We start from the raw sequence: 72089 nt of genomic DNA, 5'->3' as shown, positions 1-72089 counted from the left end.
ATTACGTATAAGTCATGCATAATTGCTACTATTTAAATTAAAAATGAATTTTTATGAATATATGAGGTGTTTTAATTGTTTTAAAAGTAGATGTTTAGTTTTATCTTTTTTAAGATAAATACGCGAGGTCGGACCGGAGTTTGGAGATTAGAGATAAGAATAATAATAATAAGAAAATACTCCTTTAATTAAGTCAATGCATAATTTGATTTAAAGAAAAAGAATGTTTTAAGATTTATTAAATTAATTAGAGCTAAGTTGTTAAATAAAATCTTTAAGTTTCAATATTTAATTAAAGCTTAAATTAAAATATGTGAAAAAATGAAGGTGAATTAATCTAGGTATAAAATATTCAAGAAATTAATCCTAACATTTGAATATTTAAATTTGAAGTCATGAATGCCATGCAATAATCTATCCTAAATTTAATGTGTAAATTCACAAAAACATATAATAAGGGTGCTAAACTTTAAGCAATTAAAATACAAGATTTAAACAATAAAATACCATGCAAATTAGTAATAATAATTTTGGGTCCAACATTTAAAATAATTCAAAAGTTATAACTCTCCATTCAAACCATTCCTAATTACAATTCATGGTTTATTCATTTCTCATTTTTAATTCACTAAGTAGTAGTAAATTCAAATACTATAATTCACATCATTCTCCTCAAACCATTTTCTAAGCAAAACTAACGTACATATGCAGTAGGAATAAGAAAGAAACCAACGGCATCAAGGGAATAAGGAACAATTCAAAACCCATTCAACTCCTTCACTTGTAACTCCCATTTTAATGTATGTTATGACCCTTTAACACCACCTATAACATTCATCTTCATTACTTACCTATCCTACACTAATATGCTCGAAAAATCAGAAGGGAACAGCTGAGCAAAATCGTGAAAAGCAACAACAATAAAACAAGGGAAGAAGAAGCCATTCAAATCCTTCAACTTCTTGACTTGTAACTCCCACCTTAATGCTTATAATGAAACCTTTAACACCTCCTATAACACTCTTCTTCATTGCCTAACAAACCTACACCCTCACCTTCGAAAATACATCAGAATAGCAGCAGGTTAGGATCGAAGGAACAGCAGCAGAAGTAGGAAAGAAAGATATCCAACTTGGTTCTGTCGCGTCGTATTGTCGTTTTGATTTGTTTTTGTGTCAAAACAAATTTCAGGCATGTATATATTAATCATTTGCTCTGCAATCAAGTTATATTAGCATTTTAAATCAGTATATGTTCATAAAGCAAGTGACAACACACATTTTGACAGCAACATTCTGAAAAACCTGCACAAGCCTTCTCGGCCCTATGATATGCACTTCACGGTTTGAGATGTTTTGATGATTACAGGAAGTTGCTCGATTCCAGGCTCTCAAGGCTGCTACTAGGCATGATTTAGAGTGAGTTAGGGTGTTATTGGTCCATTGTTTACATACATACGCTCAAGAATAAAGATATGACAGCAACTTTTTATTGAGTACAGAATTTTGGTTCACGGTTTCTGTCATTGGATTGTTTAAAGGGATGTTCGAATCATGGCTGTCCTAGGGACTATAGCCATGGTTAGAGCCCTTCCTTATCATGTCTAGGACGTGACCAAACCATCTTTTCAAAGCTTGTTTCATAGATCCCTCAGATTTTTACATAAACATGACAAGTGCTCATCGGTTTTAAAGTTCTGATTTTTGTATGAGTATGGTTTCGGTTTTGGTTGTGTGGTTTGAATTATGATTGGCTCCTAGCCCATAGACATAGTTCATACAACACTCCATCATGTCTAGATCGAGCCATGATCGATCAAATGATCACTGGAACGACACAAGACAATAGAACAATTCAATACATCTCACTGCACAGAATTTTGTGTCCTCGGTAGAAGCTTGGTAATGTCCTAGGTGTTTGCTTGGGTTGTGGTTGGCTTTTAGCCCGTAGCCATGGTCCAAGTCATGCCTTAGGATGTTGGTAAGAGTCTTGGGTCAATGGTTCAAGCCAAGAGCCATTATTTTCAGTGTTTACTTCACATATACACCAACTGCCACTGCTGTATTTTGACAGCAACTATGAGTTCGGTTATGAGGTTGGTTTGTGTTCTTGGTTGGCTTTTAGCCTATGGCCTTGGACTGGACACTACCTTAATGAGTTAGAAAAGTCATGTTTTTGGCCGTTCGTTATTTGGTCGAGTTTAGAGGTCGTACGAGAATTTACGGTGAAAGGTGCCAAAATGACTCTCGAAAGAGTGTTTTATGTTTTTGAGTTCCATCACCTATTTTCGTGTTTTACAGTCCTTGTACATATTTTTCAGTATGTTTGGGGTATCTATAATCATGGTTAAACGTCGGTTTAATGTTGGTTCGGGTTGGTACATGCCATGATTAAAAATCAAGTTGTTGGTCCGAATCGTCTCGTTTTTTGTTCAATTGTCAAGTTTTGGGCAAGTTAAGATTTATTGCATGTGTCACATGTTAGAATTAAGTCGCAGCAAGCCTGGGAGCGATCCAACTCATCCGTTAAAATAAGGTTATAATTATATTACGTGCATAAAAATATAAAATGTTTATTTTTGAGATATATGCGATATGTCTTGTGGCCACCTTATGTTTATGGGTTTGGAAGTCGGTAGGTGCAACCGAGGACCTCTCCACCCGGTGACTTACGACCGGTTATGATTATGTATGGGTACGGACATCCAGTCCAAGGGCTGTGATTGATCTCTACCGTCCAGTATACTGTGGTTTAGTCTGATCAGGCGCTCACGTTATATTATGGGCCACTTGCTTAGAAACATTATCTCTACCGAAAAAAAAAATTTATGATATGTTATGACAGAGCTCTATTAAGCAAAGCTTTTACGTATGATTTTAGATATGCACGTAGTTATAATTATTCATGATACGATTTTCACCGTACGCCTTACGATACTTTATTTTTACGTTGCATGCGGTTTTACGATATATTTACTTGTTATTCACGATATATACATGTTGAGTCTTTAGACTCACTAGACTTGATTGTTATAGGTATTGATGAGGCCGAGACTGCGGGCGGAGACCAGTGAGCGATCTTGGGACATCAGTAGTAAATCCGGACCTCATGATTTAGTTTATGCATCTTTTATTATTCAAACTCAGTTTTAATACGTTAGATTATTTTTAAATTGATGTTTACGTTGGATATTTTTTTAAATTGTTGGTTGAAAACAATATTTGCTTCCGCTGTTATTTTAAAGTTTATTTACAGGTTTATTTTATAAATGAGACAAGATAATTATTTATTTAGAAAATTTTTAATAATTCCGCCAAATTTATGAATACGAAATACGGGCCTTTACAACCCGAGCTCATACCTTAACCTGAGCTGAGCCCAACTGGATATTGCGGTAAAACTGATAAAACTCTCCTAAGCATAAAACACATGGACAAATAACTTATGATAAGAAGAGAATCTCGAAGATATTAGGATGAATTTTCAAAATTCATTTTATTCTAGATAAGATCATATCAGTACAAATCTCACAATAAATCTCGTATCTCAAGCATTTATCTTACTAGAGTTTTTTTTCTTACAAGGTATTTAATTCATCATAACTTTATAGATGTCCTGTATCTCTCATGATTTTATACATTCACACATTGATATCACTCAATAATACTCTTTTGAGCTTTTAAGTTTTATCTCAGTACTTACTTAACATCGAGGTAACCATATCAGAAATATCTCTGAGGTCCTCTAACTTTTGTTCGTTCGAACAAATCTATACAACACAACTCTGCTTGGCCTACCCCATTTCAACAAGGATTACTTAGCTCAACAGACCGAACACGAAGTGAAATTTTTGTTTACATCAAAACCTTTGTAAACGAGGTAAGTGATTCGTATTTTCGAGGGTTAATAAAATTTTCAATTATAATATTTTGGGCTATTTACGTCGGGAGTGTTACTATGGGTACATTTTTATCTATGATGATAATATAAACATGAGTTTCATATGATAATATGAACATTATTTTTAAAAATATATCCAGAATAACATGGTGAATATAGGACGAGTCTATTCTAATACAAGCAAGGTTCTAAAAAGCGCGAAGCGTCCCGAAACGTGAACATCGAGCTTCAAGCTTTTCAGGCTTAAGCGAGATTAATACGAGCTTAAGCGTAAAAAAGCGTTTTTGATTTTTAGCATAGTTATAATTATCTTAAACCAATAAATAAATAAAAATAAATACTGCATAAATATGATAAATAAGTATAATATATAATGCATAAATTTTCATATTTATAAAAGCATAAGAATCTCAAAATTGCAATATTTAGTTGTTTTTGCAACTAGACCACATAAAAAATGCTAAATATTGGTCAAATCATTGTCAGATTCTAATTCGAATTCTTCTTCTTCGTTTATTTCTTCTTCGGTACCATCCGATATATCATCGAAGTCCCCTTGAACATTGACATTGATATCACTTGTAGGTTGTAAAGTGTTCATCTCCATCTCCATCTCCATCTCATCTTCATCATCACAATTTTCAACCATCCAAGACTTAGCTTTGCTAGTATCACTTTCTTGTAAAGTCTCAAATTTATTTTTTCTCTTTTTCTTGTTCATCAATCTTGCATTGAATTGGACATACACCAGATTATTCATCCTTGTAGTATCCAGCCTATTTCTTTTTTTAGTGTGTATCTATATTAAAAACAAAACAAAAATTTAGAGTAAGCTACAAATTAATGAAATTATCATATTGCCACAAAAGTAAAGTATAATGAAGTAAATATTTACCCCTTCAAAGACACTCCAATTCCTTTCACAACCCGATGAACTAGTAGTTAAACCAAGGATCTTTTTTGCCATCACTTTCAAATTTGGCACCTCATTGCCATAGAAGTCCCACCAACTAACTATCAAAATTTAAAAAAGAGACAGAAATATCATGATATGTGTCAACAATAGTATACAAACATGAAAGGAAATAAAATAATGTTTACATACCTGGATTGTAATTTTGATAATTGTTTAGGCATCCGCTTAATGCTAATTTTTTTCCAAATGCTCCTTCTTTTTGTGTGTATTTTTGCAACTCAACATTTATCACATGATTTTGCATTTGAACATCAGGAAAGAACTTTTCAACAGTAGTGATCATATTATTTGTTATCAAATGATCATCTTTGATGCTTGGATTCTTGAAGAAATAATATGGATTCAGAAGATAAGCTGTCGTATGAATTGGACTATCAAGACGACCCTTACTTTTTGCATCAATAATGTCTAAAATTGGCCCATAATCACTTTCTTTCTTCAACGTTTTTTGAATATCATCCTTTGCATTCAACAACTCTCCATACACAAAACCCATAGAAGGTTTATCCTCTCCATCAGCAAGTCTAAGAACTTTTACCAATGGAGTGAATACTCGCAAGCACAAATCTATCGAGTTCCAAAAATCATTGGGGACAATAGCATCAAATGCCTCTTTTCCTTTTTTGCTCCTAGACCATTTAGTGTTATCCCATTCATTGCTAGTCATCATATTTCTCAACTCTTGTTTCTTATCAAGCAAACTTTGCAATGTTAAGAAAGAGGTCGCAAATCTAGTTACACCCGGCCTAACTATCTCTCTTTTTGTAAACTTTCTCATCAATGCCAAGGTCTTGTGATGAGCATAAATGAAAATACAAAAAGATTTTGCCTTCTTGATCACTCCATTGAACATTTGCAGTTTAGAAATTCCTTCAAGCATAAGATTTATGGTGTGAGCTGAGCATGATGTCCAAAATATGCTGGATCTTTCTAATGCCAACAGATTCGCGGCAGCCATGTTGTTGGAGGCATTGTCGGTCACAATTTGCACCACATTTTTGGCCCCAACCCGATCAATACATGCAGTAACATATTCAAATAAGTATTTTGCTGTGTGAGCTTCATTTGAAGCTTCTTTTGATGAAATAAAAGCAGTCCCCAACTTACAATTCACACAAAAATTAATGATACTTCTTCTTTTCCTATCACTCCAACCATCAATCATAATAGAGCAACCATTATTTTCCCACTCTTCTTCCTGCTTCTTCAAAGTTTCTTTTGTTTTCTCCACCTCTCCTTTTAAAAGTGGTTCTCTAAGTTGGTATTGTGAAGGAGGGATATAGCCAGGACCATATTGTCCTAAAGCCTCAACAAATTTTTTGAAACTATCATTGTCAATTGCATGAAAAGGAATTCCGGCTTCATACACCCATCTTGCCAAATATTGATGAACTTGGAGCAATCTTTTTTTAGCAATTGCATCATTAATATTTTGTTGTCTCATTTTCTTATTTGCACTCATAGAAGCATCATCAACATTAATTGGCTTTGCAAATTGATCCATAGGTCCCATATCAGTTGATCTTTTTTTACTCCCTCTCTCAATGATGGCAATTTCATCATCTTCATCTTCACATATATTCAAAGACATAACCACATCATTCCTTAACTTAGATTCATTCAATAATTTTTCCCGCTTCTTAGACTTATTATCCTCAAGTGCTAAACGACACTTTTCTTTTTGCTCTCCAGTTGCCTTCGTACATGCTTTTACACCTTTTCCTAGAATACCCGAAATGTGGATTTTGTGCCTATAAATTCCGCCGGTCGTAACTTTACCACACAAGGTACACTTGACAGATTTGTGATTTTGAGGATCTACTAACACAGCGGTATCCCAGCCAATATCCCCGGAGTCCCTTTTCAATTCACTGTCTATAGAATGAGAATTTGATGCCATTGAAGAATCATTTCCTTCCATCGATGCCTACAAAATTCGAGGTAATAATACACAATGCAAACTAATAAAAGAACTACAATTTTTAAACACAATCCATTGTTCATACATCTAATAGACAGTGAAAAATTAATAAAATTTTTAAACACAATTTTTGTTTCATTTTTAAACACAATCCATTGATGACTAGCAATGAATGGTAATAATACTTGACACGATTTTTAAACACAATCCATTGTTCATACAATTTTTAAACACAATCCATTTTTCATACAAACTAATAAAAGAACTACAATTTTACTGAAAATTTGTTCATAAATTTTTAAACACAATTTTTGTTTCTCATACATCTAAATCTAAATTGTGAAATATAATTACACAGTGCGCAAAGCTTTGATAAGCCATGCCCTTGACTTGAGCATTGTGCGTAGGCTAAAGGCCAAATGTGTCTTTAATAACTATACTTCATATTTTTGCTACCTGTTGCGCAAATCTGCTCTGATTTTGCAGTATCAAACTTTCACTGATCCTTCGGCTGCAAAAGAATATATAAAAAATGAAGGTTCCCCCATTGTTCTAAAAGCAGATGGACAAAATGAGAGACTTACAAAAGGAGAGTTGTCGATTTCCATTTATGTAGTTCAGCCTTTGCCCATCGTGGTGCTGTAGTTTAGATGTTGTGAGATTTCACGGAAAAATCAGAAGAGAAGAATGAAAAGAAGAAAATTGTGTGAAGCCGTGAAGTTGGTAGGTGGAAGGTCAACATCTAATATAAAAAATCAATTTATTTATTATTTAAAAAAAAATAAAAAGCCAAGCTTAATTACGCTTAATTACGCTTAATGACACTTAATTAAGTCAAACTACCGTTGATCGCTTTTGTTCCGCTTTTCTCCAAAGCGGAGCTTTTTCGGTGCGCTTCGCGCTTAAGCGCGCTTAATCGGCGCTTAAGCGCGCTTTTAGAACACTGAATACAAGTGTACAGTTCCATGAATAGACCATTTCAACCTTGGGATTAAGTTATTTTTTTAGTTTAATTTAAGTTTATTTTTTGGTAAAGGCATTGCAATTACCTAGGAGACATGCGTGCTGTGGTTGTTACCTAAAAAATCTGCAAACATCAGAGAACCAAGTTCGTAATATTATTTTTGGACAGCAAACTAAAATGAATATTGGAGTTTGCACAATATATCATCAAATACAACATTCATTCCCAACTCATTTAATTCAAATCTTACACACAAAAAAAACAAATTCTCGAAATAATTTTTTTATTTTACATATATTAATTATTATATTTTATTTAATATATTTTTAATTATGAATAATGTTTATATTACATATATTAATTTATTGTATTTGAATTATGTGTTTCAAGTTGCATTTGTATTTCAATTATGTGTTTCAAGTTGTCTTTGTATTTCAATTATGTGTTTTAATTTAGTTATGAATTGTATTGTTATATTAATTTTTTGCATTTGAATTTAATTATATTATTTATAAATAATTAAATCAAATTATTCCTTAATTATTAATAATTAAATAAATTAATTTTTAAAAATCAATAATTATTATTCTTTTATTTTTATTATTAAATATCTATTTATTAAAATAATAAAATATATAATATACTATTATTTAAATAATATTTTTATTTTCTAATATAAATATTTATAATAAAAAATACAAATTTATAATAAAAAAACAAAAAAAAATACAACCCTCTGCACCAAATTTTGGTGCAGAGGAAGGGGCTGCTAAAATAGCGCAGCCCCCTTGGACGGCATTTCTTGCACCAAGATTGGAGATGGCGTAAATAAGACAAGGATTTTATTTTATTATTTTTGTTCTGAGTTTTCCTTCGCTTTGGGAAACATGAACATTAAGGTATAATTTGGTACACATGATAGGATAAACATGTTATATATATAATATAAGGATAAGTTAAGAATAAATAAGGTGTAAGATATTATATTTAATGTTTGGTATGATTTTAATAAGAGTGATTAAATTTATATATTAGATTGTAATGACAAAAGTAATCTTATCATAATAAATTTTATAATTTCAAAGTTGTTGCTAAAGTTCATATTTTTTATTTGTTTATGTGCCGATAGTACTTGCATGATTTATTTATTTTTACCTAATTTTATATATTATATAATATGATAATTGAACCCTTGATTTTCTGAGTCAAGTCAAATATCAATTTTTAAGGATAATCGAGTGATAATAATAATTTTATTGAGATTTATAAAAATTATTTATATAATTATCTCGAAATCATTTATATAATTATCATATTATATAATATATAAAAAATAAATAAAATATTTATTTGATTTTAATTTCTACCTACTAGCATATATTTATAAAAAATCATTTATAAATTGAGGGTAATTAAGTCATTTGTAGTGTATTTTATCATTTGATTAAAATTATAACACCTTCTATTAGGGATATTTTATCCTTCTAAAAAATTATTTATCAAAGACCCATGATATTATCATAAGCTTTTTAAAAAAGTACCAAACATGGGATAAGAAGGATTATTTATCAATCCCTCTCTTATCCCATGTACCAAACTATGCCTAAGTATACCCAATTTTAGAAAGCACATCTTTGATTTAGTCAATAAGATTTTATATATATATATATATATATATATATATATATATATATATATATATATATATATATATATATATATATATATATATATATATATGATGGTGGAAAAGGAATCTCTTATAATCATAAAATTTTAATATTTTTAAGTGTATGACTAAAATTATTTTTTATTTTATTTACCACAAAATATTTTTATTTTTGATATAAAATTATGAAAAAAATTTACAGCAATAAATTATTTTATGTATCCAAAATTCACTTGATTAACTTCTAAATAATATATATTTTTCTCTCACTTTCGTAAGTGTCATAATTTGTTTGAATTAATCCCATATTGATCTCATGTATTTATTTTAGGGTCTTTTATCAAATTATAGTACTTTTAAATCTCATTTAACAATCTACCGTACTTTTCTAAAATTTATAAAAATATTGTAGAAAAAAATATAAAACTTTTACTCCCCCGCCCTTCCAAATGGGGGGGGAGGGGGGGAAGCAGTTTAAATTCTCCCCCGCCTGTCGTCGTACAGGAGAGAGTTATTCTTTTTAAAATATTTCAAATGCAATAGGCGGGCAAATTTAAATATTTTTAAAATTCTATATATATGTATACACGAGAAGTTAATTTGTATTTTGTATCCGAAGTTTGTCACTTGTATTGTGTTCACAGAAGTTCACTTCATTTTTCAAAGGTTTGTCACTTATATTGTGTTCAAAAATTTGTCGGTATGGATTTGATTTATTTTTCGTCTCAAGTTTTTTTAATAAAATTTTGAATTCTAATAATTTTATACCTTCTGTCTCTTGATTTATTTCAGGAAGTGTAGATATTGGTATTATCGTGCCTATCTTATTAACAGGTAAATAATATTTCTAAGTGTTGTTAAAATTATTTGTATTCAATTAATTTATTTGATGGTTGTATTATATTAATTTTAATTTATGTTTAGAAATTTTTAATCTTAATTCGTTAAAATTATTATCTTAATTTTTGTTATGATATTTATTGTTAATTTGTTATCATAAATATTATTGAAGTGTTTTTATTTATTATGTTTACCTAAAAATGATATATTTGTTTAGAGGGATTTTAAAATGACCTTCTACATATGTATGTTTATGATCAAATTGTACTTTAAGTTAGTTTTTAAAACTAGCACTTAATTAAATTAAATTCCAATTATATCCTTTGAATCATTTTCATAATGACACAAAACATGTTAAATTAAGTCAAATAAGAGGGATTATTTCCTATTATCATCATAATTAAATTTGGTATTAGATTAAATAACTAATCAAACTAACATATTAATTATGTTAATTACTAAATATGTTAATTAGTTTTTTACATTGTTTTTATGAATACCGACGTTGTTAATATAAATAATCATTTTCACAAGTATTTTTTTTTATTTCCATCATTATATTAATTTTTAAAAACATACGAAAAATCTCTCACTTGTTCTTTAAAATTATATTTGGAGAACACTTTTTAAAAATAATTTTCAAAAACATTTTACAAAAAAATTAGCCAAACATATGCATTTTTCATTTATGAAAAGATAAAACGATTTTTTTTTTTAAAAAAAAAATATTTCTCTAAACGGAACCTGACTGTTTTTGGTATTTTGAAGTGTATGAACAAGAATACTCCTTCACTATTTCAACAAAAAAATTATTTAAAAAGTTTGTTGGAATATTTAATGTTTGCAATCTTGATTTTGATGTTCATAAAATTTGTTATTGTGTTTCTAACATATTTACTCAAGTGTGAAGTTATTAACACAAGAAGAAAACTGAAACTGAGTTTAGCCAAAACTTTTTGGCGAGATTCGATTTGTTGATGATATCTTAACTGGATGATTCAAATGAAAATTCGCCAACTTGACCGATCAAAAAACTCAATTTGGAACAAGTATTTCACGTCAGTTGGACAAAATCGAATAGTATCTAGGTCAAACCGGTTGCTGATTGACCAAACTGATTGCACGAAAACAACAATCAGTTGAGTATGAGCAGTTGCAATTTTTTGATCATATCTCTCAGCTCGGTTATTTAAATGAAGCGACTCAATATGTGTTGGAAATATAAGATGATGATCTACAAATCAACTTCAGAAGGCAAAGTCTGAATTGAATCTTATGATGCTTATAAATGGCGATGAAGCTACTGGTTCTGCATAGCATACTAGTTGAGCTGCGGTTGAGATGCTGACCAGATTGAACAGATGACCAGTTTGAACCGCTGACCAGTTTCAACTGCTGAACGACCAGTTTAAATTTGGGAAAATATCCAGCAAGGCGAATTTGACCGTTGTAATTTCAGAAATAGTATAGAAACTTTCTAAACGGTCATATTCTTGTGTTTAACGTATATACCAATGTTGAGGCCTATAAATACATCATCTTGAAGATCAAACAAGAACTTTTGAAGGGGATTCAAAGCATAGGCAGCTAGCATGAATAAATCAGCTATTTGAGAGCACAAGCTCTTGTGTGAGGATACATTTGAGATGTACAATTTAAATGATAAATTCCTCACACACAATCACTCACACATATATAAGAGAGTTGAACTTCAAAGTTTAGTTGAATGATTCTTCACACAAAGACATTGAAGATTGTGTTTGTAATTTTGGCATAAGAGACGTTAAACATTATGCGGATTGTGAGGTTGTGGCCTACAATCTAGAGTGTGCTAGGAGTTTCAATTATGCAAGAGATAAGTCCTAAGTTGAAATGAGTTTGTATAAGGTGTTGTATAAATCAAAGTCTTCTAGTGGATCCTTCCCAAGAGGAATAAGGGGTGACGTAGGAGTTGCAAATCTCCGAACATCTATAAACAAATTCGTGTCTATTTATTTATTGCACTTACTTATCATTTCCATTACTTTTAAAGATGCATTGTTAAAGTATTTTATGCGTTATTCAAATATCAAAATATTGCATACTAAATGTTTGATAAAATGCTTCAACCAAAATATTTTTACTCATTCAACTTGCATATAACTTAATTCTTTAAAAAAATGTTTAATCGGTTTCTACGAAGGACTATTTTGAGTGTCTTCCGATTTGTTGAAAACATAACTCGATTTAATTCATCGGTTTTCAATATTTCAAGAATCGATCTATCGTAGCTCAATGATGATCCCTCTAATCGATCCTAACAAAGTCTACAACATAATTAATCAAAAAAAATATTTATTAATAGATTTCACATAATCTATTCATAAATTTTCTCGTACTCTCACCCTTTGATGCCATTGATATTTTATTACTAAAAATTTGAATATCATATTATCTTCCCATGTACGTCTCTTGAGTTAATTATGTTACTCATTATTAAATGTGGAATTTTATAATAAAAATATATATTAAAAGCAAAAAAAAATTATATATTTAACGTGTGTGCTAAATAATTAATTTAAAAATCATGAGAGTTGTCTTTTGGATGCAATTAAATTTTTTTTTTAAAAAAGTTTGATAAAAGGACATCGACATTTTCCTGTTATGTTACAATATTATCTTTGTAATGGACTACTCTATGTTTTTTGGATCTATTAATTTAGTTGTGGGAGTGGGTCCATAAATTTACTAGGATATATTCAGAATGATAAAGTTTCAGTAAATAATACAAAAATTAGAGTAGGTTTTTTTTTTTAAGAAATGGATCAACCCTACAGATATTCACAATAAAAAATAATACTCTTAGCATAAAAGTTAATATCTTTTCATGGATGACCCAAATAAGAAATATGTCTCACAAAATACGATCCGTAAGACCGTCTCACATAAGTTTTTGCCCAATATTTAAGGCAAAAAAAATAATTATATTTTTTATTTTATTTTAGTTTATTGAGTAAATGATATAATATATTTCTTTTTAGCTGAAGGCGTATATACATCTCACGGTTTAATTTTGTGTAACTAATCTCCTATCAAACACGACTAATAAAAAAAAATATTTTTATGTTAACGATATTATTTTTCGTTCGAGATATCGACATATCTTATAGATAAAAATCGTTAAGATTGTCGCAGACAAACTTGCTCGACGATATATATCTACACATCCATTGAATTTTGATGCTATCTAAAATTGGAGAGACACCCAACGGATAGTGATTGATTGGAACTTTGTGTTTGTAGTTTTCGCAAATCATCCTCCCCATTTTTAATTCCTCCTACCTATGAATCCACTTGTTGCCCCACTCGACTTCATTATTTTTAATTATAATTAAATAATCTTTTAATTATACAAAATTTATGAGAATTGATATATCATGATTGTATTTGAATTTTTCTTCACATATAAATATTCGTGAGACCGTGAGATCTACTCTTGAAGAATTTTGAATCCATTCTGATTTATGCAACTAAAGTGAAAATTGATAAAGTATGAATTTAAGATTTCATCTATTGTTTCATTGTTAGCAGTAAAATATTAATCGAAATCCATGTACTTCAAATACGACCCGTGAGACCGTCTCATACAAGTTTTTGCCTAATTAAAATCCAAGGCCAAAGTCAACTTCTGGATACTTTCTTCTTAAGCTTAAATTCAAAATTTAGGAGTAAATTATATCAAAATTAGTTTCATCTTGCCAAGAAAATTTTATTAAATTTGTTTCCACGTTGCAAGTGTTGATTATCTATTGTTCATTTGGCTATCTCGTTTAAACTACTTGTCCACTATATATATTATATTTAATTTAACACAAATTTTTTTAATGGGACGATCTTATTAGACAATTTTTTGATATTAATATTCTAATTCGGTCATTTATGAAAAAAAAATATTATTTTTTATGTCAAAATAAATTATTTTTTATTGTAAATACAGATAAAATTGACCCGATTCATGGATTTTATACATTAGACCGACCTACTCTTCATTTGATAACACTTTGACAAGTAAAACTAGTCGTAATTAATTAACTCACCATTTCAAACCGTTCAAGTGAACGTTTGTTTGTTCTCTCAATTGCATATATTTCATTATCGAGTCACCAATATGTCCTCTAGGTCGATTGATAGTGTCGAGAGATTTCTCGACTTTTTCAAATAATGTTCCATAAGATATTCGCCCATCTCGACATATGATCACTGATTATATCTGATATCATGTCAGTAATATTCAATATTTTATCATTTTTTTACTGAAATAACGAATAAATTATAAAAGTTTAGAACTACAAAATATTCAAACTATCGACTAACCGCAAGAGTAGTTCTTGTTCAGTACTTTTCACAAGACTCCGTAGTCAGACTTGAGTCCTTTAGGCAAATTACGAAGTATATGGACGTCCTCGACAATGAATGTGATTTACCCCATATCTTTATGTTCGTGCTGTTTTCTGAGCACCACAGGCTGTTCATCGCCTCTACCTCTAAGGTGTGCTTATTATACTAAAGATGAAAATTTTAAATAACTTAAAATAAAAAATAAATTAGGTTTATACAAAATTTGTGAATAAATTTGACATATATTATACAAATCAAGTAGATGGTAGATGATATGAAATGAAGTTTAAATATATATATTTAAAAGGAAATCCATATTTTCAAAATAAAGGGTAAATTAGTAATTTCACCGGGATAGTTGGAAAGAATCGACTTGTTATATCCCCCCTAGAAGCTCTTCTCCCATATCTCTCCTTTTTTTTCCTTGTGCGTACTTTACTGTAAATTTCACTCTTGATTCTGCGTAGTAATGGGTTCGAGCCCTCGTTACTCTTACTCTTCACACATCGTCATTATCCTCAACACCACTTTCTTTCGTCATAAGTCTTAGTTTTTTTTTTTGGGAGTTCGTGCTTCTTTTCTCCGAGCATGAAATTCAGTGTTTTTTGAATTTTACAGCTAAAAAAGTCCCGTCTTTTAACAAGAAAGATATGGACAGTGGCGGGGTTTATGATGATTCCCGTGTGGCTAATGTTTTGCTAAGGAATGAAATGATCCCTTGCACTTCTGATCTTCTTGATTCTCTCTGGGTTCCGAATTCTTCCCACCCTTTTCATGGTAATTTGATTTTTAGGGGAAAAAAGGAAAAAAAATAAACTTGGATTTTTTTGTTCGTTTTTCATGTGGTTTTCTTGGTTTCTTGTTTTCATCTTTTCCATGTTCTGTAATTTGCTCGCGTTTGCCACTCTCAGCTAGTTGAATTACTTACTTAGATTCAATGCTTGTCTGAAATGGTGTGAGAATGTTTGTATGTTAGTTCTGATTTCTTTGTTTCATAAGCTATTTCATGATTTAGATGTGGGATTTTTATTTTAGTTTATTTTGGGTACTCTATTCGTGAATCTTGTTTTCTTGCTGTCGAGTGCCACAAATTTCAAAATCTTGGATGCTTTTTGTGGTGTTCACTGCAGAAAAAAAGGAGACTTTTTGAAAGCTAGTCAGTCTCTTGCTTTATATGATGCCTTTAATACTTTGATTTTCTTGTGTTGCTGTTGTGTTAAAGTAGCTTTTGACTTGAAAATTTCTCCACATCGCTGCGTATGTAGAACCCAATGAAGAATGTAAATTCGACACCCGAAATTCCAAGTAAAATTATGGTGATAAGATTTCGGCTTTGCTTGTTTTAGGATCTACTTCAATGATGAACTTCGAAGATATTAGAGCTGAAAACGTTATTATCGAGGATGGGAGCCAAGATTTCGATGAATGCTTCGGCCAACCGGAGAAAAAGCGGCGGCTTTCGCCTGAACAAGTCCGGCTTCTTGAGCAAAGTTTCGAGGTCGAAAACAAGCTTGAACCTGAGAGGAAGGTTCAGCTAGCTAAAGATCTTGGTCTGCTGCCAAGACAAGTCGCTATATGGTACCAAAATCGACGAGCCCGGTGCAAAACCAAGCATCTCGAGAAAGAATTCGACATTTTGAAAGCAAGCTACGACAGATTGAAGGCAGATTGTCACACCCTTTACCAAGAAAACGAGAAATTAAGAAACGAGGTATCAGAAAGATATTGAATGATTCCTTCCACGTTCTTGATTCATCCAGGCATTTTGGCTCGAGTTCTAGCTTGAGTTATATATATCTTTCAATTTATTATCATCGTATTATTCATCCTTTATTCACTCATCCAACGAACTAAGGCGGTAACTTAATTGTTGCGACTTGGGGAATTTTGTTTCTACCAGCTAGCATAACAACTACTTTTGCCTCAATGGTTCACCACAGGTTCATTTGCTAAGTGAAAAGTCTCGGAAGAAGCCCAAGACAGAACCATATAATCCCATTGTTCTATCAAACGTCGAACCAGAGAATCCAAATGCTGCTGCATCAAACGTAACCCCAGATGCCGCGAGCTCCGCGAAGAGCGACGTTTTCGATTCTGACAGCCCCGATGGAAACCATTCGGCGATGTTGGAGCCAGCCTATTCTTCGCACGTCTTTTGCGAGACGGAGCATTCCGATTTCTCTCAAGACGAAGATGACAGCCTGGGCAGAGGGATCCTGTCATGCTTCCCAAAACTTGAAACTGAATGGTGGGATGATTTGCAGCCAAATTCTTGCAATTTGGGGTTCCCTGATCAGGATCAAGGGACTTGGTTCTGGTCTTATTGAGCTCAAATTTGTTACAAAATTTGAATGGGATTTTGGCCAAATATGTTAAGTGTGTGCTGTGGAACTTTTTGTAGAATCGATAATGATAATAATAATAATAATAATAATAATAATAATAATAATAATAATAAATATTTTAGATCTTGTGTTTTACCCTCTTTTCATGGAAGAAATCATTGTCTTCCATTGTAGAAAATGATGCATAAAAAAAATTTGCATTAAGTTTAGATCATATATTTTGGTGGATTACGGTTTTTGAGTAATTTTCATGGAAAATTATGGACGTATAATTTATATACGTTACTGAGAATTCTTCGACGTCTCTCAAACTTTTCGAAAATACAAAAAAAACAAGATTTAAATTGATGTCTTTTAATTGATTCTTCTTAAATTGTATTGATTTATGTTAAAGATTTTATTTTAGTTGGAATTTCGTTACTAATCTCGGGGGATATAGCTAAGTTGGTAGGACTTTGTTTTTGTAATTGGGTGGCTGCGATTACGGATTAGATGTCTAATTGTGACATTTTGAATATAAGTTAAAAAATCTTTTTTGAATCTAGTTAAATCTTTTTTGTTTAGTCTATTTTCTTGGAGAAGAAAAAGTGTGTAACTTTTAAGTGTAGTGTAATTTTTTAAGTGTAATCTTAATTAATGTACATCTAGTATGATTTAATCATGTTTCTCATATAATAAGGAAAATATATATATATAAAAATAATATGTAAAACAGTATTTTTAACGTAGTTTGGTCAGATATATTATCCCACGATGTATTTTTAACATAGTTTAATCAAATGTGTTCTTATTTGAATATCGAACAAATCTACTTAGAATCACAGTAATACAAGAATGATGAAATTGTACAATGAAAGATTATCTCTTAATTCCATGATACAATGTTGATCACCTCGTTATCTCAAAAAATATATAAATGAATTAAATCAGCAATCTAATGTGTAAAGTGCAAACTAAGAATGTAAACAATCTAAATAAATCAAAACAGTATGAGGCTGGAGCTTGGTTTGTTTAACATTGATAGATGCTCGAGCTCGAACTCGAGCTTTTATCACTAGGCTCGAACTCGATTTGTCTTGAAATTATTAAACTCGTGAAAAGTTCGAGCTCGGCTCGTTAAGATCTCGTTTATCATGTTAATCAAGCCAGGATCGATCTTGGTTCATTATAGCTTGTTTATTTGTTTAACAAGCCAGACTTGAGCTCGACTCGTTTTTGATCCCATAAAACATACAATTGAGCTCAAGTTTGAACTTGATTTGAGCTTGTTACAAATTAAATATTTTTTTTGAATTAATTTTAAATCAGAAATAAAAGTGTAGATTCATTTATAAATAATCAAAACGACAAACATAACAACTAAAAATACATAAACGAGCCAATTTAGAGCTCGAGCCACCTAAACAAGCCGAGCTCCAGCTTGCGAGCCTATTAACGAACATGTTGGCGAGCTCACGAGCCGAATATCCTTAAATTAGAGCTTGGTTTGATTAAATTTTTGAGCTCGAATTTTGTTTGATATGATTAACAAACGAATTCAAACGAGCTTTTTATCGAACCGATCTTCGAATAACTCGCAAACAGTGTGGTTCGTTTACGTCTCTAATGCAAACAACATAATTTGTAAAAGGAAAAAAACATATTGGATATGTATATCTTAGTAAGGCCATCTCCAAGACTGTACCAAAATATTTGGTACAACCAATCTTCTTCTGCAGAGGTTTCTTTTTTATTTTATTTTTTAAATTTGTTTTTATTATAAATATTTATATTAAAAATTATAAATATTATTTAAATAATAGTATAATATTTATTTTATTATTTTAATAATTTGATATTTAATCATATAAGTTTAAAAATAATAATTGTTGATTTTTAAAATATTTATTATTTATGTTAATTATTAATAATTAAAGAATAATTTGATTTAATAATTTATAATTTATATTATTTTAATATAAATGCAAAAAATTAATATAAAAATACAATTCATAAATAAACTGAAAAAATAATTGGAATACAAATGCAACTTGAAACATACAATGAAAATACAAAAACAATAATCGAAAAGAAAATATATTTAGAATATAAACAAACTAGATAATTTTAAATTTATTAATAATAAAACAATAGTCATAATTAAAAATATATTAAATAAAATATAATAATTAATATATTTAAAACAAAAAATATTTCGAGAATATTCTTTTTGTGTAAGATTTGAAATAAATAAGTTTGAGATGAATGTTGTATTTTGTGCAAAATTCACACTATTTTAATATACTTTACATCAAAATAGATTTTGTGGCTCGAGATATCATAAAAAATACTTGATTACTATAAATATTTAGTAGTATTATTTAAACATGCTTCTTTGATGGCTCCTAGAAGGGTGAAAAAAAAACATGGTGAATAATATACAATAGCTATAATAAATTAATTTAAAAAATAATAATATACAATAGCTATAATAAATTAATTTAAAAAATAATAATATACAATAGCTATAATAAATTAATTAAAAAATAATACAATGACGTGGCACTATTCAAAATCATGACAAATTAATATAATTAATATATGAAGAGGGATGAGATTATTTGCCAAATTAATTTTTTATTCATGGCGGTACTTAAACTTTATGTCCATATTCAAATACATTTTGGCTTGATTAGATGATGTCATGATGACGACTTTTCTCCGGTGTAAACTATTTCATCAATCTTACAAATGTGATACAAAATTTTAAAAAAAAAATCATTAAAATTTAAAAAACAAACTTTCTATTATTTCTTATTTAATTAAAAAAATCATATGCAAGATTCTAACGGATCAATTTTGTGAAATAAATATTTTATCAGACGTATCTCATAAAAAAAATTAAAAATATTACTTTGCACTATATATATATATATATATATATATATATATATATATATATATATATATATATATATATATATATATATATATATATATATATATATCGGATTGACACGTATGATATGATTGCTCATTTGATTGATCATATTTAGCATATAAGTTTTATTTTGATATTTCACTTAATTTGCCGCCCTTTGGAGTTATATCATCTGATAAAATTGTCGGCTTTTATATTATATTTTAAAATAAACACTAAAGTCAAAATAAATTTGAGTGATTCTCATATGAGACCGTCTCACGGATTATAATCTGTGAGACGGGTCAACCCTACCCATATTCACAATAAAAATTAATATTTTTTCATGTGTGACCCAAATAAGAGATCCGTCTCACATATACGACTCGTGAGATAGTCACACACAAGTTTTTGCCAATAAATTTATGCTTTTAATGATATTTTTTAATTTTCAAAACAGTCATTTTCTCACATGGAAATCTTGCCAACTAAGTAGATCTTTAATTGTTATTAATTAATGTATGATAAAATTAATTATATCTCGAGTACATTAGCTTAGAATCAAAAGAACGAATGCGTACTTTTTAAAGTTTCATTTTAAACAAAATTATGTACTAAATATCAGAAGCTAGGTATCTTTGTCAAATCAAAAACTTGTGTGAGACAATTTCACGGGTCGTATTTTGCGAGACAAATCTCTTATTTGGTTCATCCATGAAAAAATATTACTTTTTATGCTAATAATATTACTTTTTATTATGAATATCGGTATGATTGACCCGTCTCACAGATAAAGATTCGTGAGAGTGTCTCACAAGAGACCTACTCCTTTGTCAAATACATTTTAGAAATGACTGTCGAGAGTTTAAAATAACTAATTTTGTTATCTAAGTTTATTTCTTTTAGGGAAAACATGAAATTTTTTTAATGTAAAATTCATATTACATCGTTTTCCATCCACCTGAGAAAATTCTCCGTCTCCAAAACAAATGGAGAAGGGAGAGAAAAAGCAAAACATGATATATTTTGGGCAACTAAATTTGCAATTTTCCGGACCTGAAGTGTAAAGTTCAAAATTCGATAACGTAATCCAACTGCATGCAAATATAGAGAAAATGAAAAAAGCTTAATTAAATTATTTTAATTTGTCTACATCAGATATGTTCATCTGTTGGGTCACATTGTGAACTTCGTTACCAGGACAGCTATGAGTGGTGACTTCCTCCTCATGAGAATCAAGGGTAGAATCAGGATCAACTAGGGAAGTCCTACTCGTTCGACTCACTAGACCCGCTAAACCTCTTGGAGTCACTCGAGGAATTAAACTCAGAATCAGATGAAGACATGGGTTCTAAGGATAATCAAACAACAAAAGGAGAAAAATGACCCGGAAGAGACGTGAAAGAATACTCAAAGAGCCGCAATGAGGAGCCGATGACGAGTACAAGTGTGGTGGACACTTGTGCGGGGCGAGGGCGCGCCGAGCAAGCGTACACTGTCGGGGAATGATGAGGGCTAGGGCGCGCTGGGCGTGGTGCTTGTGTGCGCGAGGCAATGGGCGAGCGGATGTGCGAGCGCTCGGGCGATCGTGGCGCTTGTGTGGGCGAGGTGATGGGAGAGCGGCTGTGCGAGCGCTCGAGCGAGCATGTGGCTGGGTGAGCCCGCGCTGCGGCGAGGCACTGTCGGGGCGTGTTGAGGGGTGAGGCACGAGGCGCGCTGGGTGAGCGGCTGTACGAGCGCTCGGGTGAGCGTGCGGTTGGGCGAACACGTGCTGGGGCAAGGCACGCCGGGCGAGCTTGCGGCGCGGACGTTGGGCGAGCGTGGCTCGGGCGTCGGGCGAATGTGGCGGAAGCTCTGGGAGAGCTTGTGGCAGGGGCGAGGCGCGCTTGGGCGAGCTTGCGGCGTGGATGTTGGGCGAGTGTGGCTCGGGTGTGGGCGAGCAGACGAGACTTGGGGCGAGGAGGAGGGGGCGTGCAGGCGAGGACTCGAGTGTGCGCGCACGGAAAGGGCTCGGGTGTGGGCGATCAGGCGGTGCTTAGGGCGAGGAAGAGGGGGCGTGCAAGCGAGGGCTCAGCTGGGCGGCTATGGTGGAGCATATTTGAGTTGCAGAGGAAATTATGAACGGGAGAAGTGAAATTAAAATGAGGACATGACTACTATTTATAGGAGAGATCAGACCAAATCTTGCCATTCATGACAAGATTGAGATTTGATCCCCGCGACCTGACCGGGCAGGTTGATCCCCGAATTTTCGCAGCGGCAAACATCGTTCGTTAATGGCAAACGAATTTTTTTTTCTAATACGGTACGTCCTCATCACCGGTAAACCAATGACAACGCAACTAATCGAACTTCGAATCTGCGATTCAGTTCGACTCGGGAGGGGGAGACTGGTGATATCCCATGGATGAGCCCACAACCCCTGGCCTATCCCAAGCCCAAATGGAAGATAAGCACATCAAGGGCCCAGGTATTCTCCTATAAATACCAGGTTTGAGTGTCCAGTTGATTTGTTCACTATATTGTTTTCAGCAGCACCATTAGCTGCTCCCCTATATATCCTCAGTATCTGACTTGAGCATCGGAGGGGATAACGGTCTTATTCGTGATTTCAGGTTCGGGACAATTTTGCAACCTGCGTGATGGATCGTGTGTGCTAGCGCCTTCGAAGGCATTTCACACACAACAACCTTCAATGAGCTTCAATAGCTCGTGTTATAATAATATTAACACCGATAAATTAAATCGAGTTTGGTTTTAAACCAAGCGGAAGAAACTCAAAGTAATCCTTCGTAAAGAAAGCTGAAATGTTAGAAAATAACTTGTGTAAACTGACTAACTGAAAGAACACATATTAGTTTTTGCATTCTTGTATTTCAGTTGTGGTAACAACTGAACACACAAACACTCTAACTGATCAAACCAATTTTAAAGCAATAGTTAATCAGTTAAATACACAAGATATGTTTATGGATGTTCGGAGACTTCAATTGCTCTTACGTCACCCCTTCTATCTCCACGAATAGGATCCACTAGAAGACTTTTAATTATAAAAAAAATGTACAAGCCCACTCAGCTAGGACTTATCCGCTGCCTAAACTGAACTCCTAGCTACGACTGAAAACAACAACTTCCAGTCAACACTTATTTAACGTCTATGTGAGAAAGACTACATACAAAAGTTTAATGTCTTTGTGCAAGACTGTTTTGGGTGGTTTTGAGAGCAAATATGTGTGTGAGAACTGAACAAGAATGTTCCCACACACTGAGGGAAAGTGGCTTCTAAACTAAGCTGGTACAACGATGAAGAATTCCCTCTAGGCTTTAGTGCTTTTGAAAGCTGATATTCAACTGAGCGTGCCCTTTTATCTCTAGTATTGTATATGTGCTCTCTCTATTGTTTGAGTCTTCACCGCTCTTCTCTTTATATAGGAGGAGGAAGCTGATCGTACAGTGAGACCATTTATTGTATCGTTGCATTTGAATCGGCTTCTTGGACTATGTCTCTCGTCTTTTTGACTGTCCCTCTGAAGTGTTTTGTCTTTAATGCTCTGATGCAACGTCTATTATTGTCCTTTGACTGGATAATGGCTTTGTACCTTCTCGCACAGCTGGAATCCACTCGAAGGAATTTATCATCAACCATAACTGAAGGATTCTAACCGATGCTTCGAACTGGTCAGTTTGAACTGATCTTTCAGTTGGGCTGGTGAAATCAGTTAACTCGTCAGTGGAACTGATTTCATACTCGTTCAGTTGGACTGATCAGCTGGGTTTCTTCATCAGTTGAACACTTCTTCGGCTGGCCAGGCTTCTGAGGTTTTCCTGCTGAGTCACCTATCAACTGGTCAATCAGCTGTACTTATCAAATGACGTAGCCAGTTAGACTGATTCATTTTGTGCGATCAGTTGTGTCTTCAGTTTTGCGATGTAAACACCTCGTGAGTGATCTTGGATTCTGCACAACTAAGGTAGTTCATTAGTAACACAATTAACAAGTTTTGTTATCATTAAAATCAAGATTGCGAACTTGAAAAGTTCCAACATTGCGTCTGTACTAGTGACACTTACTGGAATCAGACCCTAAATTTCCCGTGAATATCACGTTCCATGGTCAAATTTTCACCAACTCTTTTATTGAACCAAGTGGAGATCTCGCCCTCGCCCTCGTAATAAATGCACACATCATAATACATAAAATTTGAGACGACTTGTAAACCTAATAGCTTTACACAATATTGGGAAAGTTTATGCAAAAAATAATAGGCTATATACGTAAATAGTTATCATAATAATGCATTTACTTACCTCATTAAATATTTGCAAATAAATAGGAAATAAATATATAATTAAATGTGAAGTACTTTCAATTTTGTTTTAAAACTCAAATTTGAACATGAAATCTCTTGAAAATATAAACTGAATTTAATTATCTGCATTGATTATATCATTTTATTTAATTTCGGTTATAATTTTGAAATTTATGTCATTTTTATATATTTATTTCTCACTATTTTCTATCATATTAAATAAAATAAAAATTATATATATAATATATATTACGTTTTCCATTTTTAAAAGAATATCGTCGTGAATTTTTTATGTATTGATTTTTCAAAATTTATTATTATTATTATTATTAAAATTTAATATAAATATTTTTAACACATTTCAATTTTTTTTAAAAAATTGAAATGTGTTAAAAATATTCATCTAATAAATGAAAAAAAATTATTACGAATATTTTTAACATGTGTTTCTATTTGCGATCGGGTCTACAACTTCAACCCTTATATTATCAATGCTTTCTACAATACTCCCGCCAGTGAAGAAAAAAGAATGCTTCCTGACATTACTGCTATCCTCACTGAAGATTTGATTACAAAATTTCTTGACCATTCTAAGCAACTATTTGCTGCGAATTTGACTTCATTCTACTCCGTTATACACAAGACTGTGATTCGAAACTTCGTTCCCTTCATAAATACTATAGTGGTTACCAGACCACATGTCAATGTCCTTTTCTCAATTGGTAGTGGGTGTACCCAAGGTTCTAAAAAGCGCGAAGCGTCCCGAAACGTGAACATCGAGCTTCAAGCTTTTCAGGCTTAAGCGAGATTAATACGAGCTTAAGCGTAAAAAAGCGTTTTTGATTTTAGCATAGTTATAATTATCTTAAACCAATAAATAAATAAAAATAAATACTGCATAAATATGATAAATAAGTATAATATATAATGCATAAATTTTCATATTTATAAAAGCATAAGAATCTCAAAATTGCAATATTTAGTTGTTTTTGCAACTAGACCACATAAAAAATGCTAAATATTGGTCAAATCATTGTCAGATTCTAATTCGAATTCTTCTTCTTCGTTTATTTCTTCTTCGGTACCATCCGATATATCATCGAAGTCCCCTTGAACATTGACATTGATATCACTTGTAGGTTGTAAAGTGTTCATCTCCATCTCCATCTCCATCTCATCTTCATCATCACAATTTTCAACCATCCAAGACTTAGCTTTGCTAGTATCACTTTCTTGTAAAGTCTCAAATTTATTTTTTCTCTTTTTCTTGTTCATCAATCTTGCATTGAATTGGACATACACCAGATTATTCATCCTTGTAGTATCCAGCCTATTTCTTTTTTTAGTGTGTATCTATATTAAAAACAAAACAAAAATTTAGAGTAAGCTACAAATTAATGAAATTATCATATTGCCACAAAAGTAAAGTATAATGAAGTAAATATTTACCCCTTCAAAGACACTCCAATTCCTTTCACAACCCGATGAACTAGTAGTTAAACCAAGGATCTTTTTTGCCATCACTTTCAAATTTGGCACCTCATTGCCATAGAAGTCCCACCAACTAACTATCAAAATTTAAAAAAGAGACAGAAATATCATGATATGTGTCAACAATAGTATACAAACATGAAAGGAAATAAAATAATGTTTACATACCTGGATTGTAATTTTGATAATTGTTTAGGCATCCGCTTAATGCTAATTTTTTTCCAAATGCTCCTTCTTTTTGTGTGTATTTTTGCAACTCAACATTTATCACATGATTTTGCATTTGAACATCAGGAAAGAACTTTTCAACAGTAGTGATCATATTATTTGTTATCAAATGATCATCTTTGATGCTTGGATTCTTGAAGAAATAATATGGATTCAGAAGATAAGCTGTCGTATGAATTGGACTATCAAGACGACCCTTACTTTTTGCATCAATAATGTCTAAAATTGGCCCATAATCACTTTCTTTCTTCAACGTTTTTTGAATATCATCCTTTGCATTCAACAACTCTCCATACACAAAACCCATAGAAGGTTTATCCTCTCCATCAGCAAGTCTAAGAACTTTTACCAATGGAGTGAATACTCGCAAGCACAAATCTATCGAGTTCCAAAAATCATTGGGGACAATAGCATCAAATGCCTCTTTTCCTTTTTTGCTCCTAGACCATTTAGTGTTATCCCATTCATTGCTAGTCATCATATTTCTCAACTCTTGTTTCTTATCAAGCAAACTTTGCAATGTTAAGAAAGAGGTCGCAAATCTAGTTACACCCGGCCTAACTATCTCTCTTTTTGTAAACTTTCTCATCAATGCCAAGGTCTTGTGATGAGCATAAATGAAAATACAAAAAGATTTTGCCTTCTTGATCACTCCATTGAACATTTGCAGTTTAGAAATTCCTTCAAGCATAAGATTTATGGTGTGAGCTGAGCATGATGTCCAAAATATGCTGGATCTTTCTAATGCCAACAGATTCGCGGCAGCCATGTTGTTGGAGGCATTGTCGGTCACAATTTGCACCACATTTTTGGCCCCAACCCGATCAATACATGCAGTAACATATTCAAATAAGTATTTTGCTGTGTGAGCTTCATTTGAAGCTTCTTTTGATGAAATAAAAGCAGTCCCCAACTTACAATTCACACAAAAATTAATGATACTTCTTCTTTTCCTATCACTCCAACCATCAATCATAATAGAGCAACCATTATTTTCCCACTCTTCTTCCTGCTTCTTCAAAGTTTCTTTTGTTTTCTCCACCTCTCCTTTTAAAAGTGGTTCTCTAAGTTGGTATTGTGAAGGAGGGATATAGCCAGGACCATATTGTCCTAAAGCCTCAACAAATTTTTTGAAACTATCATTGTCAATTGCATGAAAAGGAATTCCGGCTTCATACACCCATCTTGCCAAATATTGATGAACTTGGAGCAATCTTTTTTTAGCAATTGCATCATTAATATTTTGTTGTCTCATTTTCTTATTTGCACTCATAGAAGCATCATCAACATTAATTGGCTTTGCAAATTGATCCATAGGTCCCATATCAGTTGATCTTTTTTTACTCCCTCTCTCAATGATGGCAATTTCATCATCTTCATCTTCACATATATTCAAAGACATAACCACATCATTCCTTAACTTAGATTCATTCAATAATTTTTCCCGCTTCTTAGACTTATTATCCTCAAGTGCTAAACGACACTTTTCTTTTTGCTCTCCAGTTGCCTTCGTACATGCTTTTACACCTTTTCCTAGAATACCCGAAATGTGGATTTTGTGCCTATAAATTCCGCCGGTCGTAACTTTACCACACAAGGTACACTTGACAGATTTGTGATTTTGAGGATCTACTAACACAGCGGTATCCCAGCCAATATCCCCGGAGTCCCTTTTCAATTCACTGTCTATAGAATGAGAATTTGATGCCATTGAAGAATCATTTCCTTCCATCGATGCCTACAAAATTCGAGGTAATAATACACAATGCAAACTAATAAAAGAACTACAATTTTTAAACACAATCCATTGTTCATACATCTAATAGACAGTGAAAAATTAATAAAATTTTTAAACACAATTTTTGTTTCATTTTTAAACACAATCCATTGATGACTAGCAATGAATGGTAATAATACTTGACACGATTTTTAAACACAATCCATTGTTCATACAATTTTTAAACACAATCCATTTTTCATACAAACTAATAAAAGAACTACAATTTTACTGAAAATTTGTTCATAAATTTTTAAACACAATTTTTGTTTCTCATACATCTAAATCTAAATTGTGAAATATAATTACACAGTGCGCAAAGCTTTGATAAGCCATGCCCTTGACTTGAGCATTGTGCGTAGGCTAAAGGCCAAATGTGTCTTTAATAACTATACTTCATATTTTTGCTACCTGTTGCGCAAATCTGCTCTGATTTTGCAGTATCAAACTTTCACTGATCCTTCGGCTGCAAAAGAATATATAAAAAATGAAGGTTCCCCCATTGTTCTAAAAGCAGATGGACAAAATGAGAGACTTACAAAAGGAGAGTTGTCGATTTCCATTTATGTAGTTCAGCCTTTGCCCATCGTGGTGCTGTAGTTTAGATGTTGTGAGATTTCACGGAAAAATCAGAAGAGAAGAATGAAAAGAAGAAAATTGTGTGAAGCCGTGAAGTTGGTAGGTGGAAGGTCAACATCTAATATAAAAAATCAATTTATTTATTATTTAAAAAAAAATAAAAAGCCAAGCTTAATTACGCTTAATTACGCTTAATGACACTTAATTAAGTCAAACTACCGTTGATCGCTTTTGTTCCGCTTTTCTCCAAAGCGGAGCTTTTTCGGTGCGCTTCGCGCTTAAGCGCGCTTAATCGGCGCTTAAGCGCGCTTTTTAGAACACTGGGTGTACCACATATAATTTTGGCAGGTTAGTATTTAAAATCGTTTTGCATTTTGCAGATGATGAATTAAAATCAACGCAATTGCCTTTCACCTCTTTGATCTATGTGATTCTAAAACCACAGTTCTTTGTTCGTTACATGGGTAAAGAACTTTTGGATGTCAGTGACTTGCTGAATATTGCACTGGCATACTTTAGGGGGAATCAAAAACTTGATCTGCCTTAGTTTGAGCCTGTTGTTTTCTCGGTGGTTTGTGTTAATTGGGTGTCTTCCAAGCTGGCTAGTAAACGGGAATGCAGGATAGAGTAGTTAAGCATTAGTTTGTTATTGGCCATAACAAATTAACAGGCTATCACCAGTGGCAAGGAGGTAGGGAAAAACTCTCTGGACCATGCAAATCCGTTGGATGGCAGTTGAAGAAAGGGGCTTCCGGTAACTGGTCTCTTTGGCTCGCTTAAAGAGTCCAGGAGAGGGAGTAGAGAAGACAATGAAAAAGAAATTCTGAAACACTGAAGAATAAAGAAGAAAGAAGCGAAGGAAGATCACCACAAGAAAAGACGAAGAGCTAGAAGATAGATTGAAGAAGAAATCTATTCTGTAAATTCTTCTTCTTTGAGTGATCTGTAATGATCTCTACTTCTTTGATTATTATTCTAAAGGTTGCTGCTCTCCCGTGGATGTAAGCCATCTTGGCCGAACCACGTAAAATTGCTGTGTCTCTTTACTTTGCTTGTGCATGCGTGTATGATCTTGATCTCGAGAATAAACCAACACAAGAGGTAAGCGGCTGATAGAACAAACGAGTTCTTTATCGGTGAATAAATCCTAACAGTTTGCAATATGACCTCTTCATCTGGTGTGAAGACATCTAAGTATGCCATGCTATCTATAATTCTTATCCACGCCCAGATCGATTCTGGACTTCAAAAAATTTAGAATGCCAAAACTTATTGCCTATTATGAGGCTCAGGTGGCAGACTCTAGATTTCTTTTTGATGTGGTCGTCTATTCTAGACAAAAAGAGGGAGATGATGCTGAAGCTGCTGCAAAAATTTCTGATGGAGATGCTCTTTTGTGTGCTTGGTTTATTTAGTTGGTTTTAAGTTGTTTGATTCGCCTCTATTGTTAGTGTCTTGATAAATACCATTTAATGAATTGCTCAGTTTTCTGGTTTCTCGTGTTGCAATACCTCTAACAGCACTGTTCTAAAAACAATTGATTTAACTTGGTTGAATTCAGGGGGAGACGAGTCTCTAACTCAGGGGAGTTGCGTGCTAACTTAACGGAGTTCTGTTTATTAGTATTTTTGTATATTTTGTCTATAAAGACAAAAACAAGTAGATTGAAAGTAATATAATTATAGTTTCATTTTTGATAATATTATGCATATTAAATTATAAATTTCTGTCTTGCTAGACTATTAAGATATTTAATAAACTCTAGATATATATTTTATTTTTTTTAATGAAATTCTTGTTTCCATGTCTTGTAGGATTTTATTTAATGAATAAACTCTAAGAGAAAGGAAGTTAATAATCAAATATATATGTTGAGATCGATTAATGAAGTAGAGATTTCACCATTATCATTTTTCCAAAAAAAACAGATTGACGTTTTTGGTGCATGATATATAACTTTTGATTTTTATAGTATGGCATCATATAGTCTCATACTAAAACAAGAAGTGAACATGAAGAGGTTTGTTTCAACCTGCCCGTGCAGGCACTAGCATCATATAGTCTCATACTAAAACAAGAAGTGAACATGAAGGGGTTTGTTTCAACCTGCCCGTGCAGGCAACGGCCCAGATCACTCCACATGAGTGATTCGGGTCCACCTCCATGTAAAAAAAATAAAAAAATTGATTCGAAAAAATTCGAGCCGTAGGATCGACCCTTGCGGGCAGTGCCCGCAAGGGTAGGGTCGAGTGAACCACATGAAGGGTACCTGGGTGCCTATAATATGACAACTGTAGCAACCTGACACAATTTATTACGATAACTTTCCAACAAGTATCTTATCCTAATACTTTTCTCACCAAAACATGTTGAATAAAAAAAATGTATTAATAAGCAAATCTAAATTAATAAGTTCAAGACAACTTCATGAATGAGAAAATTAAAATTTAAGTAACTATTTTAACATTTAGATAATTAAAATCACATGAAAATATGCCATATTTATATTATTGCAATGGAAAATATTTAATTTAGTCATTTAAGTTGTCATATTTGTTCCTATTTCGCCAAAGTGATGACATTATGCTAAACATATCATCAAATTTCCGATGTCACATGAACATTTTTCAGTTCCATATCAATGCTCCATTGAAATAGAAGTAAAACTAAAAAAATCACAATTTTATAGAAATTAAACACATCTTAACAAGTTAGATGAAAAAAAAAAGAAATATGACAACTTAACAATTTTTTCTATTTTATTTTATTAAATATAAGATCTTAGGAGTGGCTATTTTTCCTATAATACATAACTTTTCCCCCTAAAATATCTATATTGTTGAAAATAAAAAGGTTAAATGTTGAAAATAAAAATTGTAAATATTGAAAATTAGTGTGTGATGTATTTATTTTTGGACTATTTTCAAAGAAATTCTATAAATAGATCTCTCAATTTGTGAAGAAAATCATAATTGAGTAGAGAATTTTTTTTATAAAGTATGTATTTTAATATATTTTGTGAGTTTGAGATTTTTACTTTTTACTGTAAAATTTTACTTTTAACATGTTATTAGCACGATACTCGAAGGTTCGGTTCTTCATATTTTTCCAAGCTCTAAAACACAAGAAAAATGTAATAATATTCAAAAGTAAGAATATTTCTTTTACTGTTTGTTTATTTTTATTGTATATATATTTAATATTTAATATAATCTTATATAAAAGGAGTCTATGACACCTGATTATAATAAAGTGATGTGATTATATTATTACACTACTTATATAATTTTTTTTTGTTACCGTTTATTCATTGTATATATATTTGAATAATATCATGTTATTATATAAAAGGAGTCTACGAAGCCTCATTATAATAACATGATGTGATTATTTCACTGTTTATATATTTTTATTGTGTTATATAATAATTATATATATTTTTATAATGTCACAGTATTATATAAAAGAAGTCTCTGACACCTTATTATAATATTGTGATATGATATACATAAATATTTTAAAATGATTAACATTATATACATCATATTATTATCATAAAATTTACATATATAATTTGTATAATTGAGATAGTTATTTCTATAACTCATCTCAAAAGGGCGTCACGAACCACACACTGAAAATACATCATAAGAACATGAGTGTTAATGAAAATACTCAAAACAATTTGAAAGTTCTTGTTTTAGATGCGTCACTGCAGGACATTGGTCTCGTATTTGTCGAGCCCCCGAGCACCTTTGTAAGTTCTATAAAGAATCGATAAAGGGGAAAGAAAAAGAGACCAACTTCACTGAACACAGTGGCCGTTTGAGTGATTCAACTCATTTTGATGTTGTAGATTTTGTGAGTGATTTTTCTGAAATTGATCAATATATTGTTGTAATAGAAATGTAAAATATTTTATTTTTCATGTGCTTATGTGCTAATATTTTATTGTATAATTATGATATGTATTGTATTTTTCAATAAATGACATATATATTGTCAGTAATTTTTATCATTGCATAATTTTTTTGAAGTTCAAATATGAAAAATGTTATGAACAAAGCTAAACAAGGAATAAATCCCATGGAAGTTTTCATAACTGATAGTGGTACAACGTACACTATTCTCCGAGATAAAAGATATTTCTTGGAACTAAAACCAACAAAAACAATGGTGAATACAATATCAGGTCATGTAGACTTGATAAAAGGTTGTGGTAAAACACATTTTTTGTTACCTAATGGTACAAAATTCCTGATAATGATGCTTTGTATTCACCACAATCGAAGAAATTTGTTGAGTTTTAATGACATATATTCACATGGTTATGATACTCAAACAAGAAATGAAGAAAATGAGAAATATATGCGTCTTACCACATATAAATCATGAAAGAAATATGTAGTTGAAAAACTACCAATGCTCCCTACTGGATTGCATTATACATATATAAGTCCAATTGAATCAAACATAGTAATTGATAATTCTTCAATACTGATTAATTGACATAATCGATTAGGACATCCTAGTTCAACAATGATGCGAAGAATTATAGAAAATGCACATGGTCATCGCTGAAAGACTTGAACATCTTTCAAAATAATAAGTTTCAATGCAAAGTATGTTCTCTTGGAAAACTTATTATGAGACCATCACCAGCTAAAATCCAAACTGAATCACTTATGTTTCTTGAACGTATTCAGGGTGATATCTGTGGGTCAATTCATCTTCCATGTGGACCATTTAGATATATTAAGGTATTGATCGATGCGTCCAGCAGATGATCACATGTATGTTTATTATTAACTTGGAATGTGGCATTTGCAAGATTACTTGCTCATATAATAAAATTACGGAATCAATTTACCAATAATACAATCAAGAAAATTAGACTTGATAATGCTGGTGAATTTACTTCTCAGACTTTCAATGATTATTGTATGTCAATGGAAATAACTGTTGAACATCATGTTGCTCATGTACATACATAAAATTGATTAGCTGAATCATTGATTAAACGTCTACAACTGATTGCTAGACCAATGATAAGAAAACAAAACTCCATGTTTCTATATCGGAACATTCAATTTTACGTGCTGCGACATTATTTCGCATAAGACAAAGTGCATATCATAAACACTCCCCATTACAACTTGTCTTTGGTAAAGAACAAGACATTTCTTGTGGGGACCCGGACGCTAATCATCTTCTTAATCATCTTTGGGATTTAATTATCAATTAAGATAAACAGGGTCTAAAAATTTTTCTTTTTAAAATGCAAGTGCGGAAGGTAATGGAATCATGCTATTATACAAACCAGTATAATAATACAAATCATGTACAACATGCATCTAATTGAACTAAGGTTCAACTACTACAATCAAGTAATGAAACCTATCTATATCCAAGTCTGGCATCACCACTCTAATCTTGATCTCTCATCCTCTTCTCGACCCTGATCATGTCCCACTTGTTGTCATGCACACATCCTATTGTGGGAACCCGGACGCTAATCATCTTCTTAATCATCTTTGGGATTTAATTATCAATTAAGATAATCAGGGTCTAAAAATTTTTCTTTTTAAAATATCAGTGCGGAAGGTAATGGCATCTAAATAATATACATATCTGTATAAAAATACATTCCAGTATAAAAGTACAATAAGGTACAACAATCTTTCAATTAATCTAAGGTTCAACTACTAAAGTTCAAGTAATAAAACCGAGTCTACAATATGTCCGGAATCACCACTCTAACTCGTCTTCTTGACCCCGATCCTGGCCCACCTGTTGTTATGCACACATACAAAACAAGACAACAGCCGGATACTCCGGTGAGAATAAATCCCAGTATAAAACATGGTAAACATGCATATAAACAATCTAAATAATGAAACATGCTATCATGAACAAATTCAAAAATAATAGATTTCATAATCTATGAAATCAAATCAACATAAGCATGCAACTCAAATCAGATAAACATGTAACTCAAATAACGTCATGTCTGGACTCGACTCAACTCTAACTCTAGGGATCTCGGTGTGAATAAGACGTCAATGGCTGTCACCTACCCTCCAAATCGGGGTGACTGTACGTCTTATTCCTAGACTTCGGTCTGATCTGTATCGACATCTACAATAGGAGAGTGGATCTTCCCTTAAGCTGCGATATCACCAAACATCTAGAAGTTTGACTGTTTCTGTCAAGACTCTCCTATCTTAAATGCAATGAATATCAATCTATAAACAGAGCAATAGCATATCAGCATATAAAAAAAGCATATTCATATCAGAATATAACAATAATCTAGTATGTGATTTTGTTGGGAAACTCAAATCGAATCTCATTTGAGTTGTGTCTTCCCGAATATCACATGAATTATACATTTGTCTTCCAGATCTGACGAAGACGAAGTCTGGTATTCCAATCTGTCCATATCAATCTGATAATGACAATTCATAAAAAAATACCATATCAGTATATAACTCACTTCAGAATCTGTTCTGATTAATCCTCAACTGAATACATAATCTGATCAATATCAATGACATAACAATGCAATCTCAATCCATATCAAATCTGATCAGATGTCAGTCTGCTGATGTTTCGACGACATAACAATACAATCTGAATAACCCCGTCAATCTCAACATCACAGATATAATACTAGAACTCATAATCAATACTGATATAACTCATAATCTCAACGATAACACAAATCTGATATCGAATCTCAGTCAGATCAACACCAAAATCATAACAATTACAGAAACAGTCTGTTCTTGAATCTGACTTCAAATATATACTGTTTAGTATATCCAGAACACATAATAATAATCAACCCCCAATTCATAGTCAACATGTATACGAATCAATAATCAATCTTGATACGATTCGACGACCTATCGGCGTTATTTCTCGATACCGGTCAATTCAAACAATAATACTCAACAACAATAAATCATAATCCTCAACAACCTCAATTTACAAGGATCAGAATCTGTATAATTCAACTCAAACATGCTGGAAGTTCATAATAATCACATAATGTATCCATTTCTCGATCCGGTTGTGAATAAACGTTGCTTATAATCACAGAAACATATAATCTCAATCATATCCAATTTCCTCCAACATCTAGTCTTCAAAACATACAGAAATATGAGAATACTTACATCCTTTCGAAGCTCTTGTAAAGAGGATCAAGAATCTATGCTCTGTTCAAGAATCGGTCGGTTGGATCTCATGAAACCAACAATTCAAGTTAGGAAGAACTTGAGGAAATTCTTAAGCTTTTGCTAGTTCTTTTCTCGAAATCTCCAGCCAAAATGAAGACTCAGAACCTAAAATTGCATGCAAGGGACACATGGTTCATTTTTCCATTCTGCACGTTGCACCGCGGCTGCGCTATACTTGAGATCGCGGGTGCGCTAAGCTCACGGCCTACGTTCCAAAATTCCAGAACAGCGACCGCGGGTGCGGCATCATTTTTACCGCGGGTGCGGTATACCACCGCGGGGGCGGTGCCATTCCAACCGCGGGTGCGGTTTTGTTACTGTAAAAAAAACATCCCACCCTACTGCCACTCCACCGCGGGTGCGGTATATTTCTTGGCGCGGGTGCGGTGTCACTTTTTCAAAATATTCAATTTTGCAACATCGTTTCTCCCCGTCTGTTCTTGCGTTCCTTATTATTAATATAATTCAATTCAAAAGTATCAACTCAAATCTCGGGCCGTACATTTCTCATCTGAGAATCTTTGGATTTATGATATTTGTGCCTATTGCACCGCCTCAACGAACAAAAATGAGACCTCAGAGAAAGATCAGAATTTATGTTGGTTATGATAGTCCATCAATCATTCGATATCTTGAGCCTCAGACAGGCGACGTGTTTACAACACGTTTTTCTGATTGTCATTTTAACGAGAAAATCTTCCCAATGTTAGGGGGAGAAAAGAAACATATCCAAAAAGAAATATCATGGTATCCATCATCATTGTTATATCTGGATTCAAGAACTAAATAATGTGAAAAAGATGTATATCAAATTGTGCACGTGCAAAGATAGCAAATCAAATGCTATATGCATTTGCAGATAGAAAAGAGGTCACTAATACATGCTGTAAATACCCCTACTTGAGTTGAAATTCCAAAGAAACAAATTGAAGACACTCATGATGTCATTAAAAGCTTGAAGCGTGGAAGGTCGATCTGTTCAAAGGATAAAAATCCTCAAAAAAGAAAAAGCATAGAGAAACACAATGATCACAAAACAGATAATGATATTCCAGCAGAAATACATGATGATGAAAATGTTCAATCAGAATCACACACTGATGAGAATCGTGAAATCTCTATCAATTATATTAATACTGAAAAATTATGGAACCTAAAAGATATAAAAGAATTGATGAGATATTTTCTTCCAATGTGGCATTTGACATTATAAATGACAATGAAGATCATGAACTAAAATCTTTTGGTAAATGTAAAAATCGATAGGACTGGACAAAATGGAAAGATGCCATCCAGGTTGAATTGAATTCGCTAAATAAACGTAAAGTTTTTGGGCCTATAGTCCTTACACCTGAAGGTGTAAAACCTGTTGGGTACAAATGGTCCTTATTCGAAAGCGAAATGAGAAAATGAATTAGTAAAATATAAAGCTTGACTTGTTACACAAGGTTTTTCTCAAAGGCATGAAATTGATAATGAAGAAACGTATTCTCCTATTATGGATGCAATTATATTTCGGTATTTGTTTAGTTTGGCGGTATCTGAAAATTTAGAAATGCGTCTTATGGATGTTGTCAAACGTATTCTCCTATTATGGATGCAATTATATTTCGGTATTTGTTTAGTTTGGCGGTATCTGAAAATTTAGAAATGCGTCTTATGGATGTTGTCACAGCTTATATATATATATATATATATATATATATATATATATATATATATATATATATATATATATATATAAGCATATAAGCAGAAAGTTCAAAATCCCGAGAATGTTATTTTGTGAAATTGCACAGATCATTATATGGGTTAAAGCAATCCGGCCAAATGTGGTATAATCGGCTAAGTGAACACTTAATTAAAATGGATATGTAAACAATTCAATATGCCCTTGCGTTTTCATTGAGAAAACAACATCCAGATGCGTAATTATTGTTGTATTTGTTAATGATTTAAACATCATTGAAAAGAATAAGGAAATTCAAGAAGTTGTGTCTATTTGAAGGAAGAATTTGAAATGAAAGACCTTGGAAAAACAAAGTATTATCTGGGTTTGCAAATTGAACAAAAAGAATGTGAAATATTTGTTCACCAGTCAAATTATACAGAAAAAGTCCTTAAATGTTTTAATATGGATAAATCAAAGCTTTTAAGTACTCTAGTGGTTGTTAGATCATTAAACATAGAAAATTATCCATTTCGTCCATGTGAAGATGATGAAGTTATTCTTGATTCAGAAGTACCATATCTAAGTGTTATTTGTGTCCTTATGTATTTTGCAAATTGTACAAAACCTGATATATCTTTTGTTGTAAATTTATTGGCAAGATTTAGCTCATATCCAACAAAGAGACACTGGAACGGAATTAAACATATATTCTGTTATCTACGAAGAGCGATAGATTCGGGATTTTTGTATTCAAAAGATATCAATCAAAGCATAATTGGTTATGCTGATACTGAGTATTTATCTGATCCACACAAAGCGTGTTCCCAAACTGGAAATATATTTACTCATGGAGGCACTGCAATTTCTTGGCGTTCACAGTCGTAACAGTTTCATCAAATCACGCCGAGATTATTGCACTACATGAAGCAAGTCGTGAATGTGTATGGCTAAATCAATGACCGAACATATCAAAATATCATGCGAATTATCATTCGACAAGAAGCCTGCGATACTATATGAAATAATGCTGCATGTGTTACTCAAATGAAATAAGGATACATAAAAAGCGACGGAAATAAATATATCCCCCCTAAGTTCCTCGCATTCACCCAAGAGCTTGAGAATAATAAAGATATTAATATTCTTCACATTCAATCAAGTGAAAACTGATCAGATCTCTTCACAAAGGCGCTTATTACGACGATATTTAGAAAGCATAGATATAATATTGGGATGTGCAATCTACGAAATTTGTGAAAAATTGTTCGTGTTAACATGATGGGGAGTTTACGTGACTCTACTCTTTTTCCCTTACTATGTTTTTTATCTCAATGAGTTTTTCCTAGTAAGGTTTTTAACAAGGCAGTATAAAAACACGTAATGAAGACAATTATTGTATTATTATCATCATCACAAGGGAGAGTGTTGAAAATAAAAAGGTTGAATGTTGAAAATAAAAAGTTGAATATTGAAAATAAGAGTTGTAAATATTGAAAATTAGTGTGTGATACTATATATAATAATGTATTTATTTCCAAATAAATTCTTTAAATAGGTCTCTCAATTTGTGAAGAAAATTACAATTGAGTAGATAGAAAATTTTATATAGTGTATTTTAATATATTTTGTGAGTTTGAGATTTTTATTTTTTATTTTAAATTTTTACTTTTAACATTATATATATATATATATATATATATATATATATATATATATATTATATGCGCTTTTTATGAAAAATTAAATATAATAAAGATAAATATTTTAAAAACAAAAATTACTAAACTCTCCATGAGGTCTGCATTATAACCCCGAGCTAAACCCATACCCGCCACACTTCGAATAAAAAATATGTACTCACAAGCACCTCCGCTTTGCTCCTCGTCGGCGCAGGCTTCGCCGCTTCAGCTGGCGGTGGCGGCCTTATTCGGCGCCTCTGTTATGGCGATCTCTGCGTTCTACATCCACAAGCGCAGCGTTGATCAAGTCCTCGATCGCCTCATCTACCTCCGCCGCCGCCACCTCAACTCCCAAACCCCCTCCGATGAAGAAGAATTCGAATCTCCCGATTTCAATGACAGCAGTAACGGATTAAATTTTTTTCAACACGTAGAGAATTTGTCGAGTTCATTTCATAACGAGGAGGGTAATCATGGTCGGGCGTGTAAAGTTTCATCTTCAGTGCCAAATGTGAGTGTTTCGAAGGACGAGTGGATTAATGAGGAATCTGGTGCGCATACGCAATCTGCGGTTTCAAGATCATTGGATAAGATTGGTTCGATTCTTTCCTATTTCCCGCCACCAGGGACAGAGCAAAAAGATAGTATGTTATTTTTTCTTTAATACTCAACTTTCAACACCATTTTGCCACCATTCTGTTTTACAATGAAGTAGATACTGAAAATTGATGTGTTCTTCATCCAGGTCAAGTCTAAGTTATGGCAATGCTATTGGTTTCAAGATTAAATTATTTGGTGTATTTCATTATAGTTCAGTAGTTTTGATTTTTCGTACTTACTGTTATTCCTAAAGTTTCTACTACTTGTTGTCGTGATGTGTTCTTATGAATTGTAGGACGAATTATGTGTTCTAGTCTTGATGTGTTCTTATGAATTTTAGGACGAATTATGTGTTTTAACTGATAATTCTCTGTGTAGGAGAGGAGCTATATGTCAGTCATTGTGGTCCAATGTTGCGGGTTGGATCTGTTGGTAGGCTGGTGACCCCAAGATTAACCGGTGGTTATGCATTTGAAAGCACTGTAGATTCTGAAGAAGAAAGAACCGAGCTTTCAGAAAGAGAGGATCATGATCTATCTTATGAAAATGTAAAAGTTGGTTGCAGGTTATAATATAGTTTCATGTGTTTGAATTTTGTTTTTTTCAATTACTTTTCTATGGACTTTAAGAAGTATTACAAGATAACACAATACATAATGACATTGTTGTGTGCTAGTGGGGTTAAACCTGGTGTTTATTTCTTACTTGGTAAAACTTAGGTGGCATTCTACTCCCTACATGGTGTAATGGAATAAAAAATTTCGAATATCTGGATTAAAGAACTTATCGCTATTCATTTCTGTGTTTCCCTTCTTTAGCACTAAAATGTTTATTAGTTATAACATTGCTTATGAAAATTCTCTGTGATTTTCAGGATGTTGATGCAGTTGGTCAAGATCCATCCGTTGTTCCAGCACAAGCAGAAAATGGGAGTCACATTCATGTTCTAGAAACTGATTTATTAGTGGCTGAAACAATAGCTGATATGGATCATGGTGCCATAAAGGTTGATACAGCTCCAGCAAATATTTTGGGGAATGATACTGTTTCAAGCAGCAACATTCTTCCTTTTTATGGTATTTCACCTGCCTGTTATTCAAGGTTTTGTCAGGGAATTTTTTGTTTTTTTAAATTTTTTTTCAACACTAGAGTTCATTTCTAATGCTCGTCAAAATGTTCAAAATCAGACTCAGTGAGCGTCGAAGAACTAGAAGTACTGAAGCTGATTTGTGAATGTTTAGAATTACGGGAGAAGTATGTATTTAGAGAAACACTTGCTCCCTGGGCAAAAAATGTAAAGAAATCTGTTTCATCCAAAGTTAAAGAGAAACCTTATCACTTCACCCCTGTTGAAGCAACTTCTGTGAGTTGTCCTAGCTCTCTCAGCTGCAGTGATTAGCTGTAAAATATATCACTTAGATTGTGTACTACTTATTTACGTGACTCAGTTCTGTTACTTGCATACAGCATCACTTCAAAATGGAAGATGGAGTAGTCCATGTTTATGCAACCAAGAGGGGTAAACTTTCAGGAGGCTACTAGCATAGATTGAATAGATTTGTACACGAATCCATTCTTAGATGGTTTTAATAATTCACTAACTGGATATTCTTCAAAACTTTTCAGATACTGAAGAGCTTTTTCCTGTTCCCAGTTCAACAACTTTCTTCACGGATATGCATTATCTCCTAAAAGTAATGTCCGTTGGAAATGTTCGCTCTGCGTGCCACCATCGATTACGATTTCTGGAAGAAGTAATGTTGCTGAATTCCACCCTTTTCTGATCATCTGATGGTCTTCGTCAATTTGGCCACTTATGAATTGTATCTATTTACAGAAATTCCGCCTCCACTTACTGATGACTGCGGATAGGGAGTTTGTAGCTCAGAAGAGCGCACCTCATCGCGATTTCTACAATATCAGGAAAGTAGATACTCACGTGCATCACTCTGCTTGCATGAACCAGAAGCACCTTCTCCGGTTCATCAAATCAAAGTTAAGAAAAGAACCTGACGAGGTATACAAATTGTGATGTTATTGCTCACATTATGCTGCACATTATAAGTTGTTTTGTTCATTTTAGTATTAAGTTCCCTTTGATGCTCCACTGACTGGTAACTTTATTGTGAGGCAGGTGGTTATCTATCGTGATGGACAGTATCTTACACTGAAGGAAGTCTTTGACAGTTTGGACTTGACTGGGTTTGAATTACTGAGTCATCTACATATATATTTTTTTCACTGTATAGCTTTTTATCATTTTATTAATATTAATTGATATAATGGTCGACTCTGTTTCAGGTATGATCTTAATGTCGATTTGTTAGATGTGCATGCTGATAAGAGTACCTTTCACCGATTTGATAAATTCAATCTCAAGTACAACCCTTGTGGACAGAGTCGGCTTAGGGAGATCTTTCTGAAGCAGGATAACCTCATCCAAGGTCTGTTCCGTATGCAAAGAAGTATATGTATGCTTGCCTTTTAAAGCGATGCTTGATGATATCTAATGTGATTAATTTGTGGGAGGTAATAACGTGGCCAGAAAAGCTAGTCTCAATGCATTACTTTTTTGAAGGAAATGTTGATATTATTTGGCGGAAAATTTACCCTCTTTCTATCCAAAATCTCTTAAAACTTTGCTCCTGTTAAACTTAGATATCTTTTAAAGAGTAATTGTGTATACCAACTAAACTTTGGCCATTGGATCCGAAAAATAGACACTTATTATCTTGTCCCTGCTGAATTTCAATCAACAGTCACTACTATATTTCCTATCATTATAATGAATGAAATGGCACTGCGAAATCTTTTAATTGGATGCTAGATCATTTATATTTCACTGCTTTAAGATGAAGTGAAATTTTCAGGCTAATCAGTGGTGGGATAACTAGAATAATCGTCAAAGCTTTTCCTTTTGAGAAACTTGATTAGGAATGCTAAAGCTTAAGGAAAAAAATGACTTCAAATTGTCTTCTCTTTCCAGGGCGCTTCCTGGCTGAAGTGACAAAGCAGGTTTTGTCAGATCTGGAAGTAAGTAAGTACCAGGTGAGGCTTCATCTGCTGTTGTTTTTTCTGTTCTTTTTCTTTTTTTTGTTCTGCTTTTGGATTATACTCCAGCAACTAGTCCTCACTTCCAATACCCTACATTTTATACATAATAATGTTGTCTACTAGTGGAATCATATGCGTATACAATAGTCTGAATGTTGAAGAATTGAAAAGGCAACCAGTCAAGGTATATATTAAATCCATAAAGCTTAATCATCATACTACTGTTTCTTGCTTTTGGCACATAATGCTATTGAAATCGCTCGATCCACATCCTATGCTGTGTCAAGGGAGGACTCTTACTTTCTCTATTTGATCACTTACTTGTCATTTCCTCCCATAATTATGGATAAGATGAGTGATTTCTTGTTCACTTTCATTATTAAAGGTCAACAAGTAGGCGAACTAAAATGTTTCTCTGGTGACCAATATCATTGCTCACATTTACTTTAGACTAGTATCCCTTGGAATGCATTCGTACACAAAAAAAAATTCTTATGTAAAATATTTTAAAATTAATTAAAATTAAAAATATATAGATTATTTTTATATGATTTGGTTTTTATAATAATTTTTAAATGAGAAATATGATAATTTGAATTTGGATAAGATGTAGGTAAGATTCAAATAAATTTCTATACTAATAAATTTACGATACTATATTTTTCTTGAATAAAGAATGTTAAATAAAATAAGGATAAATTTGGTATTTAATAAAAAGACATCATGACACCAAAACTTGTTATAATATGATCTTGAGTTTAATAATATAGGCTAGATAGTATAGATATGTGGGGTGACTGATGTCTAAAAATTGATGATTTTGAAGCTTTTCATCTGTTGTGTTTGTCAGACAATGCTACATTTCTGGGACCTAATGTGACATGACTTGGTGTTTGTCTTTACCGATAATCTCTTGGTTTTTTTTTTTTTTTTGATCAGAAACTATTTATTATTTTATTAATAATAATGATTGATACAATTACAGTGGGTGAGAAACCCACAAACATCAGATCATAGTAATTAAACAGTGACTACAAAAATCCTATTATCTCGTCCTGTCTTAAATGCTAACTAGACACGAAATTCCAGTCTCGGACTAAATCTGATAATGAGAGATGTTGAAACTGAGGTAAGATTACTGTCCAAGTAGCCACTCTGAATCTGATAGTTTCCCATAGCTCTTCCCAAGTAGTGTACTCGTCCCTGAAAATTCTGCTATTACGCTCCATCCAAATAGACCAGAAAATACAATGCACGAGTAGGTACCAGAAATTGGACAAATTCTTTCCTTTTAAAAATCCCGGCTCGATGATAAGCATGTCTTGCGGACGCTGAGGAAAAACCCACTCGAACCCCAAATGTTGCATAACTTGAAACCAGATTTTACTCGTGAATGAGCAATGCATCAGAATATGTTCTGGAGTTTCCTCGCTTTTCTTGCATAAGGTGCACCAATTGGGGGACACAACGAAACCCGGCATCCGCTTCTGCATGACGTCACATGTCTGCAATTTCCCCAAAGCCACAATCCAAGAGAACACCTTAACCTTTAGTGGTATCGGTACTTTCCAAATATTAGAATGAAAGGGGAAGACACTAGAAGAGTTGCCCTGAGTGAGTGAATCATAAAGAGAAGAGACGGAGAAGACTCCAGAAGGATCACCTAACCAAACCCTGACATCTGCGGAACCCACACACAATCTAACAGAGTCTAAGACACCTAAGAGAGTACTGAATTCCTCCAACTCGGAGTTGTTTAAATCCCTTCTAAACCTAAGATCCCACTGAAAATTACGATCACCCTGAGACTCGAGAGTTGTGAAAAAATGGTTGATAGGTTTGTTAACTAAAGACGAAAGACGGAACAGACGGGGAAAACACTCTTGAAACGAAACCAAACCCACCCACCTATCCTCCCAAGAACGCAGTAAATTCCCCCCCTTAAGCACCGACCCTATTAACTGGTGACAAGTCGAGTGAGCACGGGAGATGAACTTCCAAGGGCTTTTGTAGGTAGAGTTCTTAGCAAAGTTCAAATCAAACCCATTGAGCTGGAAACCATATATGCTGCCCACAACTGTTTTCCACAAAGGCTTATCTTCGACGGCCCCACGCCACCACCATTTTCCTAATAAAGCCAAGTTCCTGAACCTTATATTTGCCAAACCAAGTCCGCCTCTCTGCAGAGGCTTGCACACTTGTTTCCAACCAACCACATGACAATGCTTCTCCCCATCCGCTCCATCCCACAAGAAGTTTCTCATTATTTTTTCCATATTGTTTGCGACTCGAGAGGGTATCAAAAAAAGAGACATGAAATAAGTCGGCATTGCGCTAAGCACAGATTTAATCAATGTCAAACGCCCTCCTCTTGAAAGGAAAGACTTCTTCCAGTTTGCAAGTTTTTTGACCATTTTTGAGACAACGGGTTCCCAAAATTCAGATTTCGAAGGGTTCCCTCCCAAAGGTGCCCCCAAGTACCTTATCGGCCATTGTTCTTGCTTGCATCCAAGTTCACTCGCCATATCGTCAACCTCATTTTCTGATATATTAATTCCTAGCACCGATGATTTTTCAAGATTGATTTTCAGTCCCGATTGCTGACAAAACAAATCCAGCAGACCAACTGCTTCCCTTAAATGTGAAGCTGATTGTACCAGAAAAAGTGTGTCGTCCGCGAATTGGATATGAGAAATTTCTATTTTGTCTCTTCCAACTACAAGACCTCTCAAGCTGTTGTCTATCTTGGCCCTATCTATCATTCTGCCTAAACCATCGATCACGAGATTGAAAAGAAAAGGAGACAATGGGTCTCCTTGTCTAAGTCCTCTTTCCCCTCTAAACTTCCCCCTAGGTCTTCCATTGATGAAGACCGAGAAGGAGACATTTGAAATGCATCCTTTAATCCACTTCCTCCACCTTTGCCCGAAACCTTTTTTAAGAAGCACAAAATCTAGATATCTCCAATCGACATTGTCATAGGTCTTTTCCAAATCCACTTTCAAAACCCATCCTTCTTTCTTTTTCCTTCGATGCTCCTCCACAACTTCGTTTGCAATTAGACAACAGTCCGTTATCTGTCTTCCTTTGACGAAAGCGCATTGGTTTTGCGCAATTGTGGTGCTCATCACCGTCTTCAATCTATTTGCCAATACTTTTGCCAAAATTTTGTACAAGCTCGTGATTAAGCTAATGGGTCTGAAATCTTTAATCCTCATAGCTTCTCTTTTCTTTGGTATTAGGCAAATATATGTTTCATTCGTGATTCCGTTGATAATTCCATCCTCGTAAAACTCAGCGAAAACTTTCATGAGATCCGACTTCAAAGTATCCCAGTTTTTTTGGTAGAATGCCATTGTATAACCATCCGGCCCACCGGCCCCGGAGCTTTATTTCCATCACAATCGAAAACTGCATTCCTTATTTCTGACTCGGAGAAAATCTCCTCCAATCGTGATGCCTCTGACGGAACTAAGGGTGTCCACTCCAAATCATCGATGCCCTTTCCTTCCCCATCTGAAGACCTGTAAAGATTTTTGTAGAAACCCAAAATTTTATCTTCGATCTCTAATTCCTCTGTTATAACCGATCCGTCTTCCAACTCTATCTTTTCAATCGTTGCTCTGTTTCTTCGTCCAGTCAATAAGGAGTGGAAAAAATTAGAATTTTGATCCCCCTCCTTTAGCCATTTCAATTTGGCCTTCTGACTTTGAATTTGGAGTCTGCGTATGTTTAAGGTTTCCTGCTCGCATCTTGCCTCTCTTCTATCATTTTTTAAAACTGCTGACCATTGTCCCTGTTCCTCTTTCGTGTCCAATACTGAAATTATATTTTGCAACTCAGTGATTCTGTTATTGGCAATGCCGAATACCTCAAAATTCCATCTCTTGATCTCTTTTTTGATATCTCTGAGCTTCTTCATAAAATTATCCGCCCACCCTTGATTACCGCACGAAATCCACCATGTTTTGACTGATTCTTTGAAACTGTGATGCATCAGCCAAGCATTTTCAATCTGAACGGCGAAGGACCCCACCTCACTTTCGTAGTGTCCATGACGAGGGGGTTGTGGTCCGACGTGATTCTAGGTAACACCGTTTGTCTGAATGAAGGGAAGATGTCCTTCCACCCCCTTGTAATGAGAAACCTGTCTAATCTACAGCATATCGGGATATCCCTAAAGTTAGACCAAGTAAATGTCGCATTTAATAACGGAGGGTCGTGTAGATCAAGTTCCTCTATTAGATTGTCGAAACAATGCATACTTGTTGTATTTGTATCGCTGTTCATTTTCTCACCAAGTTTCGAACCACATTGAAATCACCTCCGACGCACCACAAGCCTCCGCAAATGGAATGGAGACCCGCTAGTTCATCCCAGAAGAATTCTCTTTGTCGTGGCTTACATGGACCGTACACTGCTGTGAACCACCACTTGATTTCATCTCTCCACTTGATTTCAATAGATACCGAGTATTCTCCTATCAAATTATCACATGTCGAAACGACTCGAGGATCCCACATTAATAGAATCCCACCTGATCTCCCCTCCGCCGGTAGACTTATCCATTCCACGAATCTTGATTTCCAAATACTTGCAACAAACCAGCGATCCACGACAATTCTCTGAGTCTCTAAAATTACGACGATGTCCGGGTTTTCCTTGCGTATAACTGTTCGAACTATTTCCCTTCGCCTCGATGACCCTCCCCCTCTAATATTCCACGAGCAAATCTTCATAAAAACCTTTTTGATCCCTTGGAGCTCGAGCCTTTCTCATAATTGATACCCCACTTCAGTCTTTCTAATTCTCTGCTTAAGCTGCCTGATGGTTTTTTAGTGTCTTCGAGTGATATATATTCCGAGTTCACCTCCTCAATTCTCTTTGCAACAATAGGAGTATCCTTGACCGATTTGCCTTCGGAGAATTCACCCCCGGAACCCGACTTGTCAAGAATGCCTATTGACACCCCCCCTAAAAACCCTCTATACAAACTAAAGACACAGAAAGACGCTGGAAGAATAGTCTGGAATTTTAGTGAAGGAGGAAAAGACGATGGTTGAAAACAGGAAAGTACCTTGCCCACTGTAGGTGTAATGTTATCGAGGGTAAATGGAACTCTGCTAACCTGTTGAGCATCATCTTGTTGGAACAATCCCTGAATGTCAAAATCTTCTTTGTCATTGCAGGCCAATGAATCCTGATAAGAAGACAAATGGCTCCCCGAGTCTGAAGAAGCAAAAGTATCATCGGAGCATTCATCTTGTGGGTCTTCAAAGTGCAAGCCATCGTTGTCTTCCAAATCAAAACCCCCCTCCATGATCTGTTCCTCGCTGTTCGGTTCATCCGCCTTGAGCTCCCCTTCTAATTGAATCATATCCGTTCCATCCTTGAGAGATCTGCTGTTCCTGCGGTAGTATGTGCTTCCGAAGTAAGGGAACTCTGTGTTTGTGCCATTGTCGCCTTGGTATCTGCCTGTGACCGCATTTCCTTTGATGGTTGCTGAAAATATTCTCGATCGCCCAAAGTCTGCGATTTTTTTCGGAATGACTCGTTTTAATATTTTGACCACCTTTTTTTCCTGAATTTGATCAGATTTCAATCTTTTTCCTTGAATCCCTGTTGGTGCTGACGTCGAATGCATTTTTCCTTTCCCTTCAGCTGGTGCGTCCTTTTGATAGTAGGTAGAGTCTCCTTCTGCTTGCTTGATCCTGTCAATGTTGGAATTTCCCCATCCCGCAACCGTCTTTTTGCCATTAACCAAGACCTGAGCGTAAGTTTGATTTGCATACATTTCATAAGCCTTTATATCGAAAGATTCCACAGAAATGATGAGCTCGAATTCTTCCCCATTTATTCGTATAGAAATGATGAGCTCGAATTCTTCCCCATTTATTCGTATCACCAATTTGTTGGGGATAAACCCATCTTTGTTTCCTTTAACCCTTATCTTGACCGCCTCCAAATCCCTAAAAGATACCGTATCATCACTGATCTCAACCAATCCTCCACATCTGTCCCCAATAATTTTGAAATTGTCCTCTTCCCATAGATTCCAAGGTAAGCCCGAAATTCTTATCCAGCTGTTGCAACACTTGAAGACTGTGTCTGACGAGTTGATATTTGGTCTCCATTCCTCGAACAGTAAGGATACCCCGCCGTCAAAAAATCCCCTTTTCAGCCGAATGTAACGAGAAAGTTCCGTCGAGTTGGAAGGCCACCATACTGCTTTATTGGCTTGAAATGGGTATAATATGATTCTTCTCTTTACATCGTTGCCTAAAATCATTTCAATCTGCTCCCATGATATATTAACTCTTTCTTTGGTGACGATAACAGCTTCCTGCCAATTCCTCTCGCACCGCTTCACATCGCATATCCGTGGGCTCTTAAGTAAATCTCGTTGGTGTTCCCGTGCTTCTGTTTGAAGGGTCTTGAGAGCTGGATTATGGTTGATGACCCCTTTTCCTTGATCGATATAAGCTTGAATCGGTCTCTGAGAGTTCGCTATCAGTAATCTGTTGAGTATGATTGAAATCCTTGTCCACCCATATAAGTTTGCACCGCTTGGAACAATGATGTTCTGTTTCCTCCCCGTCAAATTAAATCTGGAAATTTCAATGAACTGACCTCTCCTATTAGCAAATCTTTGTAATATTACCATCGAATTTTTTCCCCTGAAACGATAGAAATCCAGAGCTGTTTTGGATTTGAATAATATTTCCTTAAGTTTAGAACTGGCCCAGACTGCCTCTTCCCTAGCTAATTCCAGAAAATAAGTCGCATTTCTTGTTTTTTTCCGACCACAAGTTCGAGGAGCCTCCATTCACCTTCCTAAGTGAGAAAGTTTTAAACTCGATCTTAACGACATCTCTGAATTCCATTGGAAAAGTATGAGACGGGAGATGACCAGCGCCGATGACGAAAAGGAGGAGCTAACAAGGGATCGAGGAAGATTGAAAACAGGGTGAAAGAAACGAAGAGATATAGAAAAGACGAGAAGCTAACCGCCGACGAGGTCAGGCGGTGGTCGGGGCTGAACGAAAAAGTGCGACGGAAGCCGGCGACGATCACCGGAGAAAGATCTCGAAAGATTTCAACCAGCTTACGTCGCACACGAGAGGGAAAGGCATAATTCAAAATTTTCTCTCACTAGGTGACCATCCTACCTCTTGTGAACACCGATAATCTCTTGGTTAATGAAGGCAACAAACAAAGTCCTGTCCAGATGAGATAGGCACGAGATCATCCTTTAAAGCTGGGTGCTTCTTGCCATACGTTTGAAATGCTTGTGTTAATTTATATTTTTGAAATCAATCAAATATATGTATGCAAAATGAGGCCACTATCACTCTTAGCTAAGTAAATGCTAATATTTTTTGAGATCCATAATGGAGGTACCCGAGAACGACTTCTTTAGTGTACATTCTTTTTAAAGAACCAACTTGCGCTTTTGTAACAGAGAGTTTGACAAGGTCAATTATTTAATTGGTAATTGATGAAATTAGATTGTTGAATGCCACCAACTTTACTCGTTTCCATGAATTCCAATTTCATCATATTCTTTGTAGTTGGCTGAGTATCGGATATCAATTTATGGGAGGAAGCAGAGTGAATGGGATCAGCTGGCAAGTTGGTTCGTGAACAATTGCCTTTGTAGTGATAATGCAGTTTGGTTGATTCAGGTAACTTGAAATAATGTTTTTGGTTTGTTATAATGCCTGACTATATAAAATAAGGGTGTATTTGGCTTGATTTATTTGGAACGAAAAATTTTAAATCCATCATAATAAATTCATTGGTTTAATTAAAAATCCATTAAATGAATCCATCATAATAAATTCATTGGTTTATTTTGATAAATTCATTTAATGGATTTTTAATCCTTAATTAGTTTATTTTTTAATCATTGTAATGGATTTAAATTCTTCTCCACATTGAGTTATTTCAAATACTTCTTTCAAATATTCCCTCCAACCCAAATGCATCCCTAAATGATTGTCTTATGATTAGGATACTTAATTTTGCCTTTTCTTTTTAACGGTGTAACATTTAACCTTTACATGACTGTAATTCTAGTTTAATAACTTTTGAACCGAGAAGTTATTATTAACAAGTGCATCCATACTAAAGATTTTGCGCTAGTTGGTTTTGAACTTCTATTTACTTGAATTTTAGGATCTAGCCTCTCGAAAGAGTACTCATACTCTGGTTGCATACGTGATACGTCCCTGAACTTTGAGCTTTTAAATTACCGTTAAAACCTTGCCATTATGATTAACAATGGAAAATGTTGGCTGGTTTGGTTGCTTGATCCCTGTTAATTATTTTATCCTATCTCTGTAGCAACTTTTGAGCTGTTCAGTTATTTGTTCCTTTTGTCCCTCATGTAGGTCGACTTAGCGATTAGCTCCTTTCATCGCTTGTGGGTTACGCCTCATATTGCTATGACAAGTTTTTATCTGACGAATTTTTTAGAGTTATCTTTGTTTGACATGTATTTATTTTACTGGTTCAATTGTGCAGCTACCAAGGTTATACAATGTCTATAGGAGTATGGGAACGGTCACATCCTTTCAGAATATATTAGACAATATCTTTATTCCTCTTTTTGAGGTCACAGTGGATCCAAATTCACACCCTCACCTGCATCTTTTCTTATTGCAGGTTTGCTTTAGAATTCTCTTTTTAAATCTTACCCTTTATGATTTGATTAATCATCAAAATCTTCTGGTGCAAGCCTTGTGCTTTATCAACCACAGTCCAGATCCAGACTCTTTATATCATTTACTTTTACTTAAGAATCATTCAACATTCAATATCAATTCTCTTTGGCGTATTAAATCTGAGATATCCTGTGAAAAACGTATTTTCATGAAACAAACATTCCTCACTCAAAGGGATTTATTTGATTAAGCACAGATTTGGAGGCCTGTTACGATTATTTGAGTGATTTATGATTTTATTGAGCATAAAGTGTTTTGTCTTTAGTTTCCTCTTTATGACCATAACTCACGACAGATGTGAGGATATTAATTTGACTGAAGTTTTTTTCCATCTTATGCTTACTATTCGCATGGTAGTTTGACAAATTTCTTGATGTTTTAGCCTGGATGACTGGTATTTTTTGATGGTTTTTCATCTTATGTGAGGAATTTACGTGGAACAAGTCTTGTTTGGTAAACCAAGTTTAAAATCAACAGGGTGATGTCAGTTGTATGCAGGCTCTTCCTCACTTGTTTTGTTAAAGGATTTATACTAGCATGAAATAAGCTTGAAAAAATATATTTGTTTCTTCTAATTTAATTTGTCAACATGCTTTCAAAGTTGCTTTCCCCCAATCCAAATAATGAATTTACTGTTATGATTTTCTCCTCCTTTTCTTCGTGCGCAGTGACTTTTTTTATTTTCTATTATGAGATATCTAATTTTGTGCCTAATTTTTCTCAATGAAGGTTGTAGGATTCGATGTCGTAGATGATGAAAGTAAACCGGAGAGACGCCCTACGAAACACATGCCACATCCTTCAGAGTGGACAAATGAATTCAATCCTGCCTTTTCTTATTATGCTTATTACTGCTATGCAAACTTGTATACACTTAATAAGGTCATTTTTATTTAAATTACGTCAAATGAAGCAGTTGTCAGCTTGGATGAACATCTAAATCTTTGCTAGAAGTTTTGCTTGTTGACTTTTAATTTCGAGTTCTCACCCACATGTTAATTCATGTTTTGATAAATTTCCTTCAGCTACGTGAAGTAAAAGGATTGCCAACAATAAGATTTAGGCCTCACTGTGGGGAGGTTTTATTCTGACTCACCTTATTCTAACATGAAGATGTCTCATAGTTTTTATTCTAAAATTTGTTTGTCGTCAAGCAGGCTGGTGATACTGACCATTTAGCCGCTGGGTTTCTTCTGTGCCATAATATATCACATGGTATTAATTTGCGGAAGTCCCCAGTTTTGCAATATCTTTACTATCTTGCTCAGGTTTGTTACTTAACTGTTGCCTCATCACTTAGCTGAGACCGAGCAAAACTTTTTCTATAAATTCATGTAGAACATATGAAATAGAATTCTTGTGTACCATTTAGAGTTCTGAAAAATGCCTATGCTACTTGAAGTTGCAAAAGCAAGTTGTTTAAAAATAAAAACTCTTCAATCTAGATGCCACATCTTTTGTAACATCTCAGGCTCAGCACATGCTATTCTGGAAATTTAAGCAAATGCAAGATGGACTGTTTAGATTGAGCATTTCATGGTGGCTGCTAATTTGTTGTAAAACATCTTCTATATTCGAGTTTCTCCTCTAATTACTCATGTTTTGATTTATTTCTTCCTGTATATTTTGCATTTGAGATATAACTAGTCTCCGTGAGCTGATTTGCATTTCCAGATTGGTTTAGCCATGTCTCCGCTAAGCAACAACTCGCTTTTCTTGGATTACCATCGGAATCCATTTCCTATATTCTTCCAACGTGGTTTAAATGTCTCCCTCTCCACTGATGATCCTCTACAAATTCACTTGACAAAAGAACCTCTTGTGGAAGAATATAGTGTAGCCGCAAAGGTTTCTTTCCTTCTATCTTTCCCATTTTTCATTTCCAATACATGCATATATCTTAAAAATAATTATCAGGTGTGGAAGCTTAGTTCATGTGATCTCTGCGAAATAGCTCGGAATTCTGTCTACCAGTCTGGTTTTACTCATGCAGCCAAGGTTAGAATTTTTAAGATATGATGCTTTTGATAGCATTATAAATTGACACGACTGTTGAATTTTGTTTGAATATAAAAAAAAAATGTATCCTGAGAGACTCTACATTGAGATATATCAGAGTTCTAGTAATAACTGATATTACCTCAGCTTATTAAAATTTTCGTGTTGATTTTTTCAAGCATATCAAAGAAACAGTCAGTTTGGACATTCTTCAATGTGTTGATTGTTAATAGATATGATTTTGATTATGCTTTTAGTTACACTGGCTTGGAGATGAATATTTTAAAAGAGGCCCTTTAGGAAATGAAATACACAAGACTAATGTACCCAACATTCGCATTTCCTTCAGACACGAGGTTAGCTTTGATTCGTGTTTCTTCCTCGTATCACCAACTGTGGTATATATACTTAATTTCCGAAAGATCTAGCGTTCTCGGGCTGATTTTAGTTGGAAAAATTGCATCTGAGTTCATTGCAACATGCTAGTTACTTTCCATTTCCGCCGTCTCTAATGGGGCATTTTTGCAGACATGGGTAGCGGAGATGCAGTATCTTTATGGAGGAAATGCCAGGCTTCCTTCGGAAGTTGAGCATTAATGGAAATTTTCTTGGTAACAGAATTCATTAACCTTTCTTATAACACAGATTACAATTTGAACCACCATTCATCGTTCCGAATAGCCAAACTATTGAATTCATCTTATCGGCATGATATTTTTAGCATTTACGTGCCTATTACACCATCCTCTTGAAAAGCCGAATGCTCTACCATCACGTTTGTTGATAAACCACATATCAGATTTTGCTTGATGCTCAAATTCGATGAAAATGTAGTCTCGGCCTAGTTTTGTCTCTTCGTGTGGTGAAGAGGATGTAACATGGAATTTATTCCAATTTACAGTTATGTTAATATGTTTCAGTGCTCTCATTATAGTCTTTTAGAAATAAAATATTGAAATTCTGTAATTTGATTTGATATTATAAATTTATGATTGAAAAGGCTGTTGATCATAAACGTACATGAATTAATATATTGTGTGTATCAGAAGTTAGTGTTGTGTTCTGGTGCTATCAACACGAGGACACAACATGCAGCATAAATTGATTATTTAACACACACTTAAACTTTTAATGAATAAACATCAGTTTTAGATTATGCACAAGTACGTCTCATGGCTAAAATTCATTAGAAAATGATGTAAATTGTTTATACAAAATAATACTAGTGAAAGTAACAAAACCAAATTCTTCGACACTCCAAGAAATTAAAATGCATCAAAATAAACGAAACTAAAACATAAGATGTACAAACCAAAGTTGCTTAAAAACAATAGAAGAACATTCTTAGATTAACATTCAGCATCGGTATTGTTCATACGTGTCTTCAACACTAATCAGCAGCACGACATAAACGTGAGTCGTTAACTCAAATTCTTCGGCTAGAAAATTGTCTCCAACTCTGAACGTTGTGCACGTTTAAAGCAAAACTCCAGAGCTGCGTAAAGATCCTCTCCAAGCTGTCCATCCTTCTTCTATCAATATTCAAAATATATAGATCTTCATAACCTAATTATCTTTCCATGAGAATAAAATCCTACAAACATGGAACCAAGAGTTTATAAAGAATAAGACTTTATTCAAATATGAAATATTATATCTTAGATATAAATACCAAAAACAAATCATATAAGATAAATGTCAAGATTAGATTAGGTCAAACAAGTCTAAGAATACAAAACAATTATATTTCAAATTAAATAAAATACAAAAATTAATCAAGAATAAAATATTCTTTCCAACTATCAACAACAAGATTTTATCATAATTCTTTTTTTTGACGGTTTTCGTTCACGAACTCAAGTGGGGTGGCGGATAGTTGTCTCGTGGATATAGGCTTGCATTTCTATTTTCTTTCTTGTTTCACCGGTCATATATACTATTCAGAGTCCCGAGTTATATCAATAAGTTGGTTAAGTCATAACTTACCATATTTCAGAATTTTTAATGTGCCATTATAAAAATAGCCATAGCACCATGATTTGCAGGGACAGAGCTAAGATTTTAATAAATTTAGTATTCTAAAATAATTAATTATTAAAAAATTTGAAATAAAGTTTTTTATAAATTTAGTATCCTAAAATAATTAATTATTAAAAAATTTAAATATATATAATACTTAACAGTAGAAATAATTAATTTTTTGTCTTGTAGAGAAATGTTGATTTTAAAAAAAAAAACTCGATTTCTTATGATGGAAATTTAAAATTTTAAACTTGTTTGATGATAAAATACTTAAAAGTTAGAAGCAACTTGTTGTGCCTAAAATATAATCCAAGAAGCCCACAAGATTTACCAAAGCCCAACAACAGCCCAACAGATGCTAAGCCCACAAGAGTTGCAGGCAGTTGGTCCAAGAAAAGCACGATGCGAGGAGTTAAGCCACGACCCAACGTGAATGATCGTGGAATGTGGTTCAAACTCCCCACGGAGTGTAACAAAAGCAGAAGGAATAATCAAAAAAATGCCCCGACAAATCAACACAACAAATCTACAGCAAAGCTCTGCAGAATTCCTCTCAATAGTCATCTTTTTCCAATTTCCAGTATTTTAGTTCCTTGAGATTTTTACATATTCCTTCAAATTTCTTGTGATAATATCGGTCAAATTCATAACAGCGTAATTAAATTTGATGTTGTTCATGGATTCCTCCTGTAATTTTGTCTTATTCCTCATTTTGTGTTTGCGTTTTTGAGCCATTTCGAAGGAGTTAGAACTTACGACCGAATCGAGACTTGCAACGCTTGGTAAACGAAGTCAGATCATTCACAACTTTGGCGCGATCACGTGCCTGGCACGCCCGCAATTTTCGTGGCAAACAAGTTGGCACGCCCGGTGGGACACAATGCCTCCAAAGCTTACTGAGAAGAGTGAAGGAATTCCTCCATCACTGGGGAAAAGGTCATCGCTCACAAGAAGAGTTTCAGGAAACTGATGCAGAAGGAAGAACGGTTGAAAGGCTCGTACACCAGTTCGAGGAAGAGACTATGAAGGAAGGAATTGCTGTTTCTGGTGGTGATGAGTCTTCGCCGAACTTCATGTTGGCCATAGAGAAAAATATCCGCAGCGATCTCAAGGAAATGACTCAAACTTTCGCTACTGTCATGATGGAATTTGTGGTAGAAATAAAGGAATGGAGAAAGTCTGCAAAAGGCGAAGTGGTTATACCAGGGAGTGATAAACTTCAAGAGAATGACGTCAAGCTGCTAAAAGATCAAGGCCAAGGATCAGGAGTTTCTCAGGCAGGTGAAAGTCGCCGCTTGGGGGAAGCACGAATTCCTGAATCTGCCAGGGAAGGGAGATACACTCCTCCGCACAAAAGGGATGAGGAGTTGGGGTTGAAATTCCAAAACTGCAGCAACAGTAAACAAATGGCTGGTAACGTGTTCTCTGTGACGTCACCTAACTTACATCCATGGATGTATGTTGATGGGGGAATGCGTGGATATTCAGCGCCAGGTTTGGAGAATAACATTCGGGGGGCAATCTATCCTCCTCACCAGTTAAGACAAACTCCAACGTTGGATTTTGAGATGGTACGTGATGTGATTCAAGAGTTGTATGGGCCAGGAGTGAGGCCAATCAACCGACCAGAATTCCATAAACCGTATCCTGATGTTGTGGATCGTGACAACCCTTATCCAAAAGGATACCGCATTCCAGACTTCACGTTATATTCTGGGGAAGACGGTCAATCCAGCGTGGAACATGTGCCCAGGTTTACAATTTAGTGTGGGGAATCGGCAAATTTGGAGAACTTTTCTAATTACAAGTTACTTTTGTTCCCCAATTCCCTGACCAGTATAGCTTTCACATGGTATGCAACACTACCTCGAAACTCTATTATGACTTGGCACGATATGGAACGTCAATTCCATAAACAATTCTTCCGGACAGTACCTGAGATTATTATAGCGGAATTGTCAAGGGTGGTCCAAAAACCGGGGGAATCTGCCAATGATTTCATTTGTAAGTTCAAGAAGGTGAGAAGCAGATGCCGAGTTTTCCTCCCTGAATCAGAATACGTGAAGATGGAACAGAGAGGACTCGATTTTGAATATAGAAAGAAGTTCCAAGGGATGGAATTCCGGGGGAATTTAGGTAGATAACACTCAACAACAACCAATTTAAAAAACTAACACTCACTTTTAAAATGTCTATTTTACCCTTATTTTAAATATTTTTTTAAATCTTTTTTTTTTCTTTGAACCTAAACTAACGTTTTCTTCTTCTTCTTTTGGGCAGCTCATTTGTTCTTCTTTTTTTAAGTGATACGATGAAAACAAAGTGAACAAATTCGTGTTTTATATCTTATTTACTATATTATGATACGTTTTCATCGATAAAAAATTACGAAATTAAAAATAGTGTGTAATGAGACAAAAATGACTGAGGCGACCGAATGGCGACTGGGAGCGACCGAATGGAAATTGAGTTATATAGTAAAAAATAGTGAGTAAGTTCATATTTTATATGCTACTTAATATGTTATGATATATTTTTATGGATAAGAGATTATAAGATGAAAAATAGCGTGAAATAAGCTAAAAGGCGATTGATGGCGACCGAATGACGATTGAGTGATATGGTAAAAATGAAGTGAGCAAATTCGTATTTTATATCACATTTACTATATTATGGTACGTTTTCATGGATAAGAAATTACGAAATTAAATATAGTGTGAAATAAGGCAAAAATGACTGATGGCGACTGAGAGCGACCGAATAGCGACTGAGTTATATAGTAAAAAATAGTGAGCAAGTTCATGTTTTATATGCTACTTATTATATTATGATATATTTTTATGGATGAGAGATTATAAGATGAAATATAGTGTGAAATAAGCTAAAAAGTGATTGAGAACGATCGAATGATGATTGAATGATATGGTAAAAACAAAGTGAGCAAATTCTTGTATATCACATTTACTATATTATGGTACGTTTTCATGGATAAGAAATTACGAAATTAAACACAATGTGAAATAAGGCAAAAACGACTGAGGGATACCGAATGGTGGCTGAGATATATAGTAAAAAATAGTGAGCAAGTTCATGTTTTATATCCTACTTAATATATTATGACATATTTTTATAGATAAGAGATTATAAAATGAAAAATAGTGTGAAATAAGCTAAAAAGCGATTGAGGGCGACCGAATGACGATTGAGTGATATGATAAAAACAAAGTGAGAAAATTCGTGTTTTATATCTTATTTACTATATTATGGTATGTTTTCATGTATAAAAAATTACGAAATTTAACATATTGTGAAATAAAGCAAAAATGACTGAGGGCGACTGAATGACGACTGAGACCGACCGAATGACGAATGAGTTATATATGAAAAAATAGTGACCAAGTTCATGTTTTATATGCTACTTAATATATTATGATATATTTTTATGGATAAGAGATTATAAAATGAAAAATAATATGAAATAAGGTAAAAACAATATTTTCTAGTACATCAAATGGTTCTATTAGATCACTCATATATCACTCATTCACTTGTATTATGACATTATTTTTATTTTTTACAATATCATTCCATTATCATATACTAAAATATAGTAAATAGACCTCAAACGTGAACTTGCTCGTATTTTCTATTATAAGAATCATATATCACTCAGTCGCTCTCAGTCGCTCTTTGAATTATTTTACGCCACTTTTATATTTTATACTCACACGATTATAATATATTATAATATAGTAAATAATTCACAAAATATTAATTTGATCACCTTTTATACATTAAATAGTACAAAATATCTTCGATTCATTCATACTAAATCATTAATGTTCAATTACATTAAAAAAAAATTACATCCAACCATCCACTTTCAAAATAAAATATTTTTTATTAAAAGTACAAATAAGCAATAAAGATGTCATAAAAATTAAATGATTTAACATATAATCGGATGACATAACATATCAAAGTGGGCGACTGAAAACAGAATTGAGCGACTGAGAACAGAATTAGGCGACTGAACCTATAATGTTTGGACGACCGAACAATTAAGAATGAAATATATGAAAAATTATATTTACAATATATACATTGTAATAAAAATCGGTAAATCGATAAAAAAAATTGAGATGACATTAGAACTTACACCTGATTTAAAATCTTTGGCAATGTTGAGAAAAATTGAAATTTTTTTTAGGAAAACAAATAACTACAATATTATCTTGCTTAATGTAGAGGAAGAAAAAAATTGAAGAGAAGACCAATGAATGAAGGATGGAGAAAAAAAGAATCGTTGTGAGAAGGATGAGAAGAATAAAGAGAACAAGAACCCATTTTCTTTCTCCCTTTTTTGTTTTGTATTGTATTGTATTTTGTTTTTTAATTAATTAATATTTTTTAAGTGAATGTTATTTATCAAATTTTGAATTCTAAAAGGCTAATATTTAAAATTAAGCTTTACTTAAAGTTATATTTTAAATTGGCCCGGAATTCCGTGATTTTTATGAACTTGCTGCCAAAGTGTCAGAGTATGAGGAATTGTTACGAGAAGAAAGTCATAAAAGAAAGTCTACAGTGGGATCTTATTTCCAGGAAGTGGAGGAAGTTGCACTGGCAGAAGTAGCAAATTCCGGATCACGCACTGTCCCTTATTGAAGCGCAAGAGTGAAGAACTTTCCAAGAAAAGCATTCCTCCAGTGCAAATGAAACGTCTGCTTATTCGTTTTCTCAAACGTGCTAGATTTTTTTTTTTTTTTTCACTCAATTTTCGGCCATACACATAAACCTCATGAAAATATTTTCCCCTTTAAAATAAAACATCATCCAACTAGCATTTTAAAAATCAAGTGAAATAGTCATAAAAATGAAATCGTCGCATGTTTTACCAAACCTAAAAAGCAATAAATGTTGAAAAGTGTAGCCCATACTAAACCTCTCAAAATCTCTCAAAAAGCATAAAATAAAATGTCGTAAAAAAATCTTTAACTTAAAATCGTAAACTTAAATGTGGAAATAGAAGCGCTGGTCCTCGGGTTATGTGCACCGACAGTCCAGCAAGTCACTCGTCAAGACCTCCAATATCATAGTTATTTATATCACCTGCATCATACACACCTAGTGAGTCTAAAGACTCAACACGTCATATTCTTGATAACGAGTAATACGTAATACAGTTAACATATAACAGTGAAAAATACTTATATTTAAAATATCATTTTCATGAAGATGCATAAACATAAACATAACATTTTCGTAAACATTTTCATGATGCATAAAACTTTTAAATAAAAACATTTTCATATTCCTTTTTCATAAACATTTTCATAAACATATCCATGTCATCATCAACATATTCATATACATATCATCATCAACATATACGTATTCTTTTTTTCTTTCGTTGAATTCAGATCGTTAATTGTGACTTTCGTGTTCATCTACGTCTACGTCTACGTGTTGGGCGATGGATCCATCTACATGTAACCACAGTACTGGGCGGCGGAGACACCAGCGACACTCTCACCCGTCAACTGGGCCTTGGCCTTACGTATTAACATATCATCGTATACATCTACATATCCGTATCTAAGGAAACACGATCGTCGGGCTCCCACTGGGACCATAACCCTCACAAAATTTCCAACATTTCATCGTATTAGTCACAATTACTTCACTTCCTTCAACGTTTCATATTCTCATCACTTTTAAAAAAATTTAAACATGCATATAACGTTTTTCTTTTAAACCAAGCATGCAACATGTCTTTTAAATGTCCATAATTAAACCATAAAATCCATAAACGTTTTAAAAATAACATTTTAACATTCTAAATCATAAACCTTTAAAATAAATCTTTCGTCATAAAAATCCCTAAATATATAAAATTCCATCAACATTTAAAATAATCATATAAAACCCCATAAACATCCATAACCATTGAAAATAATCATATTAGCACATAAAACAGCATTTTGGGCACTGCCATGACGTTTACTAATTTTTGGCGTAAAATGACCGTTTTACCCCTGGACGTAAAATTTCCCGTTTTTGACATTTTCCTAATTTCATTGACTCTAACATGTCTCAAATAATTATTTAAGCTTACATGAATTTTCTAATATTTTTATTTAGCTTAATTCAATGACTTTTAAATTTATCTTTAAATATAACGTATTAATGCGTTTTAATCCCGAATTAAACCAAAACTTCATATAAAATTCCCAAATTAAAAACTTAGACTTATAATAATTATTTAAGCTTAAACCTAATTTTTCATAATTTTATAATACTTAAAACTAGACTTTTCAATTAACTCGTTAATTAGCGTTTCGTGCGGCGATTAAATTCCGAATAAATCCAAAACTCGTTATTTTGATCCCAAATTTTAAACATAGCATTTTTAATATTTATTCTACCCTCCCAAGTCATTAGCCACCCCCGTGGACCCTTGGATTTAATTTTAGCTTTATTATTTTGGTTTTTGACCCTTCGACGAACACACCGAGCCATCTACCAATTTACCCGAGCCACGCCCGAGCCAACTTGAACCAAAACCTAGCAAACCCATCTAGTGACCCTACTGTGCAAGCCCAGCCAAAAAACCCGGCCCTGGCCCGCTCAAAAACGTGCTGAACAGCAGACCCATTTGCATGTGCTGTGTGTGATTGTTTTCTAGCTTATCTAGGACTCCTAGTTGCATTAGGACTCTACCAGCCCTTAACCACCGACCACCTATGACCCTAACCTCCCTTGGACCAAGTCCAGACCATGCCCATACCAACCCAGCCCCTTGAACCCAAGCAGCGAAGCTCTGAACCAGATGACAGCAACCTGCGTGCTTGATGGCCTTCCTCACGGTTCCATCTTTCTTGCTCGGCCCTTCTTGAACCAACCCATACCAGCCCCTATCCCAGCCCTTGTGCACCTTCCTAGGACCCTAAGGACCTATCCTAGCCCCTGCCCAAGCCCTCTGGCCAAGCTCCTTAACCACCTGCACAAGCTGCTATACCTGCGCCACTTCCCTTCCACTTCTCGGGTGGAGTCCTTCATGGTAAGGACTCCTCCCAACTCCTGGTTTTCGAGTCCTTCCAATTTGTTTGTGTGTGCACAGCCGTGAGTTGTGTGTGGTGGGGAGAGTGTTTTCAGAAAAATAAAAGGAGTGGCCGAGACTTTGATGCAAGGTATACTAGGGTTTGTGAAGTTTAATACATTTTAAATACTAATTTAATTGCTAAGTAGGCTTTAGGCCTATTAAGCCATAAAATTAAGCCCATTAGTTAAATTAGGATTTAAATAAAATAATAACAAAGTTTTTCTTTAATTAAAAATGTGAATTTATTAGCCGGGTTGCTAAAACGCTCGTATTTTAGTTGAAAAACCAACACCGATAAAATTTACGCCCCGGCGTATAAAATCACCTCAAAACCCTTAATTTCAAAAATACTAAAAAGCATCGACCATATTTTAAATAATTAAAAATAATCATTTAATAAAAATCATTTTCTATTTTTCAGCCATCGGTCCCCGTTCCTCGATCGTCACTTGAATATTCCTTAAAATACATTTTTAATGCATCATGACAATTAAATCATATTTAACAAATAATCATGCATGTCACATAATCAAGTAAGCAATTAATATCAATTAATTAACCATTTTTCAGAATTTCTAGATTTGCATGCCGTTGGGTTACGTCGTCTTAATTTTGGACCTTACAGCAAACTCCTTATACTTTCGATGCATCAAAGACGGAGGAAATCTTCGATCACTTGGTGAAGGAAAAGTTCATAACGTTCCCCCCAGATCACAAGCTACCCACGAGAGAGGAGTTGAAAGGAAGGGATTACTGTAAGTATCACAATTCCTTCAACCATAATACTAATGCTTGTTGGGCGTTCAAGAATGTCTTGCAGGAAAGAATCAACAAGGGAGTTCTGAAATTTCCCGAGAAGAAAGAAACAATGATAGTGGATGAAGATCTCTTTCCTCCGGTGACCAATGTGAATGTAAAAAACACTGACTTGCGTTTCTTGATCAATGAGAGGAGAAGGAACGGGTATGGGGATAGGTCCATCAAACCAAGATTTACCATAAAAAAGTGTTTGGTGCCTCGAAAAATTATATTAGAGGTCAAGGAGAAGAAGACAGAAGCTGTTCATGAAAAAACCACTATTATAGTGGAGACGGTCTGCATTATACTGGGAGGAATATGAGGTATGACAGGGAATCCATGGCCAAAAGGCCAGGGAACCAGTACCTCAGAAGGGGCCCACATCCTTGGTCGATGAATGGCGAGAGGAGAGCTGACCGACAATTATTTCAGAAGACAAGACAGAGGTCATCCTTTCTGGATACTGATAAAAAATATGAGAGGAAGTCCCGCTTTGTTGTTCCTCCTAGAGCAGTTCCCGACGGCGTATGGAAGCGAGTAGAACATCAAAAGTTTCCAAAACCTCTTTCTCGGACCCAAAAGCGACGTTTGTTGAGGGAAAAAGCTGCTGAGCGCAGGTTGAAGATGGAGGAACCAGGTAAAGAGAAGAAGAAATTTGTAAGGAGGGCCACTGAAGATTATGGTGAGGAAGATGTCGACTTGTTATCAGAAGATGACGGTGAACCAGTCAAGAAGGCTACTTTCAAGGTGGGGCAGATCCTCGTTTCATTTGAGTGTTCCACTGGCTCGTTAATGTTGCCAGAGGAGTTTAAATGCAAAAAGATGTGTGAAACCGGTATCTTTACTGGAAATCAAAATGGTGCAGAATCCGTTCAATCTGATATGGTGAGTGAAAGCGTTGGTGTTTTTGTTAATGAAGAGAAAAGAGTATTGATGAAGCGACCTAAAAATGAAATGACTAAGCATATCAAACCACTCTACATTGTAGCGCATGTGAATGGAAAGCCATTGTCTAGAGTGCTGATAGATAATGGATCTGCTGTGAATATTTTGCCGTACAGAATCCTTCAGAAGTTGGGAAAGAATGTGGAAGACTTAATTCCTACCGAAGTCTCAGTGGCAGCTTTTACCGGGGAGTCTACAAAAACCTTGGGAGTGTTGCCAGCAAACGTCATTGTAGGGTCCCGATCTTCGTTGTCAGCCTTTTTCGTGGTAAATTCCAGTGCTAGGTTCCACGCTTTGTTAGGAAGGGATTGGATTCACACCAATCATTGTGTACCATCATCCATGCACCAGTTATTGTTAATGTGGAAAGGAGATGAAGTGGAAGTGGTACAGGCTGATTCGCAGCCGTATCAATCTAATTCCAACACAGTTGAGGCTAGATATTATGATGGGGCCTTCGGACCTATCAGAATTCGTGATTACAAGGTGAATGGACAGCAAGGATCAGTCTACATGGACACCAAGAAAGAAAGAGAAGCAGTTGAAAAAATTCTCAAACTCAGTGCCATGTTCTCTCCTAGACCCATGGTTTGACCTATTATCGAGGAGGTCGATGATTAAATTCACTAAAGAAGAGATGGAAGTCGCTGCAACTTCCGAGTGGAAAGCCAAAACGCAGCAGCTGGTGAACAAAGTGCAGCCTCAGGAGTTGTGGGATATCGATGGGGCTGGAGCTATATTTGAGGAGGAATATGGAGTTAGCAAGGAAGAAGAGTTACAAATGGAGGATTTAATTTTAGCTCCGGCTCAGATGAAAGATCGACAGCCGGAGACAGATGCTTTATAAAGATGGAATAGATGAGAAGTATTGTACAAAGTAGGCTGGATAGCCACTTTGGCTAATTTTGAGATATTGGCTCGTAGAAAGTTTCTGTAATATGCGAGGAATAGGCTTTTAAGCCATTCCCCACTGAACTTGTTTGCAAATAGTGATGGAGCATTGTGAATAAATAAATTCATTGCTCATGAAATCCAATGTAGTTGATGTATTTTGAGAGGAATATTTGTTGTGTTGGTTGGCCAAATTGATGAAAAAGTGAAGTTCGTTTATGGCATATATCGAAACCTTTGGGAGTATTGTTAGAAAAATTTTGTTTAACAGTTGGTTGGTAACATGCAGTGTTGACCCGCCATGTTTGCATCAATGTTAAAGAAAACAGGTTTTTTGCCGTTTGTTTAGTTTTAGAAAATTTTGGCAGAGTTTCCCTTGTAAATGTGAAATGCCAAAATCCAAATGGATGAAAACAAATCTCAAGCAGCATGTATATGGTAATAACAACATGTTTCCCAAATAAAGTTTGGCTTTCGAGCCACTTTCCAGAGTTACAAATCAGAAGGACATCCGCCAAATAATGGCAAACAAAAAGAGACAGCAGAAATCAGAATAAAAATGAGAATCATCTCGAGTCTGTGCAAAGGTAATAACAGCAAAAGCTCAAGGAATATCCAATCTGAACAAATCCCTCCCACTTGGAATGACAATGTGTTCAAACTTGTTCGGCCTCCTTCAGTCTGTATTCCCATTGTTGGTCTTGAAGCTTCCAAGCTGTATCAATGGTTCTGAACACGTGGACCTAGAATCTTGGAAAGCTGAAATAGGGGAATGACTGTAGGAAAATCAAGACTTGGATTGATGCCATGTTGGAATCTTCAGCAGAATTAGGGACAAAGATGGTCTTAGCAGCCAAAGGAATATCAGAGTTGGCTCGATGGATTTGCGCTAGGAGACGGAGGATCACTGTTGGAAACTTAATTCCGGTGTTTTGACAAAAGACTTACCAACTGAACTAAGCAACTGAACTGATCATCAACTGAACACGTCATCTGCTAAACTCAGTTAACTGATCGATACAACTGAAGTTCATTCTCGTCAACTGATTTTTTACCAGCTGATCTCTCAGCTGTACACGTCATCAGTTGAAAGCGACAACCGACAAATAGTACATATACCTGCAACTAGTAGTGGAACGCCGCATTACAGAATGAACAGTGTACGACTGTCAGAGTATATCGACGTGGCAATCAACGGTTAGAATATTCAAACATTCTTTAATGTTACCGTTGAGAGGAGAGCCTATAAATAGTCGAAGGAAGCAACTGAAGACCCCCTGACTTTCAGTTATCTCATTTTACTTGCTGTCACGCTGCAAAAATATCTACTTGCATTTAGAAATCAAAGCTCACGCTTATCAGTAGTATTCAAGACTACATTCTCGAGCTTAAATAGCACTTTGTAATCTTTGATATATTTTCTAAGTTGTGCTAAGATCAGTTACGGTCTGTAATAGTGTTGCATACTAAGAGTTTCAGTTTTGGCAAAGTGATAAGTCCAAACTGAAGTGGGTCAGTGCAGTGTTTTGTATTTGATCAAAGTCTTTTAGTGAATATCATATCTTCGTGATAGAAGGGGTGACGTAGGAGTTATTCAAGTCTCCGAACATCCAGAAACAAATCGTGGTGTCATTACTTCAGTTGTCATTTTCAGTTAGATACTCTATCTTTCAGTCAGATTATTTTCCGCAACTGTTTTATTCAGTTTAACTGATTGTTATTGACCGATGGGATATCTAGTTTCAGTTTGTAACAAAATTGAACTCATATTGTCTAAGAATTTTTAAATTTGAGCAGTGTTATTCAACCCCCCTTCTAAACACTATTTATTCGATTAACCGATCCTTTCAAGTGGTATCAAAGCAAGTTATATCCTATCAGAGATTATCTACACTCAAATTGTTCACTATGTCTTCATTCAACAAGATTCCTATGTTCTCAAGAGAAGACTTTGACGATTGGAAGATCAGGATGCAGGCTCACCTAGCTGCACAAGATGATGATATGTGGTACGTTATAACTGACGGACCCATGAAGATTTTGAAAGCCAATACAGCTGTTGCCATTACTGATGGGGCACCTCATCGTATAGAAAAGCCCAGAGATGAGTGGACTACTGAGGACAAGAGGAAAGCAAATCTAGGCAATGTAGCAAAGGACATATTGTATAAAACACTGGACAAACTAACGTTCAGTAAAATCAAGATGTGCAAGACATCCAAAGGGATTTGGGAGAAGTTAATTCAGCTTTGTGAAGGCAACGAACAAACCAAAGAAAACAAACTTTCTGTTGCCGTGCAGAAGTTCGACAACATCAGAATGAAAGTTGGAGAAACAATGCATGAATATGATGAAAGAACCAGCTGCATCATCAACGAACTGAATGCACTTCGAATAGTGTATACCAATAAAGAAGTAGCTTTGAAGGTGATCAGAGGTCTTCCCAAGGAATGGGATGTTAAAACTATGTCAATGAGGGAGTCTAAAGATTAAAACAAAGTTGAACTCCATGATCTATTTGCTGACTTGAAGGCATATGAGTTTGAACTACAAAATCGAGAAGGAGAACCATCTACTCCAGCAGCTACTACTGCCTTAACTGCTGTAAGACAGAACCAACTGGTTCAGTTGAGAAAGCTGCTGATCAACTAAGCAATGATGCCATGTCATTGTTCATTAAGAAATTTGGAAGATTTATGAGGAAAAATCAAGGGAATTTTCAGAAGCACTATCAAAGAAACAACTCCAGAGAAGAGTCAAATGCATGCTACAACTGTGGCAAACCAGGTCATTATATTGCTGAATGTCCCAAGCCTAAGAAGGACAGTCAAGTTTCAACTGAAAGAAAGAAGAAAGTTTATGAGCACAAGAGGAGATCTAAGGACGACAAGAAGCCTTACAGAAAAAAACATAAAGTACTCCTAGCTGAAGATAGCAAAGCCAAATGGGCAGACACTCACAGCGAGAAATCAGAACCAAAAACTTCATGCAATTCTAGTGACAATGAAGAAGAAGTGAAATGTCTGATGGCTGCTGATACAGAACTGGAGTCCAGCAGTCAACAGGTATTTGACTTTAGTTCAACTGATTTTAACAGAGAAGAACTTATTTCAACATTGCATGACATGGTTAATGAGTATCAAAAGCGTGCTTTATATTTTGAAAAAGCCAGAGCAAAGAAAAATGATCCCAAAGACGATAAAACAAAAACTGATGAATCAGTTGATATGTTGAGTCTGAGAAGGGAGATTGCTGAGCTCAGAAATGAAAGAAGCAGGGATCAAATAATGATTCAAAAATTGTTGCTTGAAAATTCAAAGCACACTGAGCTTATTCAGGCTTGGAACAAATCGTCTGATGATTTAACTGATATACAGAATTCTCAGAAATCAGTTACTGATAAAACTGGTTTAGGATTCTGTAGTAAAGATGATTCGTCTTCCAAAGATACTCAGCCAAAACTGAATATAAACAAAGGGAAATACATTCACTTTGTAAAATCAGTTATGGTACAAGAACAAGCTGAGCCGAGTAAACTGATTGAACAGCCAACTCAAAGTATGAACAAGGGCGAAAGATGTGGAATTGGTTATAGCCCAAAAGTTGTGACTGACTCTCGAAGTCAGCAACCAAAAATTTTCAGCAAAAATTACTCAAATGGATACTCAAATTACTACAACAGTAAGCCAATTCAGAAAAGATACTGGCTGAACAATCAGTTGAAAAAGGGCAAATAACATGTTGTATCTCCTGCACACCATACACCAAGCACACACAGACAGGGAAAGACCATCTGTAATACAGCAACTGGACGGTCAGTTAGACTAATCCAAGTCTGGATTCCTAAAGGACTAATCAACTTTGGACCCAAATAGAAAAAGGGTACCAGAATCTTATCTTGTGTGTGATTGTAGGTAACAGGTACAAGCATTGAATCTATATGGTACTTGGATAGTGGATGTTCACGCCACATGACAGGAGATTCAAAATTATTATCTCAATTGGTTAAGTACACTGGACCAAACATCAGTTTTGGGGATAATTCTAAAGGTAAAACTGTGGGTAAGGGTAAGCTTATCCATGGTAACTTCACTATTAATGACATTTTATTAGTTGAGAATCTCAAGTATAATCTGATTAGCATCAGTCAGTTATGCGATAATGGATTCTCAGTTCAGTTTGACAAATATTCTTGTTCTGTCAAAAGCTCAACTGAAGAGATCATTGGCAAAAGGTGTGGAAACACTTATAAAGTCAGCTGGAATGATCAACCTTATGCGCCAGTATGTTTTATTGCTTCAAAATCTTCTAAAAACTGGTTGTGTCATAAGAGATTAAACCACCTGAATTTCAAATCTATTGCTTATTTAGGTAACCACGATCTTGTTACTGGATTGCCCAAAATGGATTTTATCAAAGACAAAATTTGCTCAGCATGTCAGTTTGGTAAGCAAATCAAATCTTCTTTTAAGAACAAGGGTCGTAAATCTTCTTCTCGATGCTTAGAGCTGTTACATATGGATCTATTTGGTCCAATACCAGTCATGAGCTTAGGGGGAATGAAATACACCTTGGTGGTTGTAGATGACTTTTCAAGATTCACTTGGGTCATATTTCTCAAATCCAAAGACCAAACTGCTGCTCAACTGATTAAGCTTTTCAAAAGATTATTAAATGAAAAATCAGTTGGAATTGATAGAATCAGATCCGATCGAGGAACTGAATTTATCAATCAAATTCTTTAAAATTATTTAGAGAATACCGGAATCAAGCATGAGCTTTCAGCAGCTAGAACTCCTCAGCAAAATGGTGTAGCTAAAAGGAGAAATCGGACCCTCAAAGAGGCTGCTAGAACAATGCTTGCTGATTCCAGTATCTCTCAAAGGTTTTGGGCAGAGGCAGTGAACACTGCGTGTTACACTCAAAACAGATTAATGATTAATAAGAATCATATGAAAACACCTTATGAGATCTGGCATGGAAGAAAAAGTGTGGTTTCCTGCTTCAAAATATTCGGCTACAGATGTTTTATACTTGTCAATGGTAAAACTCATTTAAAAGCTTTTGATGCTAAATCTGCAGAGAGAATATTTCTTGGTTATTTTTCAGTTAGTAAAGCTTATAGAGTCTTCAACAAAAATACTTTGAACGTTGAGGAATCTATTCATGTTGTGTTTGATGAATCTGCACTAACTATTAAGCCAACTGATACAGTTGAGCTAGCTGATAGATTTACAGATATAAGCTTGGATGATGATGATGAAGAAGAAGATATCCATATTAATCAAAGCAACCTCCAAACACCTGAACCGGAGATATTGGATCAATCAGCTGAATTGGAAGCAAATCTTGAAAATCAGTCAGTGGAGCAAACAAATGTGAATCAGTTGCCAACTGAATTAGCTCCAACTGAGAACACTCAGTTACCTATCGAAGAAATTGCTGATAGAGAAGCAACAAATGTTGAACTTAGATGGAAGAAATCACATCCTCCAGAACTGGTAATAGGTAATCCATTTGATCCAGTAAGAACCAGAAATCAGATGCTCAATCTATTTATTCATTCAGCCTTTGTATCTCAATTGGAACCAAAGAAAACTGATGAAGCTCTTGCTGATCCTAATTGGATAAATGCAATGCAAGAGGAGCTAAATCAGTTTGTCCATAACAATGTCTGGAACTTAGTTCCAAGACCAATTTCAAAAACTGTTATAGGTACAAAATGGGTGTACAAGAACAAACTGAACGAAGATGGTTCAGTTGTGTGCAACAAAGCAAGGCTAGTAGCACAAGGCTACAGGCAAGAAGAAGGAATTGATTACGATGAGACATATGCACCAGTTGCAAGACTGGAAGCAATCAAAATATTCTTTGCCTATGCTTCATTCAAAGACTTCAAAGTCTACCAAATGGATGTAAAGAGTGCATTTCTGAATGGCCAGTTGCAGGAAGAATTCTATGTTGAACAACCTCCAGGTTTTATCAATCATCACCTTCCTGATCATGTCTACCATTTGAACAAAGCCTTATATGATCTTAAACAGGCTCCAAGAGCTTGGTACGAAACTCTTTCAAAATTTCTAACTGATCACGATTTTTCTGTTGGATCAGTTGTTAAGACATTGTTCAAATTCTCCAAGAATGATCATATTCTACTCGGTCAAATTTATGTTGATGACATTATTTTGGGGTCAAATAACCCCAAATTATGCGAGAAATTTGCTAAGCTAATGCAGGAGAAATTTGAAATGAGCATGATGGGTGAACTGACATTTTTTCTTGGATTACAAGTGAAGCAACTGGAGTCGGGTACCTTCATTAGTCAAACTAAATACACGAAGGAACTACTGAAGAAGTTTGGAATGGAATCATGTTCAGCTGCAAGCACTCCCATGAGCTCATCAGTTAAATTAGACACTGATCAAGGGGGAATATCAGTTGAGTCGACACTTTACAGAGGTTTAATAGGTTCATTATTGTACCTAACTGCTAGTCGTCCTGATATTGTATTTGTTGTATGCATGTGTGCTAGATTTCAAGCAAACCCTATGCAATCACACTTTTCAGTTGCCAAGCGTATTTTGAAATATCTTAATGGCACACAAAATTTTGGGTTATGGTATTCTAAATATTCATCTTTCAATTTAATTGGATATTCAGATGCAAATTATGCAGGATGTAAGCTTGATCGTAAAAGTACTAGTGGATCATGTCAGTTTCTAGGGGACAGACTGATTTCATGGTTCAGCAAGAAGCAAACATCTATAGCAACTTCCACAACTGAAGCAAAATATCTTACTGCTCGAAGCTGCTGTGCTCAACTGCTCTGGATTCAACAACAACTGAGAGATTATGGAATTGATGCTAAAGAATCGCCAATATTTTGTGATAATACAAGTACAATCGCTATCACCTATAATCCATTTCTTCACTCCAGAACCAAGCACATAGATGTCAAATATCACTTCATCAGAGATCATGCCCTGAAGAAGGACATCAGACTGGAATATGTCTCAACCGAGCAGCAAGCAGCTGATATCTTCACCAAACCACTGGCTGAGACTAAGTTTTCTCATTTT

The 72089-nt window shown here is 34.4% G+C and overlaps 4 protein-coding genes across 10 annotated transcripts; 2 read left to right on the top strand and 2 right to left on the bottom strand.

Moving 5' to 3' along the window:
- Positions 1 to 4084: 4084 nt before the first annotated feature.
- Positions 4085 to 7629, bottom strand: LOC140820301 (uncharacterized). Of its 2 annotated transcripts, XM_073180645.1 has the most exons (5): positions 7382 to 7629; positions 7254 to 7308; positions 5006 to 6803; positions 4796 to 4914; positions 4085 to 4699 (listed from the first exon to the last, which is right to left on the bottom strand). In XM_073180645.1, exons 3-5 carry the CDS (start codon positions 6795 to 6797, stop codon positions 4361 to 4363), a joined length of 2250 nt encoding a protein of 749 aa, XP_073036746.1. In that variant the 5' UTR covers positions 6798 to 6803; positions 7254 to 7308; positions 7382 to 7629; the 3' UTR covers positions 4085 to 4360. The 2 variants fall into 2 exon arrangements, with proteins under 2 accessions (XP_073036746.1, XP_073036745.1); XM_073180644.1 differs by lacking the exon at positions 7254 to 7308.
- Positions 7630 to 15052: 7423 nt separating this feature from the next.
- On the top strand, positions 15053 to 17113 carry LOC140819858 (homeobox-leucine zipper protein HAT5-like). Its single transcript, XM_073180103.1, has 3 exons — positions 15053 to 15424; positions 15994 to 16358; positions 16588 to 17113. Exons 1-3 carry the CDS (start codon positions 15298 to 15300, stop codon positions 16972 to 16974), a joined length of 879 nt encoding a protein of 292 aa, XP_073036204.1. The 5' UTR covers positions 15053 to 15297; the 3' UTR covers positions 16975 to 17113.
- An 8023-nt stretch (positions 17114 to 25136) lies between these two features.
- LOC140820304 (uncharacterized) lies at positions 25137 to 28514 on the bottom strand. Of its 2 annotated transcripts, XM_073180649.1 has the most exons (5): positions 28237 to 28514; positions 28109 to 28163; positions 25861 to 27658; positions 25651 to 25769; positions 25137 to 25554 (listed from the first exon to the last, which is right to left on the bottom strand). In XM_073180649.1, the coding sequence occupies exons 3-5, from the start codon at positions 27650 to 27652 to the stop codon at positions 25216 to 25218; spliced, it is 2250 nt and encodes a 749-aa protein (XP_073036750.1). In that variant the 5' UTR covers positions 27653 to 27658; positions 28109 to 28163; positions 28237 to 28514; the 3' UTR covers positions 25137 to 25215. The 2 variants fall into 2 exon arrangements, with proteins under 2 accessions (XP_073036750.1, XP_073036749.1); XM_073180648.1 differs by lacking the exon at positions 28109 to 28163.
- Positions 28515 to 39014: 10500 nt separating this feature from the next.
- On the top strand, positions 39015 to 54388 carry LOC140819358 (AMP deaminase-like). 5 transcript variants are annotated; one of them, XM_073179410.1, is made up of 20 exons: positions 39015 to 39515; positions 39850 to 40019; positions 40346 to 40547; positions 40659 to 40834; positions 40939 to 40990; positions 41098 to 41225; positions 41309 to 41488; positions 41606 to 41673; positions 41773 to 41915; positions 42458 to 42519; positions 50097 to 50210; positions 51052 to 51192; positions 51981 to 52133; positions 52277 to 52330; positions 52409 to 52519; positions 52926 to 53099; positions 53169 to 53249; positions 53507 to 53605; positions 53778 to 53860; positions 53971 to 54387. In XM_073179410.1, exons 1-19 carry the CDS (start codon positions 39044 to 39046, stop codon positions 53844 to 53846), a joined length of 2649 nt encoding a protein of 882 aa, XP_073035511.1. In that variant the 5' UTR covers positions 39015 to 39043; the 3' UTR covers positions 53847 to 53860; positions 53971 to 54387. The 5 variants fall into 5 exon arrangements, with proteins under 5 accessions (XP_073035511.1, XP_073035512.1, XP_073035510.1 ...); XM_073179411.1 differs by having other exon boundaries at positions 40665 to 40834; positions 53778 to 54386; XM_073179409.1 differs by having other exon boundaries at positions 53778 to 54384.
- Positions 54389 to 72089: the final 17701 nt, after the last annotated feature.

Source organism: Primulina eburnea, chromosome 18 (genome assembly GCF_022965805.1).
Source record: "Primulina eburnea isolate SZY01 chromosome 18, ASM2296580v1, whole genome shotgun sequence".
Taxonomy (NCBI): Eukaryota; Viridiplantae; Streptophyta; class Magnoliopsida; order Lamiales; family Gesneriaceae; genus Primulina; species Primulina eburnea.
The sequence above is the reverse complement of the archived record's forward strand: the minus strand, read 5'-3'. Positions and strand labels throughout refer to the sequence as shown.

Excerpts from the sequence above, each read along its gene's own strand:
- LOC140820301 (XM_073180644.1), bottom strand. The coding sequence starts at position 7,405 with ATGGAAATCGACAACTCTCCTTTT. Across the intron at positions 4,915-5,005 it reads TTATCAAAATTACAATCCAG|TTAGTTGGTGGGACTTCTAT; the intron begins GTATGTAAACAT and ends AAATTTTGATAG. Across the intron at positions 4,700-4,795 it reads ATTGGAGTGTCTTTGAAGGG|ATACACACTAAAAAAAGAAA; the intron begins GTAAATATTTAC and ends TTTTTAATATAG.
- LOC140819858 (XM_073180103.1), top strand. The coding sequence starts at position 15,298 with ATGGACAGTGGCGGGGTTTATGATGATTCCCGTGTGGCTAATGTTTTG. Across the intron at positions 15,425-15,993 it reads TTCTTCCCACCCTTTTCATG|GATCTACTTCAATGATGAAC; the intron begins GTAATTTGATTT and ends TGCTTGTTTTAG. Across the intron at positions 16,359-16,587 it reads ACGAGAAATTAAGAAACGAG|GTTCATTTGCTAAGTGAAAA; the intron begins GTATCAGAAAGA and ends GGTTCACCACAG.
- LOC140820304 (XM_073180648.1), bottom strand. The coding sequence starts at position 28,260 with ATGGAAATCGACAACTCTCCTTTT. Across the intron at positions 27,659-28,236 it reads AAATCGACAACTCTCCTTTT|GCATCGATGGAAGGAAATGA; the intron begins GTAAGTCTCTCA and ends CGAATTTTGTAG. Across the intron at positions 25,770-25,860 it reads TTATCAAAATTACAATCCAG|TTAGTTGGTGGGACTTCTAT; the intron begins GTATGTAAACAT and ends AAATTTTGATAG.
- LOC140819358 (XM_073179410.1), top strand. The coding sequence starts at position 39,044 with ATGTACTCACAAGCACCTCCGCTTTGCTCCTCGTCGGCGCAGGCTTCG. Across the intron at positions 53,250-53,506 it reads GTTTTACTCATGCAGCCAAG|TTACACTGGCTTGGAGATGA; the intron begins GTTAGAATTTTT and ends TTATGCTTTTAG. Across the intron at positions 53,606-53,777 it reads GCATTTCCTTCAGACACGAG|ACATGGGTAGCGGAGATGCA; the intron begins GTTAGCTTTGAT and ends GCATTTTTGCAG.